This window comes from Gossypium hirsutum, chromosome D02 (assembly GCF_007990345.1).
Source record: "Gossypium hirsutum isolate 1008001.06 chromosome D02, Gossypium_hirsutum_v2.1, whole genome shotgun sequence".
Lineage (NCBI taxonomy): Eukaryota > Viridiplantae > Streptophyta > Magnoliopsida > Malvales > Malvaceae > Gossypium > Gossypium hirsutum.
The window spans coordinates 54,155,153-54,227,241 of record NC_053438.1 but is presented as its reverse complement, the minus strand read 5'-3'; the positions used below and the strand labels follow the sequence as shown (position 1 = coordinate 54,227,241).

Genomic DNA, 72,089 nt, shown 5'->3' with positions numbered 1-72,089 from the left:
TGATATCCGGGTTGCAGTGGTAATATCTTCTTTCCCTAAGAACTAGGTTTGAGAAAGCCTTGGTGGAGTTATCAGTTTTTTTCATCAGCTTTTGACATAATGCTTCTGAATATTTTGTTGTGTATCAGGTTGGTGGTGTTCATTTTAGTCTTCTTTCCAAAGTTCGATACGATATAGGAGATTCTTGCTCACTGGATTACCTTATTGATAGCATTTTCCCTTTGTTTAGAAAGCACATTGAGCCAGACCTTCATCATGCACAGGTTTTTTCTTTTGTTTTCATTTTTTTTCTTTATGTTCTTACTTATTGGAATTTAACTGGCAATTCCTCATTAATGGCGTTTATCATGCAGATTAGAATTAACAACAGCTTTGTATCATCATTCAGAGAAGCAATCTACAAGCTGAAATGCCGAAGTGAGGTATGTGATACTTTGTATCTTATTGTCACATAAAATTCTCAGCATTGCCATACATAAAAGATGAATAGAGAATTCATAGATGTGTTTGGAGTCAAGAAAGAATTACATTGTCATAAACACTGTGAAATTATCTTGATTGACTTTAGACTTATTTGGTAATTTGTTCTCAAGCTCATATTTGGACCTTGGATATCTTCTCTTTGCAAAGTTTTGTACTTTGGACACTGGCTATTGCAGTTTAAGTGGTGAATATGTGAGCTGCCTTAAAGTTTCTTGATCTTGCGTTCTGCTTAAAAACTGAGCTGTATATGGCAATTAGGTGTAACTAAAGTTTTGTAGCCATTTTGATATTACTATAGGTCAGACAAGTTCTTTCATGATACATATGTGAAAGACAAAGTAAAGGTGTCATTGAGAAAAAAATGGGAAGGAGTGGACACAACAACATAGAAAACTCTAAATATATTTCCCCCTGTCCAAGAAAAAAAGAAATGAACAAAAAAATTGATTAGTTGGTTATCTGTGGCTGTCTTGAGAGAACTGTTACTGGAACAAACCTATAGGTATTCCTCTTCTTTAATGTGTAAAAATTGAGAGTTAGTTTTTGTTGCATTGGTAATCAGTTACGCCCTTTAAAGTCTCATTTGGACATTATATTGCCGTGGCAGTCACCTGATGGACAGTCTACCTTTTTCCTTAAAGATGAGGCACAAACTGATAAGTGAGTGGTTCTGACTATTATCACATACCATCTATTTGCAGAGTGTTAGTTATATATGTCTCTCCGGGCTTTACTCTTTTTAAGTTTTGGGACTGAAATGAAAACTTCATTTTGCTTTAGCTTCATTGAGATGTACCTTAGACCCCCATCAGCTAATGAAGAGGCACGGATAAATGATTGGATTAAGGTGCGACAATCTGGTATTCGATATTATCTGTCACTTGGGGATCAGAGAATTGTGGACAAAAATTTCATCATCAGACCAAAAGCTGAATTTGAGGTCAGGCTTTCTGTCCTTGATTACAGTTGTAGTGTGGTAGTTGTTGTCAAACTGAAAAATTCTGCTCTCTAATTTGTCATTGAGGTTTTCTTTCTCTGTGTTACTGTCGAAATGGTTTTACATGCAGTAGTGTAGCTAAGGGGGTTGGGTTGGAAGCAGGGTTCATGTCTTCCCTTGGCTGTTGAAACTTTGTATGGTTATGTGTTTCCCTTTTAAAATTACTAATTTTGTAATTGATGCAGTAGCTTTATAAGTTGCTAACTTCTTCCATTTTATATCCAATAACTTTATTTTCTCTTCATTCCTTTTATTATAGGTGTTATTATACTCAAGTTTTCAACTCTTTAAATTAAGGATGCTTTTTTTAATCAATTAAATAAATGTGTTTTTTCTTATGGAATGAAATAAGTAGCTGACGCTAATTGTTTTTTGTGAAATGAGCAATATTGTGCAATAATACAACTAGTATTCTGCCACAATAGCAATATGCAATATGATTTAAAAGTAAGGTTTCTGGTGATCAAAACACCTTTTTTTGGTCCTCAATCTTGTTCTTCTGTATCATTTAAAAAGATATTATATGACATTTTGATTTAGGAGTGTTTGTAACAAACCATCAAAAAATGAGCTCAATCTGTATTCTAGGATTGTTACTTTGTATCTTTCTAATTATATAAAAGACATGCTTCTTTGTGGTGGAAACTTATGTTGCAAATCAACTCATAGTTAGCTCATTTGCTCTAACTTAATGTGGTTCTTTTTACCCATTCTTATATTTAATTTTGAACAGGTTGGACGGATGACACTTGGTGGACTCCTGGCTTTGGGCTACAATGTTGTAGTCAGTTATAAAAGGGCATCAACATCAGTTAATATTGGCAGTCTTTCCCTGTCACTTGAAACAATTGATACGCTTGGGGAAACCTTCTTGGTGCTTAGGGGCACAGATAGGAAAGTATGAACTTAATTTCTTCCAGAAGGAAACATTTCAGATTTTCTTTAGTGCGTTATATTTTCGTCAAGTATTCCCGATTTACCTTCAGAAAATATTAATATAATTTGCATTGATTGGAAGACACTTCAGCAAAAAGTTCTTTTCTCAACGTATGTTGCTTATTTGTCAGTTATTTGTGGATTATAACTGACACTTCCATGTCTGTATATGTGTTGCTTTTTGATTTTAGGTAAGTTTTGATAAATGAGATAATTGTGAAGAGATGTCCATTAGTCATGCTTAATAATCGAGGCTATCTTCTAGATGCTTTTCATTGAGAGCTGACCTTGATATAAGTGATATATGTAAAAAAAATGACCAGTCAAAAAAGTGTTTCTTTTGTTTGGTTCAGCTTTAAATGAGAGTGACAAGTTGCAATTGCTTAAGTATCATACTGAAAACTCAAAATGAGAACCAGCATTGCGGTGTGCTTTGACTGACTTTTACATGCTTTATTCCTTCTTTTTCTTCTACTGCAGCCATTCCTTGTCTTCTTTGTATGTTGACCTTGAATTTCTTTCTGTTTTTTTTTTTTTTCCCTTTCCCTTTTATTTTCTTTCATTTTTGTGCGTTGATTCTTTTAAGTAATAATTTGATGCCTCTATTTATTGCAAGAAAACAAGAACATTATGAAAACTGGAAGAAATTTAGATGGCTTAGAAGCTTTTTCTTGCAAAGTCTTAAATTAATTCTTTTTTGGATTATACACAATTGTGGAATATAGATTGCACTGTTGAATATGAATTTCATGAACTTGGGATTCTGTATTTCTTGAAATTACCTCTGCTTAGGTGTCAAACAATATCATCCATTTATATGTCTGAAAGCTTAGGAGGTTCCCGCTAAGCTGGGGTGCTTGTTTATATCCCTGTCCTTGCCTGAAATGACCTGGGTTATTATTCTGTCATGACATCTCTCAATTCAAAGATGTTAAACACTTTTTGAAATGCCAAAATGCAATCAGTCAATCCATCTATAATGTACTTAAAATGTTTCTTGTTTTATTTGAACCAAAATTCGTTGGCTTTGCTACTAGTCTACCATTTTACTGATATAGGTTATATCTACTGTGTTTTGATTCTCTGAGGTCTTCTTTGCTGTATGTTTGTATTCATGTTCTATCTGTTTGTTAGATGTCAAGTTGTCAACTTTACTGTTTAGCTTCAGTTCCAAGATTTTATTTTAAACATGTATGTTGTCCAAGTCTAATATATTGCATATTATCTTCTTGCAAAATTCCAATCTTTATCTGTTGTGTTTGTTTTTTTGTGGTAAGAATTTGGGTTAGCAAGTGAATATAAACTCCCATCTTCACATGTCCATGTAAAAACAGTTGATGAAAAACTTATGTTTGATTTGGTTGTTATACTGTTGCATAGACAGTTGGAGCAGAAGCATTACGGATGGGAATTACTGGACAATGGCTAACTAAATCATATCTGGAAATGATTCTTGAAAGAAAAGGTTGTTCATTAGACATGATCCCCATCAAACTTTTCTCTGTCAATGCTACTATTGTTGGTTATCTTTTTTTCTCAAGTCAATTCCACTTTCAGGTGTTCCACGCCTGAATACTCCTCCACTTGTTTCTGCCACATCTGTCTCTCATAATCAAGAAAAAGACATTGCCGCACCAAAGCCTATTCGTACCACTCCAAACCTTGTTTACCAGCTTGAGGATTTAGCTCAACCTTGGACTCGCTCTCCAACAAAATCAAAAATGGAGCCTGTATTACCAACATGGCATTTTGCCTCATCAGATCGTTCACATGGTGGTTCAGTAGGTATGCCTCCTCTATGTGGACAGCTCGATAACTTAAGTATTTCCTTTCCTCAAGTACATCATGGAGGAGTTTCAATGTACTTCATGCGTAGACTTTCTCATGTAGCAGCTACAGGTTCTTCTGCTTTCAGGGATACAATGAGACTTGCTCCAATGCCTGATTCATATGACTTGGACCGAGGCTTGCTCCTTGCTGTGCAGGGAATCCAGGTAATGAAGGAAGAGCTCTTATAATGAAAAGGCTTGTACTGTTAAATTGTGATCAGAATACCAGTCATGTCCAAAGCTGATGCCATTTCTTTTGGTTTTCATTTTCAGTTTTTGTTGGAGAATAAAAGTGTTCCAGTTATAGTTGGAATTGGTAATATTAAAAAAATGCTCCTCTCTCTCCCTCCCTCCCTCTCTTGGTTGGTTTATCATATTCCTTTCCTATGTCTCTCTAGTTTAGTTGCTTGTTCATATGAACTTCTATGAAGTTTCAAATAATGTTTTGAGTGTGTGAAACTAGTCCTAGCAGGGATGGTTCTTTTCATTAACTTAGAGTCTGGCTGGCTTGACTTTTGAAAGTGTGGGATACTTTTTGGTCAAACAGTTTTCTTAGCTCTCTTTAGATTACCGCATGATAAATTCTTTGATAGTTGTTACGTTATCAGCTCTAAATAAAATATGAAAAGCAGTAATACTATGCTTTCACTAGGATTTAGAATTTTATTTGCCACTGTCACATTTTATGAATCTTAATTCCTGTAGTGTAAATCTTCTGGCAATTTTGATATCTAATGCTCTCTTCCTATTTTTTTTTATTTAAGTGCCTTGGTTAAATGTGAGAATTAGCGTCTCAAAATCTAATCCACTCTTCTTCATATTTCTTGGTTTACCTGGCAGACTATGTGAATTCTGAACTATGTAAATGACTTGCAAGTTCTTGACCTATGAAACAAGAAAGAAATAAGTTCATGTCATTTTTCAGAATTGCTATTTCCCCTTCTGATTGCAAAACTCATATGCTGTTGATATCTCACCTGCTTTTGCAGGTGGTCCTAGTGGATCCGGAAAGACTAGCTTGGCACATAAAATGGCAAATATTGTTGGTTGTGAAGTAGTTTCCCTTGAAAGCTATTTTAGACCAGAGCAAGTTAAGGATTTCAAATACGATGATTTTAACTCTCTCGATTTGCCTTTGCTTTCTAAGGTAAATTTCTATATTTGTGTAATTTGATTAAATTATAATACACGTCTTAAGGATTGGGGCTGAATGAGGCATTGAACTTCAGTTGAACCATTATAGTGGTAAATGATGCAGCTTGAAACTAAGCTTAACTAAAGGTTTGTAAAGATTACGATTACGTGGTTAACTAAATTGCAGTTCTGGCTTCACTTAATTTTCATGAGCTTAAGGATCATTTAGTAACACCAATTGCTATTTCTATCAATAAACATTGTATTACTTAATTTCAGATGTAGGACATTAAGAAAAAGTTGTCATATATATAATGTATATGTACCTACATATGTGTGTGTTTAATTATTCTTTTTTCTTTCTTTTAATTATGAAATGCATTTGACAAGTACTACTTTTTTCAATACTTCTAGTTAATGTGTATACTATACATAAAATATTATCTGTAATAGTCATTTTTACCATGTAGAAATGAATAGTAAATTGTAATGATAATAAAGTACAATTTATCTAAACAACATCCATGTTTACATATAAAAATATAGAAGTCTAATTTATATAGTACCATATTAATTTCAGTGTAGACAGATTTTAATTTGACATTTCAGATTGAATTGAATATGTTCAAACAATTAGTTATTATTATAGGAAGTATATAATTTCTATTGTAGTTTATTTTTCTGTTTAGAATATTGATTATACTTATATATATTTCATTTCTTTATATATTTGTTGTAGTATATTTATATTACTTTATTGGCCGCTTTTTATAAATTTAAAACATTCATTTTACTGTTATTGCATAAAAAAAATGTTATATTAATGTCATTCCTCTTATGAATATCGGCAGGAGTGGAAACATTGTTTTCAAAATCATTGGAAGCAATAAACTCTTGTTCCCAGCATCTGTGAAAACTGTGTTTTCTTTTACTTTTCTGAAAATAAAAGCAGTCACCTAGAGTATTTTTGTTTTCATTTTAAAAATAGTAAAAACCATATAAAATATAAGAAATTAACTCATTCAAGGAGAGCTTGATGGTATCCAGATGTTGATATAGATGAAAGAAATGCATATTATTAATATTTTGCATACCTTGTGGGTGTGATTTTGACCCGAAAGTTTTACACTGATCAGTAATGCCTCACAGTTGTATTTGTCTTGTGCAGAACATTGGTGACATAAAGCATGGTCGAAAGACAAAAATACCTTTATTCAACTTGGAGACTGGTTCTCGTAGTTGTTTCAAAGAGCTTGAAATTTCTGAAGATTGTGGTGTGGTCTGTTACATGTTCATTTCAGTGCTGTCGAAGATTGCTTTTTTTCTTTTTTCTTTCTTTTTAATGATTATATTTATTGAAATATAACAAGCTAAAATAATCAATTACTTAGAATATGAAACATGGATTGCTAAGGTGAACTATTTGTTCTTTCTTATCCAAGATGCCTGATAGTTGTTTTTAAGGATTTCTTTATAATAGGTATTACTGATATTTCTGCAATTGAAACTCTTTCTGAGTTGTTCTCTTTATTTGGATTAAATACTTGTATAACTTTTCAAATTTATTTTTTTCTGTTGACCAGATCATTTTTGAGGGGGTTTATGCTTTGCATCCTGAAATCAGGAAATCCCTTGACTTGTGGATTGCTGTTGTAAGATGACTTCCCTAATCCTCCTTTAGGGCTTGATATTTTCTTGTGATGTATTATCTTGTTTTCTTTGGGGAAAAATGGGCTATTAAGTTGGTTTTTGGCTACAAAACCAGGTTGGAGGTGTTCATTCACACTTGATTTCTCGAGTTCAAAGAGACAAAAGCAGAGTGGGGTGTTTTATGTCCCAAAATGAGATCATGATGACGGTGTTTCCAATATTCCAGCAGCATATTGAACCGCATCTTGTTCATGCACATGTCAGTAGTCTATGAATAACTCAAACTTTTAGTACACGTGCTTGGACATATCAGAAAACTTTTGGTATTTCTTTCTGTTTTTGAACAGGCACACATGTTGGTAAAGTATTTTACTGTTTGTATGTATTTAACCTACTCATGGCAATATGTATTACATAGATGCATGTAAAGGTATGGTTCTTTGAGCAGCAACTCTGACAGCAAAGCTAATTGTGTGTTGCAATGGTTTTTCATATTATTGCAGCTCAAAATTAGAAATGACTTTGATCCTGTTCTTTCTCCCGAGAGTTCACTATTCGTTTTGAAGAGTAATAAACAAGTAAGTATTATAAAGACTATGATCTAAAACTCATGGCCCGGCCTTGTTACTGACAAGCCATTCCTACTTATTCATGGTATCAGGTGGCCTATCAAGATATTTTAAATATTCTTGACTCTGTGAAGTTCTGTAGTTCTGTTCAGAATTTCATTGATATATATTTAAGGCTTCCTGGAACTCCTGCAAATGGGCACATAGCTGAGAGTGACTGTGTACGTGTCAGAATATGTGAGGGCAGATTTGCGTTACTAATACGAGAGGTGAGTAGTAATATTTATGTAAAATTCCTTTTAGCCTATGCAATGTAGTTGCTTTTTCTAAAACTGTAGCAAATAGCTGATATTTTGATTCCTTCTCTATTCTCTTTGTTAGCCGATTAGGGAAGGGAATTTCATCATTCAGCCCAAAGTGGATTTTGACATTAGCATTAGTACAGTGTCTGGCCTTCTTAACCTTGGGTAAGTCAGATATTAATGTTGATGTTCACTAGAATTTTGCTATAACGGAATGTTATTTTATGATAGGTATTGAATAAAAATGGTTTGTATTGTGATGTTAATGCCTCTTATTGTCAATTAGAAAGAGGTTTGAGTAGTCATTTCCTAGGATTAATCCAAAGGTCTCACAATTCTCTTTTTCTTCTCTTGGAAAAAAAGGAGGGGGATTAAGAGGTACTGTTGAACAAAACTTTTGGATATTAAAGGGAGAGGAAGTTAAGTTTGAAAGTGTTCAAAGAGTATTTAATAAAATTGTTCTGTATTTTATTAACTGAAGAACTAAATTTAAATAGAGGAAAGAGTCATAACCTAACTGGGAAAATAATTCTCTTATTCTAATAAACTACTAAAAGATAAAATAAAATATTCTTAAAAAATCTCAATTGATTTATTTTAAGATTTATCTACCTAAATAACTTTAAAAAATATCCCCAAAATATATGGGGTTTCACGTATTTCAACACCCTCCCTCAAGTTGGTGCATATATATCAATCATGCTCAATTTGCTTACGAGAAAATCAAAGCTTGTCTTTGGGAACCCTTTGGTGAGTATGTCAGTAGTCTGTTGTTTTGAAGGAACAAATGTCATGCACACTTGGCCTTCTTCAATCTTCTCTTTGATAAAGTGTCTATCAATCTCAACATGTTTCATTTTGTCATGCTAGACTGGGTTGTGAGCAATACTAATGGCAGCTTTGCTATCACAGTACAACTTCATTGGTGAAGTTATTGGTTTCCTCAACTCTTCCATAATTTTTTTTAACCACATCATTTCACAAATTCGTTGAGCCATTGATCTAAACTCAGCCTCTGCACTACTTCTTGCTACAACACTTTGTTTTTTGCTTTGCCAAGTCACAAGGTTTTCCCAAACAAATGTACAGTGTCCTGATGTAGATCTTTTATCTGTTATTGAGCTTATCCAATCTGCATCTATATAAGCTTCAATTCCTCTTTGTTCGGATTTCTTAAAGAATAAGCCATTGCCAGGTGAACTCTTCAAGTATCTCAGAATCCGAAACACTGCTTCTTCATGTTCCTCTATTAGGGAGTGCATAAATTGACTCACTAAGCTTACTGCAAAAGCCATGTCTAGCCTTGTATGTGATAAGTAAATTAATGTCTAGCCTTGTATGTGATAAGTAAATTAACTTACCAACTAATCTTTGGTGCTACCCTTTATCAACTAATTGTCCTTTATTTTCGAATTTTACATTTGGATCAATTGGTGTGTTAGTTAGGCGTCAACCACTCATCCCAGCCTCCTTTAAAAGATCAATCACATATTTTTTCTGAGAGACCATAAGACCTTTTTTTGATCAAGCAATTTGCATTCCAAGAAAGTATTTTAAAGGACCCAAGTCTTTGATCTCAAACTCCAATGCTAGATGCTCCTTGAGACGCCTTATTTCATCCATATCATCTCTTGTAATAATAATATCAACATAAACTATAATAACTGCTATTCTACCTCTTTATGAGTGTTAGAACATTGTGTGATCGGCTTGCCCTTGTGAGTAACCTTGTTTTTTAACAACTTGAGTGAATTGTTCGAACCAAACTTGAAGAGACTGTTTTAGGCCATACAAAGATTTCTTGAGCTTACATACTCGAGTTTCAAATTTTTCTTCAAAACTTGGAGGAGGATCCAAACTTCTTCTTCAAGTTTCTCATTTAAGAAAGGATTCTTTACATTTAGCTACTGTAAAGACCAATCAAGATTAACAACAATTGATAAAAGAATTCTAATAGAATTTAACTTGGTTGTTGGAGCAAATGTTTCAAAATAGTCTATCACATATGTTTGAGTGTACCCTTTAGCCACCTGCCGAGATTTGTATCTATCTAAAGATCCATCCGGTTTGAATTTGGTTGTGAACACCTATTTACAACCCATTGTTTTTTTCATACAGGTAATTCCACTGTTTCCCATGTATCTATTTTTTCAAGAGTGCGCATCTCCTCTAAAACGGCCTCCTATTCAGGAACCTGTAAAACATCTCACATTTTTAGGTTTTTTTACAGTATCGAGACATGAAAAAAAGGATGAGAATGTCGAAGACAATGCTTTATAGTACACAAAGTTAGACATGAGATATTTGACAATATTTCTAACACTTTTTTTTTTAGCAATTGGAATATCTAGATCAGAAAATTCATTGGTTGCATTATGAGTTTTACTTGGACTTTTTGACAAGATCTTGCGCGTCGGATTCTTGGTGATGAATCTGGTGGACTCCACTTTCTTGATTTCAATTTCTTCTTTAGTAAACTAATAATTCCTTTGTTTGTTCTTTGTTCTCATGATCAGACTCTACACCTTCATACTCCTTTTTATTAACAACATTAATATCATTAATTTATGTATTAATCATAAATTTGCCTTCCCTATTATTAGAATCCCTATGTTGTATATTTCTAGTCTTTTCTTGATTAATTATTAAATCTTATTTAATATAATTCTCTCCCTGAAGATTAGAATCAAAGTAAGATTGTGTTTTAACAAATGTGACATCCATGGTAACAATAATCTTCCTATCAATTGGATCATAATATTTGTAACCCCTTTTATTAGAAGCATATCCAGCAATGACACATTTTTTTGCTCTAGGATCTACTTTACTTTGTGAAGATGAACAAAAACACTACACCCAAAAACTCGGAGAGATAAATTTATAATCAATTTAGAGTTGGGAAAATTATCTTTCAAAAGACTGAAAGGAGTTCTATAGTTTAGAGTTTTATTGGGCATTCTATTAATAAGATATGTAGATGTTAACAAGGCTTTACCCCAAAGATAATGTGGTACCTGACTGGTGAACATTAAGGCTCTAGTTACTTCCAAAAGATGGCGGTTTCTGTGGTATATTTGTACAAGAGCTTTGGTAGACTATTCCATGTTTGGTTAAGAAAACGCCTAATTGGTCACTAAAATTTCCCACCATTGTCACTCCGAAATATTTCTATTTTCACACCAAATTATTTTTTTACTAGCATAAAAATATTAAAACACATTTTTAACTTTAAACTAATCTTTTAATAAAAACACCAAACAAATGTGAGTATGGTCATCAATAAATGTGACAAACCAACATTTTCTAGAAAAAGTTGAGAGTCTCGAAGATCTCCAAATATCACTATGAATTAACGAAAAAGGTTTGGAAGCTTTATATTTTTGAGGTAAAAAGAATGACAGATGATGTTTAGCCAATTCACAAAATTCACAGTGATATGAAGGAATTTTATTTTTAAATAGATTAGGTAACAAATATCTTAAATAGTAAAAATCTGGGTGTCCCCAAATCTTAACTTTATCAAAACTAAAAACATATTTTAAGCATAGAGTAGTTGTTGGTCGACTTAGATGCTTGTCATCAAGAAAGTAAATTCCACCAGATTTTTTAGCATTGCTAATCATTCTCCCTGAGACCATGTTCTGAAATTTACACTGAGGAGTCAAATATAACATAACAATTTGAAGACTGGGATAATTTATTGACCGATATGAGATTACAAGCTAGATCTGGCACATGTAAAACCAAGGAAGGTGAAATTTTAATAGTGCCTTTCCCAGCTATTGCCGAGAACGACCCATCTGCTACTTTGATCTTTTTGTTTCCTGTAAAAGGTGTTTAGTTGAGAAAAGAAAATGACTACTAGTCATGTGATAACTAGCTCCAGAATCAACAACCCACGTGTTTGTTTTACAAGGCTTAACACTTGAAAAACCAGAGAAATCAGTAAATGATTGGGCAAAGGAGGAAGAAGGATTATTGGATGAGTCAGGAACAAAAGAGTTCATCCGAAACTGTGGTGATTGAAAAAGCTTGTGTAGATGCTCTTATTGTTCCTTAGTGAATGGAGACCCTTCTAGAGAACTTTGCTGCTAATGATTTTCATTAGTCGTTTAGAAAGCTCTTGTATCCCCTGATTGTGAACCACGACCATTGCCACCCTTTTTTTTCCCATTCGTCGGTTTTTCATAGAGCTTCAAACATGTTTCTCGAGTGTGCTAATATTTTTTGCAGTGGTCGTACCAAGGTTTTTTTTCTTTTATCACTATTATCATTATTTTTAACAGTTACAAGAGCAGAACTATCATCATTAGCTTCAAATCTTGGCCTTAACATTACTTTTCTCCTTGTCTCCTCTCTTCTAACCTCAAAAAAAATTTCACGGAGTGTTGGAAGCAAATTTTTTCCTAGGATCTGAGATCTCACTTCATCAAATTCTTTATTTAAATCAGTCAGCCAGAAATAAATATGCTCGCTCATTCTCTTTTTTTAATAGCTTTTACACTATCTCCGAGACCTTCACATTCATCATTATAACACTAATCCAGTTCTTGCCAAAGAGAGATCATCTCATTATAATAAAAAGCAACTTCCTTTTCCCCTTGTCTAGCCTTCCAGAGTTTTATTTTTAACTCAAAGATTTGTGAAGTTTTTTTTAAATCTGAATAGGTGTCTTTCACAGCGTCCCAAACATCTTTAACAGTCGGGAGAAAAAGAAAAGGTTTATCTATGGATGCTTCCATGGAATTAATAAGTCACACAATTATCATAGAATTTTCTGACTTCCACTTGCTCATCTTTGGATTGCCTACCTCTGGTTGCTTGATTTCTCCAGTTAAATGACCTAGCTTACCATGCCCATCAATTGCTAACTTTATGGGTTGCGGCCATTCGAGATAATTCTTGCCATTCAACTTGTGAGATGTCAACTGAAAAGAGAGGTGAGACACCTCTGTCCCTTGAGTCATTGCACTCTCGATAATTGTTTCAACGGTAGAACTTTCTACCTCCATTTGATTGCTAGATCTCTTATATCCAGTGAAAGTTGTTTTGAACATGATGCTACTGGAGATTTAATCTAGTTTAGATGCCATGAAAGTTTTCAAGAGAGTATTTAATAAAACTGTTCTGTATTTTATTAACTGAAGAACTAAATTTAAATAGAGGAAAGAGTCAAAACCTAACTAGGTAAATAATTCCCTTATTCTAATAAACTACTAAAAGATAAAATAAAATATTCTTAAAAAATTTCTTATCTACCTAAATAAGATTTATCTACCTAAATAGCTTTAAAAAATATCCCAAAATATATGGGGTTTCACGTATTTCAACAAAGTCAATATTCTTCCGTATGAGTTTTGCTAACTCTAATGGATGTGTAGTTTTACGAGTGGTAACTTATGAAAAAATGGCATAAAATATTCAACTTGTTGGGTCTTATCTGCTTACACTGCTATTCTTGATGATTGGGCTCAAACATTCACATCATCTGTTTTGGTATAGATTATAGTTTTGATTTTCAGACCCTACATATTTGGAAATTTTTTATATGAGGCATATTCTGCTATTTTCAGTTTTCTTTTTACCTCCTTCATGCATTACTCACTGATAAGTTCATGATTGATTGATTGGGTATTCTATTCCTTCCCTGATGGCAGATATCAAGCTGTAGCCTACATTGAAGCATCTGCACTGATCTACCAAGATGGCAAGGTAATATTAGTTTGGGTTTTATAATACTCATTTTGTGTTAACATGAGTGGCTTTTAAATTAAAAAAATTAGTTGTGACCAAAAGTGTAGGCTTCTAGTTTTTCAATGTTCTGACTTCATTCTAACTTGTGATTTAATGCTGAATTTTCCTTTCTACTCTGGTTCATCTTTGAAGTTTGCCTCTACTTCAATTTAGTTTAATTTTGTCTTTAAACCTTGATTTGAGTAACTCTGGACAAAACTATATCCTGTTTGTCTTTTATTAAAATGAAAAATAATATGATGTGGGTCTTCTGGATTAGTTTGTCTTTGCTAGCTCTGAGTATTGCTTTCTTGTGAGTATATTTTATTGATTCACTTTGAATGTGTGAAGGGTTTAGTTGCCAAACTATTATTTCAATCTTCTACACCTGTATCTAATACCATTGAAAACCACACTGTTCTTAATCATTTATATTTTATTTATCTGTTTTTTTTTTTTGGATAAAGGCTATTCTTGAACACGAGTCAATCAGTGTTCGTAGGTGTGGGATTTTTTTAACTTCAATTATTTCTGACATATATGAGCTCTTGTCTTTATGCACTCATTTAACGGTGCCGGCTTTAGATTCTTATTGAGGTTGACCATCTACAAGATGCCCCTAGCCCTTACCTACAGATCAAAGGGGTCAATAAAGAGGCTGTGGCAGCTGCGGGTTCAGCATTGAAACTGGATGGGTCATACACGACAAAGGTTTGGCCTTTGTTTGTGTAAGATATTTCTGTATTTCTTCCATTTTTGTCTATTATTTAAACTTGATAGGACTCATATTTATCTTGTAGAGTTATCTCCAAATAATTTTGGAAAGATTACCTCTTGTGGAAAGAAGTTACAGTGGAATTCACACTCATCAAGCTGCAAGGTTGCAGGAACTTGTGGAGTCTATACAATCCCAGGTGTTTATTGTTAAACAAAATTAAGCTATCATCACATGTCGATATTCTAGATAGCCTCTAACGTAAGCTTCTTCATCTAATGTTTATGCTGGATAAGAATCAGAGTTACCATGGCAATCTACATATCCATGGTTATTTAGAATCTGCCTCTCAACAAAGATTTGATTTCTACGAAATAGCATCGGAAGGATATGATTTGAAAATCAGATAACAGACATGTAAATTTTATTTGCATATTCTTGATAATTTGGAGTCCACATGTTACTAAAAATCTTAGTTTTTATGCGGTAGAATTTGCTCCAATTAAGATTGGTACCAATTCTCTTTATATTTAATGTTTTAGTGGACCAAACAGGGTGGCAGTACACCATCAGAATCGTCACAGAGTAGGGAGGTTTCTCCAATGGATGGCATAATAGAAGACATGCAATGCCGGATTCGAAGGCTTGAACGATGGCATACCATAAATACGGTACTCTCCCTACCATTTCCTTCTATTATTTCCCCCTGCTTGATTGTAGCTGATGGAACCAATCACTTCTCTACTTTTGTGTTTATTGCAGGTGCTTTGGACTTTTTTGATGTCTGCTCTGATTGGTTATTCACTTTACCAAAGAAAGCGACAATGACATGACTTCCTCCTACACATTTTTCTATCCCATTTTGGTACAGTTAAGTGCTAGAAGCTGACCCCAAAATATTCTTACAAATTCTCAAATGTCTGCCTTGCAATCAAACTCATATGGCAGCCAAATTACAGGCTTACAGAGAATATTATTGTTTTAGTTCCTCGATTTTCATTCTGTAAATACGAAATTGTAAACATACGGTTCAAGAGGGGAAACCCTCTGTTCTTTCTCTCCCACTTGTTTTGTTTACTTGAGCTATATAAATCAGTGCCACCACTTTTTCAAGATATTATTGCAAAGTTTATCCCCAAATTGCATGGGATAGCTTGATTTTTGTGTTTAGGGACAAGTAAATTAGGTTATTAAGTTTTATTTGAGGTTATTCGAGGCATAGAGCTATATTATTATACAGAATAAATTTGACTTTCAGCACGTTGTTTTTTGGGGTTAATTAAGGTATTTAGCTATAAACGCTTCTATCATTATGAATTTTATGGATTTGTGCGCTCTTATTTTATTTTATTTTATTGGTGTTTTAATTATTTTATATGTTTTATTTATGCCGTGTCTGAATTTATACAGTATATTGCATTGTTATTTATTGTGATTTATTGGTTGGTTTGTATTTGTAAAATCTTATTAAGTTGGTGTGAGTTTTAATTAGATCATCAATTCAGCTACGAGAATGTCTTTTTATTGTTAAAATAAGTAATATTATTTGATATATTGATTTTTTCACTTAAAAAAATAAAATTACTTATTTGGTGAGATATGAACTCATGTAAATTACTCCATTCAATTATATATATTAGTAATGTATTTGATTGAGTTTGTATCATAAATTAATTCAACGACTTAAGATTGATGACATTACTATGATAAATAATTTGATCTATTTTTTTATTTTAATAATGCACATGTTTACCGATTAAGTCTTAGTTTGATTGACATTGGTATTATTGCTAATGAAGGAGGATGTAAGTTCGAAAGTGTTGAAGCGCATTATCATCTTATTTATGGGTTGAGGAGGGGTTATGAGTAATTTTAAACATTATCTTTTAAAAAATATATGATAAGAACCTATATTGAGATTATTAAAAAAATATAACGCACATATTTAATGTGTTATTATTAATTAGTTTCAAAACCATACGTTTTATTATCTACCATATGCTATTTGTAAAAATAAATTTGTATTTTAAATTTGTAATTTCTATACATATATATGTGTAATAGGTTTTTAATTTTTAGAATATGTTTTTCATTATATATATACACATAAAATTTCCATGTTTTGAGCTGTTAAGTTTAATGATATTAAAGAAAAGGAGAGAATTTTAAAACTTTGAAGTAATTGCGTCACTTTTGAATGTCGAGGTCTTATAAAAAAAAAAAACCTTGATGGAACTCCTATCCTAAAAAACTATAAATAGCATATTCCACATTTTTTTTAATAAAAATCTAAAACTCTATCTTGTATATTATCCTACATTCTTAAAATTTTTTAAATCTGAATTTTGAAGTTCTACAATGGCCATATCTTTATCAAGATTGGAAGAACAAGTCACTTAGAATGCAAAAATAATGGAGGAATCTTTAAAGTCTTGATGTCATGGTAATATGAACATAAACGGCCTCATAAGTTGTTATTCCTTACTTAAGAGGTGTTGGTTTCTGATAGGTGTCGAGTCCACCAATATAAACCTACGCCTAATTTGCAATTTAAGCAGTATAGGGAGTAGGGTCGACCCCTCAGAAACTAGGTTTACTGAAAATTGTTTCTCTTTTTCGACTAGATTTGTGTCTGGGCAGTTGTTGTGACCAAGAAATTTAAGGGGAGGATAAAATTGAAAATTTGGAACCTGAAATAAATAGGGAAAAAATGCTTGAAAAGTAAAAGCTGAAAATAAAATAATAAAAACAGTTAAATAAATCTGAAGAAAAATTAATTAAACTAAGCTCAGCTTCAGGCATGGGTTTTTCCTCGTCTTTGAATCGATCCTCGAAATTAGATGAACTCCTCTTTTCCAATAAGTTAGTTATAGCTACCAAGGACGCATCGGACACCAACTCTTCCTTGTGTAAATTAGTTATGGAATGTCCTATAACTAAACCTTACCGTTCGAACAACCAACGAAACGTTCGTGATTTAAAATTGCGGCAACTTTGCGTTCTAGAAGAGCCTAGTTCAAACCAATGCCCTCAACCGCGTGGGACATTTAAATCCGGTTACTACTTCCCTTGACGAAACCAAACAACAATCTCCACTTGGCACGCCAATGTGTTCACGAAAATCCGATTAGACAATCGATCCTTTCAGAATTCCAGCTGTACGTCTAACCATACTAACTCAAACGACGTCTTTTTTGACTTAGTGTTGATTTGACTTTGTGAGTTGACAAAATCATACTCTTAATCCGGAGAAATAATAAGTACTAAAATTTAGGAGTTAAATTGCTCGGGTTCGTAACTCATGGGTTTTGACGAAGTTAACACCGACCTAAAGCAGAAATGGGTTTAGTTTACTAAGGTTTGGGGCATGTTGGAGTTGGATAAATTAAATAAGGTTAAAATATGTAAAAAGAATGGGTGGCGTGTTTTAAGTATGGGGGCTGGAATTTTGGTTGGGTATAAGAGTGGGATGGTTTAGCTACTGGAAATGAAAAGAAAGTTTGAAATAGAAATTGTAAATGGTTTAAGTTGGTAACAAGCTGAAAATTAATGAATTGAAAATAAAGGAAACTAAAATCAACAAATAATTTCGTGAGTAGGAAGGGGAATTGTATTCCAAAGATGAAAACTTGATTTATGACTTGATGATTGAATGAACAAAGTAGTCCCTTATTTATACTAGTGGCTTTGCTAAATTAAGAGCCACTAGCCATAGAAAATCAAGGAAATAAAATATTCCATGATATAAAAATCCCTACATAATCTCCCATTAAGTCAACATAAAATTTCAGCTAATTACATCTTGGAAAAATTCTGCTTTGGCCCGCCTTCTTTGCTCCTTTCTTCAATCTAGCCCAATTGTTTCCTTTTTCTTCTATTTAGCCCCAAATTGCATCCGTGCACAAAATTCGATATAAACATGGAAAAAATCAATGGTGTACTCTCATAAATTAACTAATTTAATTACATAAAATATGTAATTTTAGCATTTAATTAGTTTCTATCACGTTAGTTAAATTGGGATTTTACTTTCGTGTTGACATTCATTTCCTCTTTGATTGAATGGTAAAAATTCAAGACCTATATGTTTCATCTTCCATTAGATGAAGCTACAATAATGTTGGAATATTTAGCTTTATTAACAGGCCTTCTAGTTGACAAACATCTATTAACACGAAGTTTTTAATACAATCTAGTAATAGTACTTGCTGGAGTATTTAGAAGGGGTGCCAACTATAAGTCTGAGTCCAATGAGCTTCAGATTAACTTAACACGGTTGATGTCTCATTTTAACAAGCTTTAGAGGATTGAACTCCACTCAATATTAAACGCCATGCTAGAGCTTACATCCTTCAATTGATTGGAGATGTATTGGTGCTAAGAAAGTTTGGCAAAAAGATTCATACCATGTTTCTCCCGTTGTTAACTTATTTCCAAAAAACTAAAACATATAGTTGGGAGTCTATAATTTTGGCATGCCTAAATAGAATGCTATAGAAGGCACGTTAAGTGAAGACATGAAAGTAAATTACTATTTTGTGATTTGTTAAATCATAAGGATGGTATTAACTATCATGGATAGCACCTATCCTTTATGTTAATTTTAATTTTTCTCTTGCTAGAAGGTAAAATTAGAAATATATATTATAAAAGCTATCACATTATAAATGTTCTATATTGGTACTAATATTTGCTATTTTAATAGATGACCCGGGGGACACAATTTATTGGAAGGATGATATTGTAGTGATGCGATCATCTATTGATATTCAATCATATGATTCAATAAATTGTTTATTATACTAACATTTAATTAATATAATTATTATAATTGAATTTAAATGCATTAATTTATTTTTTACATTTTGGATGGGGTTATACCAGGTGGAAGGTATTATTATCATACAAGCAACAAATGCATATTTGCACAACCATGTGTTTAATGTGTGCATATTGCTTATATGCTTCTATTACATAGAGTGGCAACAGTAGGATCGAGTTTTACGATAGTTTGAGATGCTTTGATAAATTCCAATATAATTAGAGAACATTGATGAGTGTCATGATATGAATTTTCGTTCGGGGATAGAGCACGATTAGGCGATTAAACATGTTAAGAGCATCGTGCGTTGGCCTAATTGTATTTAGCACATCTCACAAGTTACATTGACCAATGGTGGTAAATTTGCACCATCCATGATTCATATTGAATGGTTTAAAGTCCATGGTAATCATTATCTATATTGGCTAGAAGAGGTTCCTCAATTTTCAGAGAGCATCCTGTGACACCCCTAATTTGACCCTGTCGGAAAGCGATTTCGGGACCGCTAAACCGAGTAACCAAATTATTTGAACATGATATTTATTGTCTAAAATAAATGTGTGAAAATTTTAAGCTTCGATTTAGTAAATTTCATGTGAATTTAGTCAATAGGACTTATGTGTGACATTTTTGAAATGTGATAGATCAAAACATAAGGACCTATTAGTGCATGTTGAAAAAGGGGGGACTTGCATGTCAATTTCCCCCCCCCCATCTAGTAGTGGCCGGCCATGACATTAGGATGGACAAAGGGTGATGGGCAAAACATGTCATAGACATGTTGTGTTGGTGCATCATGGGAGGAAACAATAAAATAAAGAGCATGGGCAATAAAATATTAGTGTTAGTAGGATGAGAAACAAAAAAAAGAAAGGATATGTGTGATTGTCCCCCCCCTCCTTGCCGTGAGTTGAAGGAAAGAAAAACAAAAAAAAAAGTGTTCATCCTTTGGTTCATCCTTGGCTGAAAATTTTAAGGAGGAAGGAAGAAGAAAGATTGAAGAGGTTCGGCCATGCATGTAACTAGGCTAAGGTATGTTTGATGATGTTCCATGAGATGCATGCATGTTTTAGTTGTTAGCTTGAGTTCTACCTAGCCCATGGTCTAAATCTTGCTATGTGATGGAAATGACACTCGGCCATGGATGCATCATTCTTGCTTGGTGTTGATGTTGTGTTGGTGAGATATCAAGTTATTTTTGTGACCAAGTTGAGATTTGAATTTTTGGAATGAGTAAGGTTTTCGGTTATGTTGTTTTGTATGAGTAATGGATTGTTGAGTTCATGCTATTATGAATAAAATTGATTAGGAGAGGCTTGAGATAATTAAATATGTATGTTGGTGGTAAGATGAGCATTCGGTTTTTATCATGGAAGCATAGGAAGCTTGTTAAAGTTGAATTTTAGAAAAGTTAAATGTGTGTGTGCTTGTGCTAGTGCCGAATGTGCCTAGGGTGATTTAGCATTGAGTTTGGTGTTATATGAATTGAGTTTTATGGTTTTGGATTTTTAAGTGTTGTTAAATACTTTGAATAATATATATATGTGGCTTTGAAATGTGAAACTCGGCCAAGTGGTTATAAGCATGATTTTAGAGATTCAATGATATTCGGCCGATTTGAATAATTCATGGCACCCCAAGCAAATTAGTTTTAGATGTTAATAAATATTGAAATTATTTAAAAGCATATTACCGAATGTGATTTTAGTCAATGATTCGGTTATGAGTGCTGATTTGTTTTATAATTAGCCGAATGTGTATATGTATACTATGAGGTGGTTTAGCTTAAAGAAAATTAAGGTGCTCGGAAGGTGATTGTCGTGGATAGTTTAAGTAATGAAATTTAATTTCTGTTATGTAAAGTGATGACATTGCTGTTTGCAAATTTGAAGTTAAAAATTGTTGATTGAGCATCAAGAGCTTATGGAAACAAAGTCGGATCGTGGAAAAAGGGAAATTGGTCGAATAGTCGGAATTGACGTACATTAGCGATCGAGGTAAGTTTTAAGTATTAAAGCCTATAATGTGATTGAGTATGATATGTTAAGCACATATTAAAAGAATCATAACTCTATTATAAATTTTTATGCATATAGCCTAATGGCTATTATGAAGTATAGGTAAGTTATTGATATGATATGTTGCCAAATGGATATGATATTATGAAGTGCTAAAAGGATATGTCAGAAGAGTAAAATTGTGATAAACCTGCTCAGGACAGCAGCAGTAACATGAATTTAGAAAATCACCATAAATTGTTGGAGTTGAATGGGAGGCTGAATAAATTATGAAATTAAAGCTTAATGAGTCTAGTTTCTTATAAAAGAAACCGTGTAAGAAAATTTATTTCCGATAATGAGATATTTAAAGTTGTGTGAGACAGTGCAGAATGACACTGTAATCCTCTATTCCGTTTTTAGAAAATCATTATAAATTGTACAAAAATGGTTATAAGATAAAGTTTATATGCTTAGACTCCTTAATGAGTCTAGTTTCAAATTAAATCAAATACAACACATTTTGAATTCTGTAAAATGAGAAATCTGATTCGTTGTGAAGAGTGGTCAGATTAGTCAAACAGTGAAACAGGGGAAGCTTTAAAAAAAATCTGGTATTGATTGGCCAAATCTAAAATTCTGGAAATTTTATGGATGGAAGATATACGAGTCTATATTCAGGGAAAATTAACGGAAAGTGATTTGGAGTTTTGTAGCTCCAGTTATAAATGATTTAGTGACTATTGCTCAGGAAAAACAGCTTGTGCTGAATTTGAGATTGTGTTGTAAACCTTGATAAACTTGTTCTAGTTGCTCATAAGCTATTGATTAAACCCATACGTGAATTCTAAATTGTGATATTGGAAAATGATAGATGTAGATTCAGCCAAGACAGTGTATATATGTGATAAGGCCTAATAGCCGATGTGATGAATGTGAAAGTGTATATATGTGATAAGGCCTAATGGCCGATGTGATGAATGTGAAAGTGTATATATGTGATAAGGCCTAATAGCCGATGTGATGGATGTGATGAATGTGAAAGTGTATATATGTGATAAGGCCTAATAGCCGATGTGATGAATGTGAAAGTGTATATATGTGATAAGGCCTAATGGCCGATGTGATGAATGTGAAAGTGTATATATATGTGATAAGGCCTAATGGCCGATGTGATGAATGTGAAAGTGTATATGTGTGATAAGGCCTAATAGCCGATGTGATGAATGTGAAAGTGTATATGTGTGATAAGGCCTAATAGCCGATGTGATGAATGTGAAAGTGTATATATGTGATAAGGCCTAATGGCCAATGTGATGAATGTGAAAGTGTATATATGTGATAAGGCCTAATGGCCGATGTGATGAATGTGAAAGTGTATATATGTGACAGGGCCGAGTGGCCAACGTGATGGATGTGAAAGTGCATAAATGTGATAAGTCCCGAAGGGCATTTGTGTCAGTACTATATCCGGGTTAAAACCCCGCAGGCTTTATGTGAGAATATTATCACTGATTAATGTCCGTAAGCTTCGTGCTCGTACTATATCCGAGCTCTAAAGACCCGATGACTACGTGTGGGAATTTTGTCCGGGTAAGACCCGATAACTTCGTGTGGAGATTATGTCCGGGTAAGACTTCGTAATAAGAATTGCTTATAAATATATTCAATGCGAAAGGTTAACAGGTATGTACTCCAAGTTTATATGTGAGCTTGATTTGCACTAAATCATAAGGTAGTTATGTGATGCATACGAGAGCAATCTATGAGACTATTCCTATGATTATGTGACATCGGATCAGTGTGAGAGGTGATGTGAAATCATACGATATATCTATGTCACATGAGCTCACTTTTATGTGAAAGTTTATCTACCTATTGTATATGATGAGATGTGCATATTCGGTAAAGGGATGGTATGCCCGAACGAAGAGTGAAATAAAAATACGAACAACTATGTTATAATTTGATTGTTATCTGTTGACACTGCTTAAAACTTACTAAGCATTGTAATGCTTACTCCGTTTACTCTGTTTCCTCTGTTTTATAGATCTCATTGCGAAGCTACAGGCTCGGGGATCGTCAGCAACTAGTCACACTATCACTATCCACTGTTTGGTACTGCTATGTTTTGGATTATCTTATGGCATGTATAAAATAGACTAGTGGCGGAAGAATATTTTGGTTAATGTATATAGCCATGCGAAAATGGCTTATATATGTTTGAGCATAATGTTATAATCATTTGGTATGGAATGGTTAATCACTATCATAATTTGTGCTATTTATGCTAAAAGGGCTAGTTGAATCATGGAAACTATGAAATAGGTAAAGTCTACCTTAAAGGCAGATGCTGGCAGCAGCAGTGATGTAGATTTGGAAAATCACTAAAAATAGTAGGATTGGAATTAAATAATGAATAAATTATTTAAATGAACCTTGATGAATCTATTTTCATAGGAAAGTAACGAAACGATCATATGGACAGTATGTTAAGAGATATTCAGGTTCTCGTGAGACAGGGCCAGAACGGTTTCTGGATTCCCTGTTCCGACTTTGGAAATTCATTATAAATTAACCAGAGATAATTAGGAGTCATGCCATATATGTATATATTCCTCTCTGAGTCTAGTTTCTATAGAAACAAACGGAATCAGTATTGAAGCTCTGTGCAGGGAGATATCCAAGTCGTAATGCGCAAAGGTCAGTGTAGTCGATCCCTGTAACATGGGAGACTTTGACTAATAAACTGTACTAATTGGCCTGACCAAAAATTCTAGAAAAAAATATATAGATGGGCATATGAGTCTAGTTTCAGGGAAAAATTACAAAACTGATTTTCAAGTTGTGAAACTCAAGATATGATTTTTAAGGTGACAGTGTCGCAGTTAGCCAACTGCCTGGAAAATTTTAAAATGGACTGCGATAGTAAGCGAATTTAGTCTGTGAACCCCTCGTGTCCGACTCCGGCAACGGTCTCAGGTACGGGGTGTTACACATCCAATGTCCTAACCTTGGAAGAGGAACATGCAAGTGTGTGGTGAAGCTACTCAACTCAATAGACACAGAAATTTGTGACCTTTTGTATGAGGTTGAGCTGCTCGAGCTGCTTAAGCTCTCGTACCTCTCGAACTCGACTAAACTACTTAAGCTTTTATACATGTTGAACTTGAAGCTAGTCAGGCTTTCTAAGCAACCTAACTTGTGTAACTAGATGAACCTACAAGCCCTCCAAATCTAGCTCATGATCTGATAAGCACTTTAGTGTCGGATTCGTTAATTATCAATCCTGACTTTGTGCAACTCATGGCCAATATACTGAGCTCGCCTGAGACTCAAATGCATAAAATAGACGATGAATAATTGTATATTTTTTACTACATTAATTAGATAAGCTTATGTATAGATTTTAAGGTCTATAATTAGTTTTTCTATTAGTTTAAGGTTTAGGGTTATATTTACATAATAAATTTTTAACATATTTAATTAAATAAAAAATGTTGTATTTCTTACATTGAATATTTTAAATGAGTAAGAAAAGAATAAAACTTATACAAGTTCAGGTATAAACCCTATTATAAGACAACCAATCACCAACCTAAAACTCGAACACAACCCAGATTACTGACCCGTGACCCGAGTTTGGACCCTAAACAAGTGGAGTCGTTAAGGGGCTTGCGGGGAGAGCTCGTGAGATCACCTCATGAGCTCAGCTTGCATATCTCTGGTTGTTCGTGAGCACAAGGTAATGAACCAGTTAACACATCAACAACAAATTTTTTCCCTCCAAGAGCAGATGAAATTGATGAGGGAACAACTGGCCTTACGGAATACATGATTTGAACAACAACAGACTATCTAGCAGGAGCTATTGAAGTAGAACGATGAATTCAAGAGAAAGGTACAATCTAATAATTGCATGAAAAGGAGTGGCAAATTGAGATGGGTGCATTGTGAAGAGATGTGAGGGTTTTGTGCCTTGAGTCTCAAGACATGGATTGGCTTTTTTTCTCCAACAATCCTTTAGCCCCAGAGGTGGTAGTAATAGGTTTACCAACAGATTTCAAGGTCCCCAAGGACATGTTTAAAGGAAGGAGGGATCCTAGAGCTCATCTTATGCAGTATAATGACTACATGAATGGTTTGGAGGCTTTAAATCCTGCAAAGTGCAAGGCTTTTTCCACTATACTTAAAGGGAGTGCAAAAGATTGATACTTGTCTCTCCCCCAAGGATCTATTCGAAGTTTTTCTTATCTAGGTCAGATGTTTTTGGGATGATTCAAAGCACATAGAACCATTATGAGCACTCCTATGGGATTAATGTTTGTGAAACAAAGAGAGGGAGAGTCTCTCCAAGACTCCGTGAAGCAATTTCATGCAGCAACACTGAACACAAAGAACCTTGAAGGCCAGTGGGTCATCAATGCCTTTATTATGGGGGTACAAAATGAGCAAGTATAGTACTCCTTCACTGAAAATAGACCCCAAAGTTTGCCAGATTTGTATGAAAAGGCCCACAAGTTCTCAAAGGAAAAAAAGATCAAAAGGGTTGCACATGGCATAGTTCAGAGGGAGGATAGAAAGTTTAGAAATAGAGATGGAGCTCGCAACATGCAAGGACCACCTCACCAGTCTTTGCGTGTGCAAAATGAAAGGCAACAGAGATCGCAATCCTAAAATGAATCACTTAGGTCAACATAGAAAGCCCAACCAGAGCACACAATGAGGTATATTCCCCAGGGTAGGTTTGAAGTTTACACCCCATTTGTGCAAATCTGTCGAAAATAACCAAAATTCATCAAAATTAATTATAAAATTAACTAAAATTCAACATGTTTATATTTTAAGTGCACTTTATTTATTTTGTAAAAATTAATTATTTTTTGACAAGAATTTTATCGAAATTGTATGATTTTAAGTTAAAAAGGGTATGTAAAAATGTGTAAATTTTCGTGTTTCCACGCCCCTAAACTTAATTCATTGCTCGTCCCGAGTAATGCACAAATTAAAAAGAATTAGTCAGAAAACACCTTTGAAAAATTCCTTCAGAATAACATTCTTCCCAAAATTATGAATTTAATATACTTATGCTCAGAAACAAGAAATTTTATAGTTATGCTACTTAAGTATAGATATCGTTCAAATTAATCTCAACAACTATTATGATAGCACAATTAGACTAAATGCTTCCTTAACAAGACATGTTAACCCTTACCAGTTTGATTTTATTTCCTTATTCAAGATTAAGCTGCAATAATTAAGATTAACTTATGTCTTCATATGTTGAACATAGAAATTTCTCTCCACTAATGTAGGTAGCATAGAAAACTTGAATCTATAGGTCTTTAAAAAGGTTATAACGTAGCTAGGCTAAATGTAGGTAAAAGATAGATAAATTAAGGCTTTTAAACCCTAGACTCAGCTTCAATCGGACCTTTGGAATAATTTCCCTCAATACACCAACTTACTTTGCTTTCACATGCTCCTTTGTACATCTATTTTCTTTCAAGTACATGTGCTCTATTTTTTTAAGCATTTTACTATATGTACTACAATTTTTAGAGCATTTGATACTTCTTTCAACTCCCCCAAACTTATTGTCAAAGAATATTTTGAATAGTATTGAGTCTAGCATTTGGAACAATTTAAAGATAATTAAGAGAGAAGTGAAGGTTAAATATTGCAAGGGTTCAAATAAAATTAGGCCATATAGTCTCAAAGTTGGGTTTCAAAGTATAAAATTTCATCAAGGTTGGCTTGAAAGGCTCAAACGGTCCAAATAAGAGTTGCCTAAATCATTTTCAACATTCCATGCTTCCTATGATTTTGCCTCAAGAAACTACTAAGTCAATTCTAGAGACTTAAACTTTCATGCATGCCTACCTTTCTTAAGGAACTAAAAATTTTATGGTGCGATTTGCATGCTTTATTAAAAATACATTTATATTATTATTCAACTAACATAACAATTTATTGAAATAATAGAACTTTATTTATACTAAATTTTAGCATGCTTAACAAAATTTCAAATTATTGAACAAAATATATCCTAATCATAATTAAAATAACTATTTATTCTGAGTGGAAATAATTTCAATTTTTCGGTCCCCTACTTAAAATGAACAATGTCCTCATTGTTTAAAGTGAATAGATACTATACACCAGGTAAGATTCTAGAAAAAAAGAGGTGAGTCAATTTGACTGCTTAAGTTCCAAGCTCTTTCTAAATCCAATCCTAGACATGTATATATCTATTGTCACACTTTATACTCCGCAACTTGTTCAATTTTATTAATGATTTCCATCTATTGTTTTATTATGCAAAAATTCCTAATTAACTTTATCCTAAAATAACCTAAGAACATAAATAAAAAAAAGTCGAGATCCTAGCCTTTATTTCTTTGCAGATCCTTCCGAATTCGACTCACCTTTTGCTCCATCATTATTGTCTTTGCATTAATTGCTTCACTCCTTTTTCGATAATGGGCTCCATTGTTCAAATATGTAATCTGGAAACTCAGGCACAAAAATAAATGGGTCATTGTAAATTTTCGTAAGAGCACTTCTCATCTAGTCATCCCTTATTTTTGAGTATTTCCAGTAAGCTTGTTGCTACCACTGCATATGTTGCATTATGTTCACTAACTTTGATAGCTCATCTCGAAGATTTGGGCGAGGTGGTTGAGCTCTGAACATTGAAGTCTCGATATCAGGTTCAGCTTCTGGTTCCATTAGTTCCACCTTATCAGGGACTTCAGCCGATTGCATTGGCTCGATCTCTGTGGGATCTTCTTCTTATTCTTTTTTGGGATCCTCACTTTCTTCAACTCGTTGCTGTAGAATAGATTCTCTAGCTATTTGATAGAGGTCCCAATCTGTGATTGTGCCCTGGCTATAGCCTGTCTTCTTTACGTTTGTAAGAATTTTAGTTTCCAAGCACAGAATTGTTATCGTAAATGGAAAGTAAGCTGGGCCAGAACATGAACGTCTAACGGAACAATTCCGCATTTCCCTCAGGATTATTTTTCCCACATTAATGGTCTTTCCAGTTAGAATTGAGTATAATAAGACCATTCGCTCTAATGAGATTGTAGTCCCATGTGAGCTAGGTATAAGGCTGAATCGAATGAAGTAGAACCATACCTTTGCGAGCGGTGTCAAATATTCTCTTCGACAAGTGTGGATTCCTTGCTTTGACACAGTCCACTTAGAACCTGGAACTGTAAGTTCCTCGAGAATTTCTTGCAAATTTTCAGGCTTTATATTGCTCATCAAGGAGGAATATTCATCGTTTTTGAAATTAGGCAATTCAAAGAACTCATTAATAGCATTCGAAGTTATTGGTACCTTGATTCCGTCAACTGGAACTTCCGTCAACTCGTTTGAGGTTAAATTCGCATAGAATTCGTGCACTAAGTTTTCATACAGACTAGATCTCTTTTCACAAAACAACTTCCAATTGAGAGTTTCAGCAACTTGACGAATACGCGCCATAAAACCAATATAGTTGCTTTCTTTCAATGTGACACCTTTCTCTGGATGCATCTGTTGATTCTTGAAGATACTCTCGTATCTTGCTTTGGCTTCTTCACAGTGGAACTTGTTTTGTGATTAGTCAATTTAGGCAGATGCACGAGTTTTCTTGCGAGGCATGATTAACCTGATCATAAAATGGTAACAATTATTTTCTCAAAAATTTAATTAATATAAAATATTAATAATTCAATAAATTAAAAAATTAGATAATAAATTAAAATTTAGGAGAAAAATTGGTCTTACCACCTCTTTTTTGTAAAACCTCTTTTCTGTAAAAATTAACAGCTCTTAAGAAAAATAATTTTGAATCAAAAGATGGCAAATTAAAATAGGTTGAGGGGGTTTTGGCTAAGAATGGGTGAAAGGCTAGTGTGCCGCTTGGGTATGCAAGGCAATAGCGTGCAGAAGGGGATGGATGTGAGCAGCGTGCGGATCGTTGAACAGGCCTGGTTTGGGCAGGCGTGGGGTGTTGATGACCGATCAGTTGGGCGATGCTGTGGCTAGGGAATTGTTAGGAGGTTTCGGCACTTAAGGGTTTTGGTGTTTTTGGAGGGAATGGTGTATGAATGAAAAAAAAAAGGAATAGATGGGTGGAATTTATAGTGAAAGGAGTAGGCGCTAGAGTAGAATTCTTAAAAATTCTAAGCTCTAATTCTACTCAAACTAAATAACAATTAATAATTAATATAATGCATATTAAATTATTATTTTCTATTAATTTATTAAGATAAAAACTTATCGAATAAAATATGATTAAATTAAAACTAACCTTAACTCTAAATAAAGCTGATAATAATTAATATATATTATAATGGATATAATTATATATTAATAATTATCATTTTTTTATTGAACTAAAAACATTTATTCTAGATGCTTTTTCAAAATATTTACAAAAAGAGGCATCTAATTTTTAATATTTACAAAAAGAGCAACCAAATTTAAAAATAATTCAATTAAGTTCATAGACTTAATGAAAATTTAAAATTGAGTTGCAACATAAAACTTGGATCAAAATTGACCATTTTATTTGAAAAACTAAAAATTTATTTTGTCATTTAGGGAATAATTTCTTTGGAAATTATGTTAAAATCAATTCTCAGGAAAGTTTGGAGAGGTCAGAAGTGGTCCCGCTTAAGTTCCAATCTCCTAGACAAAATTTATTTAAACATACTAATCCCGAAAATATACCCTAAATCATTTATTCAAACAGAAGAATAAGAAAAATTAAATATCTGATAAAATGAACGAGATTTGATTCCGTTCAATTTTATCTCCCCAATAATTATTCAAACGTTGAGCATTAACTCGAAAATTACCTCCCTTACCTTAAAGTTCAACAACTCCGTATGGATAGACTAGATGAATCATAAATGAACTGGACCGACATGATTTTAACTTACCTGGAAAGAACCTTAATCTGGAATTGAATAATAAGACTTGTTGACCTGCTTCAAATTCTCGAACTCGAATGTGCTTGTCATGCCATTTCTTGAGTCCCTCCTTAAGTAATTTGGCATTCTCGTATGAAGACATTCGGAATTCTTCTAACTCGTTAAGTTAAAGCATCTGTTTCTCTTTCGCACTTTTAAGATCCAAGTTGAGTCGTTGGAGAGCCCAATAAGCTTTGTGTTCTAACTCCAAGGGTAGATGGCAGGCATTCCTAAAGACTAACCTATAGGGTGACATCCCTAAAGGTGTCTTGTATGCTGTCTTATAAGCCCATAAAGAATCATCCAGTCTTTTGGACCAATCTCGTCAGTTCGGGCAAACTACCTTCTCAAGTATGCCTTTGATCTATTTGTTTGCTAGTTCAACTTGCCCATTCGTCTACAGATGGTAAGCTGTAGCGACCTTGTGTTTCACTTCATGTTTATCTAATAACCATTTCAATCACTTGTTCACAAAGTGGGATCCTTCATCACTAATGATGGCTCTTGGGGTTCCAAACCTTATGAACATATGTTTCTGCAAAAACTTCATTACAACCTTAGCATCATTTGTCGGATATGCCTCTGCCTCAGCCCACTTAGACATATAGTCTACTGCTACTAATATGTACTTATGACCAAAAAACGGAGGGAAAGGACCGAGAAAGTCAATACCCCAAACATTGAAATAATTCTACCTCAATGATGTTTGTTCGAGGCATCTCATTTCTATTGGTAACATTTATGACCATTTGACATCGATCACAACTCTTTACGTAAGCATATGCATCTTTGAATAGTGTTGGCCAAAAGAACCCAGCTTGCAATACCTTGACTGCAATACGTGTACCTCTGAAGTTTCCCCCACTTGGAGCTAAGTGACAATGGTATAAAATCTTATGTACTTCATCTTCTGCCACGCATCTCCTAATCATTTGATCTGCACACTTTTTAAACGAATACGGTTCTTCCCAGAAATAGTGCTTCATATTGTGAAGAAACATTTTCTTTTGATGATACGTCTTATCAACCAACATCAAACCACAAGCTAAAAAGTTAACAATATTAGCAAACCGAGGGGTTTATGGACATGATTTACCTTCAGTATGTGTTCATCTGGAAACGTCTCTCGAATTGGTATATGAGGAGAGTTCCTTTCTTACGGCTCCAATCTAGACAAGTGGTCTACTACTTGGTTTTCCACTCCCTTTTGATCTTGAATTTCTAGATCGAACTCTTGAAGTAGAAGTACCCATGGGATCAGTCTCGGCTTAGCATTTTTCTTGGCAAGTAAATACTTAATTACCGAGTGGTCCGTATAAACAGTCACTTTGGTACCTACAAGATAAGATCGAAACTTGTCAAAAGCAAACACAATAGCAAGTAACTCTTTTTCTATTACTGTGTAATTCAGTTGAGCTCCTGTCAGAGTTCGACTCGCATAGTAGATGGGATGAAAAACTTTGTTCCTTCGTTGACCCAAGACAGTTCTGATCGCGAAGTCACTTGTGTCACACATCAATTCAAATGGCAAATCCCGATCTGGTGTGACTATTATGGGTGCCGAGACTAACTGACTCTTAAAATCGTTGAAAGCTCTTAAGCATTCCTCATAAAATTTAAACGCTGTGTCCTTCTGCAATAATTTGCATAAGGGTTTTGCAACTTTGGAGAAGTCCTTGATGACTCTTCGATAGAAACCGACATGTCCCAAAAAGCTCCTAACACCCTTTGCAGATATTAGAGGTGGGAGTTTCTCAATAACAACTACCTTTGCTTTATCTACCTCGATTCCATGTCTTGTTGTCCGATGCCCTAGAACAATCGTACCATGAAATGGCACTTTTCCCAGTTAAGTACAAGGTTTGTTTCTTCGCATCGCCTTAGTACCTTGGCTAGATTGGCTAGACATCATCCATAAAATAGACATCATACATAAACCAAATATTTCTCAACCATGTCAGTAAAAATCATCCATAAAAACTTCCAAATATTTCTCAACCATGTCAGTAAAAATAGACATCATACATCTCTGAAATGTAGCAGGTGCATTACATAAACCAAATGGCATGCGCCTAAATGCAAATGTACCGTACGGGTAGGTGAATGTTGTCTTGTGCTGATTTTCTGGTGCTACTATAATCTAATTATACCCCAAGTATCCATCGAGAAAATAGTAATAGCCTCGCCCTACGAATCTATCCAGCATCTAGTCCAAAAATAGCAAAGGAAAGTGATCTTTCCTAGTTTTCTTGCTCAGCTTCCGGTAATCGATGTAAATTCTCCATCCCGTAACTGTTCTAGTCGATATCAACTCGTTTTTCTCATTTTCAATGACCATGATACCTCCTTTCTTTGGCACGCACTGGACCGGACTTACTCATAAACTATCTGAGATGGGGTAAATTATACCCGCATCTAACCACTTGATGATTTCTTTCTCAACTACATCCTTCATGATGGGGTTCAGTCTTCGTTGTCTATCAATCGTCCCTTTTTCGTCATCTTCTAAGATAATCTTGTGCATGCATACAGATGGACTAATTCCACAGATATCGGGTATGGTCCATCCGATAGCCTTCTTGAATTGTTTAACACTAGGATGAGTTTCTCTTCTTGCTCGGTAGTTAATTCTGCTGAAACAATCACAGGCAGAGTAGAAGAGTTACCTAAATAAACCTATTTCAAATGTGAGGGAAGTACCTTCAGTTCTAATTTAGGTGGCTCCTCGATTGACGCTTTTGGTTGGACATAATCACTTTTCTCTAACTCCAAAGATTCAAAGCAAGATTGCGAATTAAATCCCCTTTGATTAGCTTCTAACAAAGCTAAGTATTCATCGTCCTCTTCATCATTTGTAGGATCTGATGTCAAAATTTGTTCCAATGGGTCCTCAACATAATTGAATTCCTTCTTCATGATTAAGTCCTCTAAATTGGACACTGTAGAAGAATCATCAATTGTGTCAGGAAATCGAATGGACTTAAAAACGTTAAATGTTACTTGATCATCTTGAACACACATAGTAAGCTCGCCCTTTTGCGCATCAATAAGGGTCCTTCCGATTGCTAAGAATGGTTTTCTTAAGATGATTGGCACCGCTTTGTCTGCTTCAAAGTCAGCAAGAAAGATAAATTTGTCTACACGTACCAATACATCCTCGATTTTTTCTTCTGGATGTGCTAAGGATCGATTTGCTAATTGAAGTGTAACCGTAGTAGGTCTAACTTCACCTATCCCCAACTTCCTAAATATTGACATGAGCATCAAGTTGATACTCACACCCTAGTCACATAGTGCTTTATCACAATATGTTGCTCAAATATTGAAATGTATGGTAAAACACCCAGGATCCTTCAATTTTAGGGGTAGTTTGTCTTGAAGATATGCACTGCATTCCTTCGTTAGGGCTATCGTCTCAAATTCACAGAGTTATTAGTTGATTAGAATTAGCTAGTTCAGAAGTTACCTTGTCTGATTTTACAGATTCAATTTTCGATGAAACTTGAATTTCAACACTCGGGTGAACTTCCTCTGAGTCTTGAGCATCAGCTGGGTCATTCTCAACTTCGACAGAATTGGGCTCTAAAGTTTTTTCGCTTCTCAATGTTAACGCTTTACAATGCTCCTTCCCTAGATTCCTCAGATTCTCCGTATCACTAGCCCACTTGATTCCCTAAATTCCTTAGAGAAGCATCATTTTTCACCATGTATGCCTTCAATAGATTCTCTAGGCTATTGGATGGTTCAGCTTGGGTTGGTTTCTGAGTTTGTTGGGAAAAACTAGGTGGCTGGGTCAATCTAGGTTGGACATGATTGTTACTGGTTCCTGCCCCTTGGTTACTCCAAGAAAAAATCGGGAGGTTTCGCCATGATGGGTTATAGAAATTGGATTGCAGCCCCTGTCTTCCTTGATTTTGGTTTTGGTTACCCATGTAATACACAGATTCTGGGTTCAATGAACATTCTTCGAACAAATGTCCTTCCCTATAATAAACACAAGCTGCATTTTCAAATTAATTTAGTGGTTGTGCTGTAAAACTATTACACCCATTAGTAGTAAGATTTTTTAACATTGAGGATATTGGTGATACTTGAGATGCTAGTGAAGTAAGAGCGTCATGTATTCCAGTGACTCGTCTTCCTGACACTGCTCGATTGGTTGGCCATTGATAATTATTGTTGGCAATCCTCTCAATGATTTCTAAGCCTCATTATAAGACTTAGAAATGGGAGTACCATTAATAGAAGCATCCACTACCATCCTCGTGTGAGCATTGTGACCATTATAAAATGTCTCAAGTTGTATGCAATGTGGGATTCCGTGATGAGGGCACTTCCGTAATGATTCTTTGTACCTTTCCCATGCCTCATACAATGACTTATCATCCACTTGTTGGAAAGCAGTGATCTCGTTCCTCAACTTAGCATTCTTGCTAGGCGAGAAATACTTCATAAGGATTTTTTTTGCTAACTCTTGCCATGTTGAAATTGAGTTTGGTGGTAATGAGTTCAACCAAGCTCGAGCTCTGTCCCTTAATAGATATGGGAACAGCTTTAATCGTAATACATCTTTGGGTGCTCCGACTAACTTGAAAGAATTGCTCACCTCCATAAATAGTCTTAAGAGTAGGTGAGGATCTTCAGTAGGCATTCCACTGAATTGGCCCACTGTATGAAGCATCTGGAACATGACTGGCTTCAACTCGAACTGTTGTGCCTCAATTTTGGGTCTCCTAATACCCGAATTAAGATCATGAAATACTGGCACGACATACTGTCTCAAAGCCATATCCCTATCATCAGCAATAATGATAGGATTATAAGCAAGGTTTGCTCCGTTTTCTTGATTCAGATTTTCGAAGTTCATCTCTTTAGTCCTTCTCTGAGTTGCTTGTCTTCTTCGCTGTCAAAAAGTTTGTTCAATCTCAGGGTCTGCAGGGAGTAAATCGATGATTTGGTCAATACTCATAAACACCTGAAATAACCATAGAAAAATTAACTAAGTTAAAATTTGAACAGAAAAAGAAACCAAAATGCAAACCTAACAACTTCACAAATAATGACTTTTTTAAAACACAGTCTCCGGCAATGGCGCCAAAAACTTGGAATGACGGAAATGTGCAAGTGTACACAATCGCAACAAGTAATAAAGTGACAAGTAAATGTCGAGTTATCGTACCCACAGGGACTGTGAAAAGAATTATTTATGAATGCTATTTAAAATACTTTGGTGAAAAAATACTTTGTTTGAAGAGGGTGATTAAAAAATAAGATTTTAAACTAAGTAAACTAAATAAATAAATCTCAAATGCACGATTTCAAAATACGATTTTAATCAAGATGACTTAATTGTGTTAGATTAATTACATTTCTTAACTTAGAATTATTAAACTCATGTTTATATTGTTACGAATAAGTTCACGGCAACTCAGGAATTTGCTAACTTATGAACATACTCACCTACCAAAATCCATTTATCTCTTGACTATATCCCTATGTCAATTCAACTGATTAAACAAATCTTAATAGGCAAATATGTTATTGCACATACATACTTATTAAATCAAAATAATCTCTTTTACATATCCCTATGTCAATTCAAACAATTAACCCGATTTAATAAGCACATAAAAGACTATGTGAGGTAACAAAGTATCCGTACCTTGAAACAGTTTAATCACAATAATCTTACAAGTTATGCAAGGCAAATGTATCGTCAGATATCGTTCCTAATCTAACCCTCAACTACCTTAGATGATTAAACATACACTGATTAAGTACTGTGTCCATTAATTACAGTTTCAATCCGTTTAAATAATTAATTCATTAGTTACCTAACAATTGTAGTGCAAGAATAACTTAGTCATGATTTTACTTAATCAAGCATCTTACCAAAGCCTATAATAACATACACACAATTTCAATAATTTTAACAAACAAAATGAAATCAAACTAACAGGAATTAAATTCAAGCTAAATTGATTAAATTAACCATTCCAACAACATAAATATTCGTAGATATGTTCAACATAACAACAACAAAAATTAAAGAGATACGGAACAAGAATCAAATCCAGTGTTTTTCAGTGGCTTGACTAGTTGGTCCGTTCTTCCTTTTCCGTTGTCCTTCGTCGACCAAGGCTACTATGAACACTTAATTACTGCTCTAAATAGCTGATGAATGTCCCTTTCCCAAGAGGAGAAATTGGCAAGAGAGCAAGGGAATTTTGGAATGGAAAAGAAGAGAGAAAGTGGAGAGAAGAGAGGACAGATGTGAATGCTTAAGGTGTGTTTTTCAAATGACCAGACTAAGGGGGTTTTTATAGCTGAGGGGGGCTGCTAAAAATAGCTAAAATTATCCAAAGCGCCCTCCCTTGGCCTGCCACACATGTGGCAAGGTTGATAGTTTCAACTTTGCTAATTTAAGCTTGAGGCAAATCTATAAAGCCACCAATTGTGGAGGGGTTTGAATGCAACTTGAACAAGTCTTCAAGGGACTATTTGCAAGCTTAAATAATCAGATAATAAGCTTATTTGGGTCAGCTCTTGGGACGGTTTTTGGGCTGTCCATTTCTTGGTCGGTTCAGTTCACTCGGTTTAGTTCAATTGGACCATTTTTTCATAATTAATTAATAATAATTTATGAACCCAAATTAAATTGGATACAAATTAAAATTAATTATATTTTGAATTAATATATATAATTTTATGCCATCTTAGGCTGAAATTTAGTTCACCTCGATACTTCAAATTGCTTCTCGGTTTTGTGCTTCTAGCAGTGTCTGCCGAGCCATTTTTTGCCCTTTGTGCAAATCTGTCAAAAATAACCAAAATTCATCAAAATTAATTATAAAATTAACTAAAATTAAAAATGTTCATATTTTAAGTGCACTTTATTTATTTTGTAAAAATTAATTATTTTTTTGACAAGAATTTTATCGAAACTGTATGATTTTAAGTTAAAAAGGTATGTAAAAATGTGTAAATTTCCGTGTTGTCAAAGACCCTTAATGCTTGTATATTTTGTAATGTACTGAACTTAGATGTCTAAAGTTAAAAGTTGTAAATCAATTATTCATCATGACAAAATTATTCGTAAAGATGAAATGCCTAGTCATGTACTCCAAAGTAAATATTTGTATCATATTTTCTTAAGGGTTGTCTTTTCTATTTTTTGCTTTTGTTTATGTTGCTTGAGGAGAAGCAACGAATTAAGTGTGGAGGAGTTTGATCTGGCGTAATTCGGTGTAGCAGAATAAACTAATTTTCACATTTTAGGAGTTTGAAAACAATCATTATAATTATGTTTTAATAAGTTTAACTTAATTCAGTAAAATGTGCAAATTGAGTATTTTATTGACCTCAAGGACCGAATGAAGCCTAAGGGTGAGCTAATGAGCTTTGTAAGTGTGCAGGAGACCATTAGAAGGCGTGTTAAACCAATATTGGTCACTATGTCGCAACACAAAGGGTTCGATGTCGCAACATAGAGAGTAGAATGAAGAAATTCTGAGACTGCCTTCAACATCATGACATAGCCTAAGGGTGTCACAACATACCCTTGAAGATAACTCATGTAACACCCCAAGCCCGGCCTAGACGTTATGGTCGAATCTGATGACGTCACATAATAGTGCTTTTAGAAAAATATGTCGTCGCTAAATCCTCTTCTCTATTTAACCATTTTTTATTATCTTATGTTAACTTCAAATCGTGTCGTTTGTTTTCAAAATATTATTCATTTACAAATCGTTATTCAATTTCAAAACATTTTTTTTTATTTTTATTGCGGAAGCTTTTAAACAGTTTGCTTATTCATGGTATTTTTGATAAAACATTAAATTCATTTGAAAACCCGAGTTTTACCGAACACTAGCAGATTTAAATCATAAAATCGTATAAAACCATAATTTTAGACCAAAATTCGTAAAGGTCATAATTACAGCAAAATACTCCCAGATAAAAGTAAAAGCATAAATAGGTAGTAAACAGTGCAAAAGAAGTCCTGTGGCCACCGCTGAGTCTTCCGTCGCATCGATCCGCCTAAATCTGGGGATTACCTATACAAATTAAACAGAAGGGGTGAGTTTGCGTAAACTTAGTGTGTAATCCCCAAACAAATGAACAGACAGTAAATAGATAATCACAGTTAGGGCTTAAGCCCTTTTCAGTATCAGTATCAATCCAGTTTGGGCCTTAGCCCATCTCAGTACAAAAACAGTCATGCAGTAGGGCTTTAGCCCATCACAATATCAGTAGCAGTAACAGATATGAAGTCATGAAAATCTTACCCATCCAGCCTCTACACACCATCTCCGTCCAACCCTACACTCTATGTGGGGATATAATAAACCCACCAATCCCTACACTCCAAGTAGTACCGAATGCGGCACTAGACAGTAGTTTGCAGCTGAACTGCCAGTAAATTAGGCTCAAGGCCTTTCAGTAAACTTCCTCTGAACATTATAATCCCCCAACCCAATGCAATGCAATATACAGATATGACATGCTATAACACAATATCATGCATGTAAATAGGGCATACAGTATCAAAGCAGTGGGACATCATCAGGCTTAATCATATCAGTCATACAGTCATTTCAGTCAATTAGGGGTCTACGTAAGCTTATCGACCCTACAGTAGGTCCACAGTCGACTCGGGCGACCCGTGCAACCTTATCCTTGGCCTTGTGATCCATTTTAATGTAACTCGTGCTAGTTAATTATTCATATGTGTTTCCATTATTTACTTATATGATCCTTCAAAGCTGTATACCTGAGTCATTGTTACTAAATTATTTGTATCTTAAGCTACAGAATTCTGAATTAAGATCCTCAAATTTTTCCCCAAACCAGACTCATATATCTTTTTACCATAAAAATTTCAGAATTATTTGTTTAGCCAATAAGTACAGTTTATTCTTTAAATTTTCCCCTATTCTACTGTCTAATAGTTTTGACCTTTATGCACTAAAAATTAATTATCTTCTCATACAAAATTCAGATGATGTTCTTGTTTGTTTCTCCTGAAAGTAGACTCATTCAAGATTTTAAAAATATAAATTCTAACCCATAATTATTTTTATACAATTTTTAATAATTTTCCAAACTCAGAACAGGGGATTCCAAAATCATTCTAACTCTGTCTCACTAAAATTCAAATATCTCATAATATGAAATTATTTTGCTTACTTCCTTTCTTCTATGAGATACTAGACTCAAATATATTTAATCCCATATTTTTTTCATCATCTAATTCAATTTTCACAATTTATGGTGATTTTTCAAAGTTAGCCTACTGCTGCTGTCCAAACAACAAGCAATTTTGGCTTTTCACTGAATCCATTATTTTTGTGTTTCGGGAGCACACTTGGTTTTGTTTGATTCTAAAATAGTCCCCGAGCACTCCAAAGCCTATAATTGAACAAATAACACCATAACCAGTCTTACCTCACGATTAATCAAAATCCCAAAACCAAAATACTTACTCATAAAATGATGAACATTTACCACAAAAACTTCAAATCGGTATATTTACGAAAATCACAAGGAGAGCCTTAATCCTCGTGAAATGCTGCTACCAATACCTCGAAATTAGACTATTGAAGAAAAAATAATCTCTTAAAATTATACCCAATAACATACTGAATTTGCACAAGTGTTGTTTAACACTACGAAATCAAGAGAAAAGAATGGTTTAGAGGGAATAAGGGAATTTTGACAATAGAGGAAAGAAAAGAAAAGATAATCGAGTAAGAACAAGGAAGAAAAAACATTCAGTAGAGATGGGGGAGAGAAAATGTCAGAAAGATGGAGTGTAGCACCCCGTACCCGTGTTCCTCGCCGGAACAGAGTATAAGGTATTACTAGAACACAAACACTTGCTATCGTTCCAACTGAGATTTTTTTATTATGAAAATTTTGACATAATCCCCTTTATAAATATGTAACCTCACCTGCAAATTTTTAGATAGTAACCCAGTCAATTCCAATGTTTCAACCAACATTTATATTCTCAAATATATTTAAATCATACTTAACATTTTAACTATCATCATTAGCATTGTATAAAATAATTTATCAAATAACATATACTAACATTTAGGCTAAATACTTTGTAACATATAACATCAAAATCAAGCCTTCTATACATGCCATAATTTAGAAATATTGATTACAAAATACCAAAAGTTGTGGATAGTGTAGATGAGTTCTCGACTATTTCCGAATTCCGAGCTGAACTAGTAACACTATAAAACAAGGGAAAAGAAAGAGGAGTAAGCATATAGCTTAGTAAGTAAGTATGTAATTAATAAACAAGTTTCTAGCATGCTTCCATAGATAATATAATCTTAATCACACATAAATTCACTATTTATTCAAGTTCCAGCAAGCTGTTTATTCGCGTCATAGTCACTAAATTATTTTTATCTGGAGATACAGAACTCCAAATTAAGATCCCTAAATTTTTCCTGAAAATAGACTCATACTCATATATGTTCTCACAATAAAATTTTAAGAATTTTTAGTTTAGCAAATTAGTACAGTTTATTCTTTAAAATTTCCCCTATTTCACTGCTCCATAGCTCTAACCCCTCTTCACTAAAAATTAGTTATCTCTTTGTACAGAATTCAAATGATGTTCCCGTTTGTTTCTCTTGAAAATAGACTCATTGATAAATTTAAGAATGTAAATTAAAAACCATATTTATTTTTGTACAATTGTTAGTTATTTTCCAAATATCGGAACAGGGGATTTCAAAATCATTCTGACCCTGTGTCACTAAAATTCAAATATCTCAAAATATTTAACTGTTTTGCTTATTCTATTTCCTTTATGTGAAAATAGACTCATTCAGATTTAATTTCATATCTCATCAAACCCCTAATTCAATTTCCACCATTTTTGGTGATTTTTCAAAATTACACAACTACTGTTGTTCAAAACTATTTTATTTCTAAATTTACTCTTTAATAGTTTTAATACTTCATATCATCTTACTCAAGGGTCGATTAAATATCGAACCCAATATTCATCACGTAATCTTATCCATTTCACATGTACTTTCACCTGTCCAATTTCCCCGATGAACACTTTGGAATATTAACCGTTACTCGGTGGAATCAGCACTTAGCAACCACCTTATATTCAGTGATACGGGGAATCAGCACATAACAAATCCTTTCACAATCAAGGATACAGTGGAATCAGCACTTAGCAACCACCTTTAGAATTAATAATTCGGGGAATCAGCACTTAGCAACCCCTTTTTTATCAGAGTTTTGGGGAATCTGCACTTAGCAACCCCTTTTTGATCAGTTTTTCGGGGAATCTACACTTAGCAACCCCTTTTTGATCAGTGATTCAGGTAATCTGCACTTAGCAACCCCTTACATTCAATGAATCCCAGTCTAATCCGAGTGTTCAATCGGGAACCTTATTTTACAACATTTTACCAACTTTTCAAATTTAACCACATTTTTGTAATCTACATCAAATATTTATTCTATATTCAATAATATCTCAACAATATATTAAATAAAATTAAAATGATGCATTATTCACATACAAACTTACCTCGGTGCAAAATGTAGTAATTTTGCAATTTAGTCTACGATCTTTTCCTTTCCTTGATTGAGGTTGATTCCACGTTCTTATTGATCTATAATATCAAATTTAGCTTGTTTAATATTCACATTTATCAAAACAATCCTCGACTCAATTTTTGGAAAAATTACGATTTTACCCCTAAACTTTTGCATATTTCCACTTTTGTCCCAAAGCTCAGAAATTAAACTTCATCTCTTATTCTTATGTTTTATGACATGCTGAACATTTTTCCCTTCTATGGTAACATCAAATTCCCACTCTAACACTTACTTATGAACACTAAATATTTTTATCAATTATGACGTTTTACACGTTTTCACTTAAAATCGCTTAGGAAAAGTTGTTTAAGAAAATTATAAGCTTCATATTCTACCATAAAACATCAAAACAAACATATTTCACCTATGGGTATTTTTCCAAATATGAACCCTAGGGTTAAATTATTGCTAGAATAAGCTAAATCAAGTTACCGGGACTCTTAAAATGTAAAGAACATTAAAAACGGGGCTTGGGATCACTTACTATGGAGCTTGGAAGCTTGAAAACCCTAAATATGGCTTTCCCCTTGTAAAATTCGGCCCTAGTTTGAAGATGGACAAAAATTGGCTTTTAATTTTGTTTTTAATTCATTTTAATAACTAAATGACTAAAATACTCTTCACTTAAAAATATCCTATTTCACTTATCTCACGTTCATTTTTGTCCACAATTTAAACAATGGTCTAATTTCCATTTAAAGACCTCCAATTTAAAATTTCATAACAATTGGACACCTCTAACATGTAGAACTCAACTTTTGTACTTTTTACAATTTAGTCCTTTTGACTAAATTGAGTGCCCAAACGTCAAAATTTTCGAACGAAATTTTTATGAAATCTTTTCGTGAAATTGTAGGCCATAAAAATATAATTATAAGAAATTTTTTCCTCGTCAGATTTGTGGTCCCGAAACTACTGTTCTTACTAGGCCCTAAATTGGGTTGTTACATGGAGAGAAAAACGACTCTCTTTTTTTTCGAAAAAGGAAAAAATGATCAGATTTTGAATATTTTCCTCCATAATCCCCTAATTCACTCCTAAAATCGCTCCCTCATTTCCCACTACACATCCACCACTCAGAAACTCAGTTCAGCACAACTCTTGCTGAAATTAGGAGCAAAAACACAACCTTGCCATCCCAAAGATTCGAAACCATGACCTCCCTCACGCCAACAATCCAATTATCCACCAAACCAATAGACCCATTCTATTAATTATTTGTCAACTTTTACTTCAAAAGCCTATTGACCAAAGATAGGGCTTATTCATAAAAATACCAAAATTTGCCCAAGTCCTGGCTTGAACTTGGGACCTCCCAAACACTCCTAAAACACATAACGACAAAAGCTAACAAATGTTTGTGTCACACATTCACAATACCCAAAATTAAAATTTTGGAGCGTTACATCCCAAAGAAAAGTATATTGATTTCTATGTCGCGACACAGGTTCTGATGTGTCGTGACATCGACTCTGGACAGTAATTAATATGAGCCAGAGGGCATTTTGGTTTGCACAATCCAACTTAAAGCCCAGGAACGTCAGCTACCCTAGGGTTAAGGACGACGTTCACATCAAATCTATAAATAGGCTCATTTGTCACATGTTATGGACACCAATTACTTAGTTTAGAATCTTTCTTTTAATTTCTGTTTAATTTTTTCTCTTTTCCTATGTTTTAGATTTACTTTCAGTTTGTTCTTTGTTTTATCTCGGGAGATCTGATTTGTGGATGAAATTAAATTTTGTAGACTCAATCTTCTTTATAATACAAACTAGGCTTTTTCTTAAATTTTATACTTTCGATTCAATTATCATGTTTATGCTTTATATCGATTTTATATTATTTACGAAAACCATGAGGAACTAATCTCTCTATGGGGGATTAGTGAGTGGAGGTATGATCTATTAACTGTTTTGTAGGGTTACTCAACGGATCAATTGTTTAGGAAAGGAAGAACCTAAACCGTAGGCTTGACAACCTTAGGAAGTCATCAAGGTAGGAATTAACCTAAAATTAGTATGGTCTAGACTGTGAGGTCAGAAGATAAGTAGTCCTTGCTGACTCATTATTTTAGTGGACGTATCGGAAGGTCCTGCTAAAATATCGACTAGTTAATTGACGAGGAACCCAAAGTGACAGTTGATAAAGATTATCAAAGCTAGCTAATCACCCATAATCAAATTTGATTAATTCCACTTTTTAATCTCTTGATATTTATTTGTTTATTATATTTTATTATTATAAAAATCCTAAAAATCTCTTTTATTTGTATTTGCTTAATATAACCTATTTCGAGTACTAATTAGATCTTTTAGTGTTTAGGTTTAAATTGATCTAGCACTAGCCTCCCTTGGGTACGATCCTCGAACTACTCACCTACTCCATTGTAACTATATTACAACCTAACCAGTATACTTACTGATATCGCCTCATTTATATATAACTTTTGTTGCAGTATTCACACTTTGGACGTTAGTACATCCGGAGGCGGTCAGAGACCCACTAATTTCCTTTGAACTTACAAGTGTCTTTTGGTATGTAGGTTTAATAACTGAACCAGTGCGCCGGGAGGGATCAAGCCATGGATGCGGCATAGTGCTAGACCGAGGGCAATATTATGCATACAAAGGGACATTTAAAGAAATATTTTTTTTCAAATGACAAGTAATAATATAAACTACGAATATGTCTATTTTATTAAACAATTTGTTGTAAGGTGTTTTTTACCATAGAAAGTTTGTGACAAACGTTAAATGTATTATTCAAACCTATTATCTTAGAAAGGATTTTATATAGATAAAAGGTACATTCAATATGGCTTTTATAGATTGTAAAATTTTGTTATGTAAATATTGTGACATCTTATATTCGAATCCGTTAAACCGAGTTGGGTATAGAGTGTCACAAAAGTATTATAAACAAAAATATTTAACAATAAAATGTGTCATGCCCTTATTTGTCATTTTACACATATTAGCTTTCAACTATCAGTTAAGTTTTACCATACACTTTTAAATAAATAGTTAATAAAATCAGTTGGTTAAACCAATCACTACAATCAACAACTAGCTATCAGCTATCACCTATCAGCCAATTGCCAAATAGGGCTTTTATTTTTATGATTTTTTTGGATTTTTATGAAGTTTTATAAAATTAATATTTTTGAAAATATTTTTCATATTTTTTAAAAATAAATTATGAATTTTTTTTAGTTTGTTTAGAATTTTCAAAGTTTTTAGTTGGCATACTAACTTATTTGGCCTTCGAACGTAAAAAAAAAATCATTTTAGCCCTCAATTTAATTTTTTTTACCTTTTTTAGCTCTTAAACTTGTGTTTTTTTTCAAATCACTCAAAAATGGATGGAAAGTTATTTTTTAACTTTTTTGGCATGACATACACGTCAACCTTTAATTAATTTTTTAAAATTTTAAATTTGAAAAAATTATAAAAATTACTTTTAAAAATTAAAATTTGTTAAAAATATATTTTTTAATATTTTAAAATTTTTAAAAATTAGTTAAACATAGACATGTCATCCACATAGCAATTCATGTGTATATCCATACATTTGGGGGTGATTTGACAAAAAAATGCAAGTTCAAGAGTTAAAAGAGGTGAAAAATTAAAGAGAAGACTAAAATGACTTTTTTGTAAAATTGGAGACCCAAAAAAATCATGATATTTTCTTTTTGGGGATTTTTGTGAATTCTTTTGCTTTGTGATAGTTTTAAAAAATTTTAAGTAATTTTTTGACACATGGCAACATTTTATTGGTTTACTTGACGTCTTTTAACGAAAATTTGGATTGAGATAATATAATAGATAGAAGAAAAATACAGGGACTAAAGTGATAAAAAAATGTTGAAATATCAAATTGAAATTTGATGTATAAAACAGAGGTGAAAATAGGTATTAAGCCATTGCTGGTTAAAAGGAAAGCATGTAAAATCAGAAAAGAAGTTATGTCGCTTCTTTACATTTTTCACTCACGCTTAAAAAATATATTATTTCCCTTTTTGTAATTTCTACTATTTATCTCTTCCACCGAAAGAAGCCAGACCCAGATTAAATAAAATGGTATTAATTCTCTCTTTTACCTTTTCCTTTTCTTCTGTATTTGGCATTCATTGTGAAATCTCATGCATTTTTTTTATTTTTTTTATGGCTAATGATGCCGAATTTTAATTATGAAAATTCGCACTGTTTCTTCAGGAAAGATGATTTTATCCGTTTTCTTGGTCGTGAAATTTGAATACCATAGTCCATGGGATTAAAATTCTGTCATCCTTATCGTGATTCATGAATCTTGGTTATAAGTAAGTCTTCAAGTTGCTATTTGGTTATCCTAATCATGGCTGATCTTTGCTTATGACAAATTTTTGTAATTTGTGTATTGATGATTTTGTTTTTTGTTTTATTAAGATGGAGAAGGGTGATCAAGGAAAAGAGGATTCTAAGGATCGGATTAGTGAATTAACTGATGAAATTCTATTTATAATTCTTTCCTTTTTGACCCTTAAAGAGGCAGCAAACATATGCTTTCTTTCCAGGAGGTTGAAAATTTTGTGGCCACACATTGTTGCTTTGAACTTTGATGCTTCAAATACATTAGGCGAGCTTCGGAGGAATGGGCGATTAAGGAAAAAAAAGAGAACTTGGTACATAAACTGGGTTAACCACGTCCTGGAATCGCATAAAGGTTCCACTCTAAATGAGTTTAGGGTTTGTTTTGATTTGGATTGGACTTGCAGACATGATATTGATAGTTGGTTTTGTTTTGCCATATCGAAGAGGGTTCGAAAACTTGAATTGGACTTTGAAGAAGTAGCAGAGGAAACTTGGCCACCAGGTTTAAGATCCTATTCTTTAACCAAAAGTTGTTTCAATTACATTCGAACTCCTCAGGGTTTATCTTGCATAGGATTGTTGGATTCCTTGTGTTTGAGATTTGTAAAAGTAAGCGGAGAGGTTTTAGAGCACTTCCTTTTGCATTGTCCCCTGCTTGAAAAATTAGTTGTGGAGTGGTCAAAAAATTTAGTGACTCTTAACGTGGCTAGTTCATCGCCTTTACGGTTGCGATATTTGGAGATACGAGCTTGCCTCGCTTTGCAAAATCTCGAGATTTCTGCACCCAATTTACAGTCATTTCTGTATTATGGACAAAAGGTGGCATTACATATCGAAAATGCTCCCCTTCTGACTGATGTGCTTATAGGTGGGAACTTAGATGATGAACCAGCTTTCGCTTTTTGCCCCCTTTCGGGATATCTTTGTCAGCTGAAAAGTCTTACATTGGAGATGAGTGCTGTAAGTGTTTGCTGCAATATTCGCCGCCTTCGGTTTTTGATTTTGTTTCTGTTTGAGTTTCTCATTATAAATTACTTTTGCAGTATAATATGACATTTCCGAATTTCCCTGAATTGACAAATCTTAGGCACTTAGCAGTAAGTGCGTATGGTGGATATGATGACGATCTTCTTGTCTTGACTTCCTTGATTGATGCATCTCCTTCTTTGAACAAACTCTCGTTGGAGGTAATGTTTCCGATTTCTTCATATACGTTAGTCACCAAAGTTCACATCAGCCTTTCCACACAAAACACAGTTGATCACTTATCTTTCCCTTTTGTTCCCTTACGGTTGTTCTTATTATGTTGTATCATTTTGCAGTTGAATATTTGGAGATCTTCGACATACAATCATGCACATAATACGAGTAATGTTACCGGAAAACCCATCCCTAGTCTTAAAGTGGTAGAGGTGATCGGCTTCAGAGGTTTTAAAATCGATGTGGATTTCCTTGCATATCTACTTGAGCATGGGAAAGTGATGGAGAAGATTACTATTAATTGTTGCCATCCAAGTTGGGCTGGGCAAATATTGGAGTTTGAAACGATCAAAGAAAGAGAGAGAGCTAGAAAGCATGCTGTACAACTCAAATCAAAATCTCCTTCAACAACTGAATTTGTAATCATATAAAGTTTAATCAGCCTTGCACCGTGTCATATGCTACTAGGGTCAGAGCCATTGGACTATGGCCATGGCCATCTAGAGTTCAGCACTTCACCGCTTTGCCTAGCGGCTGAATGCTTTTGTCACTCCCTCATAAGCTTGACTGGACGATAATCGAACCAAATTCATATAGGTTTTTGTCAAGCCTAGCTTGAGAGTATAGACGTTTGTTTACACGTTGGGGCCTGTGTCATTCACTGAGATTTGTTTGTTTGTGTTGAAGATTTAAAATGAATGCATTTGTTTTGTTATAAAACTATTTAAACATATTAGTTTATCAATATCAAATTTTAGTTTCAAGATAATTTCAAGTTATGTGTACAATGCAATGAGGAAAATTTTGCATCTCTATGTTGAGTTAATAGATAAATTATTTTTCAAATGTACTCCTGTAACAAATTCGATCAAAACATGAGCAAATTATATCTTTTTGATTAATTCAAATATTTGTTACTAATAAAAATGTTAAAATATATTAATATTATCTTTTATTTAATAAAGTTAAGTTTGTAATGTACCATTATATTCCAGGGAAGGCATTGATGTACCAAATATGTTAATGCAATTTCTTTGAGATTTTAATCAATACTTTGCAAGTATATCAAACATCGTAAAATAACTTTTTTGGCAGTGACATTCTCATCAATCAGATTTTAAAGAATCGCATTCCATTGGAATCATAACATGGGAAAGAACCAAATGTTCCTTTATGGGATTACAAGAATATAAAATTATCTTGTTTAATTCATTTGGTTGAAATGTAAAATTTAAATATGTGATTTACGGAATGTAAATTTACCTAAAAATAAATTTTACTGAAGTATCACTGTTATAGAATTTTCTTTATAAGTTTCACATTTTTTATTCTCAAATTTCTCATAAATTTATAGCAACCTAAAAAAATTATTTTTATTCACCTGGATTGAACAACCATGAAACTTAATTATGATAATTTATTTATATGGTTTATTTACCGTTTATTTTAGAGAATTTGATTTGCTTTTAATATTAAAGAGAAGTGAAATTAAAATTCATGATATAAGCCTTCAATTTTTCTGTTCTATTTAATGCGGTTTGAGAACAAGTCTAAGAAAATTGAGTTTTTTTTTCTTAATTGATTGGGTTCTTTTTATTTGTAAATTTGATTTTATTGGTGTATATTTTTTTTATACAAACACCTACAACTATTTATAATCCCTTCCCAATCTTTCAATAGGATGATAAATGTGTTTTAGCGCATTTAAACTCTCATTCTCTTATATAGGCAACAATAATCAATGTTAACCAAATTAAAATTCAATTTACTCACTTGTATATATTTGATAATATTTTTTCATTCATTCCACACAAATGGCATGTGCTAAAATTAGATTTAAGAAGTGGTGTAAGTTTTATCATGCAAAGTGGCTAACAATAATCAAATTTAAAATTCTATTGTCCCAAGCATTTGACATAGCTTTTAAGTAGAGTATAAATAGATAAATAAATTATTGTTAAGCATGGTATATTTCTGTAGACCACAATAAATCAATATTTCTAAATTTGATTCACTTAATTTTAATTTTAAAATAAAGTAAAAACATTAGAAGGGTTGAATAAAAAGTTCATAGCTTGATTCGATTGAATATTAGGGAAACACTATTTTAAAATTTTAAAAGACATGCCTTTGTTATATAATCACTTTAATTTGATAATTTTTTTTTCTTTCGTTAGTGTCACATTTGTACGATATTAAATTTAATCGAGAATTTTGATTTAAAATATTATCATTTTTCATCTTAAAAAATAAAAAAAATCTCTTAATCTTTTATTATGGATGTTTAAATCTAATCTATTCACAACATTTAAGAGAGGTCAGAGCTGAAATTAAAAGTAGCAATAAGCTAGAGATTTTTATATTCAAAGGAGAGAAAAATGAGAAGAGAAAAAAAACTGGATTTTAATTATAATTATTTTTTTAGCAAAAAGGAACTAAATCTGTTTAAATAATTTAAGAAATAATGAAATTACAAAATTATAAGTTTGAGAATCTAAAAATTGTAATCTTATTTCAAAATTAAACAACATCAAAAAAAAAATTTAATTTTATGATTAAATGGTTTAATAATTGATTCGTACCTACCCTAATTACCACTGAATTAAATGGAAGTGATTAATCATTGGAATTGGAATTACTGTGGTATTTGAATAGAATTAATTTTCTTCCCTTTGCTCCACGAATTTTCTTGCATTAGTTTTGTTTTGACAAGGACTTTTGCTGAGAGAGGTGTTGATTAAGGCAGTGATTTAACAATTAAATTATGATGATTATTATTTCTTTGTATGTCCTCAAATCAACATTGCAATAATGAAAAGGATATAAACGGCCACATTATTCAAATCAATTTGATGAGAGTCCTAATTTATTATTAAGATAATACTAATATCGCTGGCTTTGTTGGGACCTTTGATAGCATTTCTAAGTACAAAAAAGATTTTATGTTATAAAAATAATATATTTTATTTATTTTATTGTTTTCATTTTATTAATATTTTTATATTACTTTAGATCATTTTGGAATAAGATTATATAAAATAATTAATTTTTAACAAAACTAAATAGATAGTTTATTTTGAATATAGTCAACTTAGACATATGCTATTGAAAATTAATATTTTTAAATAATATATAATAAAGAAACAAATGATGGAAGTTTTTGATTTATCAAATAACAATTTAAAATTTTCAACATAACTACCTATTTATTTTATTTAACACAAAAAAATTTAAATTAAATGAAAATTTAACAACACATATAAATATTAAATAATAATTGTGGGAAATTTTAATTTATAGATGAAATTAAGATGAATCGTGGGCAGTGAATGTAAAGAAATCAGTAACAATATATTGATTTGGGTATTGAAAATAGATAGCAATTAATAAAGTCCATTAGGATTTAGCAATGATGACATTGAGGACTCCTCAAATTGATGATAACTCCTTCGTAATCTGCCAGAAAAAGGTTGAAACTTATTGCATATTTATCTCATATTTGTATTGTTATGGCATAATACCAAAAATATCTGGCTGATTAATAGTTGTGCCCCTTATTCTTTTTTTTTAAGTACTTTAGCCCTCATTGTTCCAATTTTAATCAAATTGATCTTTTGTTTTTTTTACAGAATTGTTGTTGTGACCATTAGTTAATTAACGGTCAACATTATTAGCCCGCGTGGTGATTTAAATGTGCTTAATTACAAATGCTTTTAAAATAATAATAAGTAAAAAAATTAAAAATTAAAAAAATATAGAACCACGTTGCTACGAACCATGGTGTCGGGGGTTCGAACCCCTCCTCGCCCACAAGCGGCCCAAAAGGGAAGGACCTTTCCCTCTAGGGTAGGAAAATCATGATCGAGATAGTGGACCCAAAGCTATGGAACTTGAGCGTGGGTCTTTTGTCGAAATGGAGTGGCCTTTTATTTATTATTTATCGTATATTTACTTTTCTAGTTTATATTTATATATAGAATTACTGGCCAAAACAAAATAAAATAAGCATATTTTTTTTTGTTTTACGCCCCGTAACTCTTCCTCAGCTAGGCTTGGGCAGAATAGCAGAGCAAGTACAAGTATTAGTAGCATAGAAAAAATGCACTCCTCGTCATTAAATTAATGTGTTTGCTCACGGTAAGTGTGGCCTCTCGGGAGAATCAATGACTGCATCTTTGAGGCATTTGCTAGTGTTGGGATCGACCCGATTAAATTGAGAAATTGAGAAATTGAACGCACAAATTTAACGTGGAAAAACCCCTCCAAAGAGGATAAAAAACCATGGGCAAAGATAAGTTTACTATAATGGCAAAAGAACGAAAAGTATAAAAGATGGAGATAAAAACTAAACCCCGAAAACCCGAAAACAAAGAACCCTCAAAACATAAACACAAAATTCTCTAAATGTGTTATGAGTTATAATCTCTAATGGGTGTATTTTCTAAGGTTGTAAAAGAGCCATTTATAGGCTAAATTCATAGGTCAAATAAAAAAAATAATCTAGACTAATCAGAATTTGATTGAAACAAATAAACAGAGTTTAACTGAAAGATTATTTCTCAAATAGGAGTCATACTCAACAAATCTCCACCTTGACTCATATTTCCACAATGCCATCTTTGCCAAAGCCCGCCACGGGCCTATCTTGAACTATACAAGGAATTAACTAAGTCGAATCTGTGCTTAGAAACTAGAAGACTTCTAGCCTTCGACTTGTACACTGCCAAATTAAAACTAAGCCGAGTTTGATTTTCACGAACACAGTGCCCTAACTTTTCAAAACTTGCATCCAAAAAAGAACCTCTCTCCAGCGAAACGATCATACTTTTTTCCCTCCTATGACCAAGTTGCCTCCGCTCCAAACGAGTTGACTTCGACTCCGTAACAGACGAGGGGCGTCCGATTTCACCAGTCACTGTAGAACCTTTTAGAATATAAAGATTGTTGGTTCTTTAACCTTTTAACAAAACGAGAGCTCCATGAGATACTTTAATACCACTCGACTCGATGTTGATTATGCATCTTTTCAAGTCTAAAATACTCAAGGAGATGAGATTCTTTCGTAAATCAGGTACATATCTGACATCTGAGAGTGTCCTAATCGTTCCATCGTGTATCCTAATTTTAACAGTACCAATACCAATTACCTTACTAGATGAATCGTTTCCCACGCGCACAACTCCACCTTCAACCAAACTGTATGTGGAGAACCATTCTCTATTCGGACACATGTGGAAAGAACATCTCGAATCTAGGATCCACTCGGACGTGAGCTTGGAGTTATCGCTCATTGACACTAACAAGAAATCATCACTGCTTTCATCGGTCAAATTAGCATTAGCTACATCTTCCTCGTTACTCTCAGCAGCTATTTTATTTCGTAGTTTATAACAATCTGCTTTGACATGACCTAACTTTTTACAATAGCGACATCTTTTGTCTCGGTTATTTGATGCTACCAAAACGAAAGCTTGTCTATCTGCCTTGCTATCCAAGCCAAACTCATTGTCGAGTTTGTCTCTACTCAACAAATGACCCTTCACATCTTCGAACGAGAGTTTGTCTTTGCCATAAATCAGGGTCTCCCTAAAAGACTTGTATGAAGGGGGTAAAGAGCACAATAATAGCATAGCCTGATCTTTATCGTCAATATGAACCTCAATGTTTTCTAAATCATTTAAAAGAGTAATGAATTGATTGATGTGATCTCTAAGAAGCTCACCTTCATTCATGCGAAATGTAAATAGGCGTTGTTTCAACACTAAACGGTTAGCTAGAGACTTAGTCGTATAAAAAGTTTCTAACCTTTTCCATAAGGCGAATAAGGTCTTTTCCATCAATATCTCCTGCAATACCGTATTCGCGAGGCACAACTGGATTGCTGACAAGGCCCTTTCATCAAGCTCTTCCCATTCTGTTTGATTTATATTCTCAAACTTTTTCTCGGTAACAACATTTTTCAAGCCTGTTTGAACTAGAATTGCCATCATCTGAACTTGCCACAAATTGAAATTTGTCTCACCATCGAACTTCTCAATTTGAAACCTTGTTCCTACCATCTCTGAATGGGCTAATCTATGAAAATTAAATTAGCTCTGATTGTACTTGTTGGGACCAACCCGATTAAGTAACAAGTAAAAAAATAGCGGAATAAATTGGGAAATTGAACACATAAATTTAACGTGGAAAAACCCCTCCATAGAGGATAAAAAACCACGGGTAAAGATAATTTTACTATAATGGCAAAAGAACGAAGAGTACAAAAGATGGAGATAAAAATTAAACCTCGAAAACCCGAAACAAAGAACCCTCAAAATGTAAACACAAAATTCTCTAAATGTGCTATGAGTTCTAATCTCTAATTGGTGTATTTTCTAAGGTTGTAAAAGAGCCTATTTATAGGCTAAATTCATAGGTCAAATATAATAAAATAATCTTAGACTAATCAGAGTTTGATTGAAAGAAATAAACAGAGTTTAACTAAAAGATTATTTCTCAAATAGGAGTCATACTCAACAACTAGTAATAGTACATCTGAGAATTCTTAATTGACTGGTTGTAAATAGCCTCGGGACTATGGAACAAAAGATTATCTTAGACTGATGACTTTCACCACGTCAAGGTGACACTCTACCGTTGAGTTATATCCCTTCCCTACCCTCATCAAGAAATAGAGTTGACTAATATTAAGTCAAAGGATTGAGAAACTCAACAACGTCACTATTCTTGAACAACTTGGAGCCAGGCTTTCCTTTCACACTATTACGGATACGAAAATAATAGAGAAAGTTGGATTCAATTGTCAACTGCTCCTATCGGAAATAGGGTTGACTATGAATTCAAGCCATATACACATGGTTTCATAAAACTGTACGATTCTCTCGATATATATCAAGCAGGTTTTACATGAAAAAGGTTTGCCTCAGCATATTCTATTCGATAAGAGTAGGAGAGTCGGTATTCTTAAAAAAATAGAGAAATCTAAACCAAGTCAAGATGATACGGATCGACCCATTCTTCTTGCGTTAAAGATCTTACCATTTCGAAGGAACTGGAGTTACATCTCTTTTCCAGTTTCATTCAAGAGTTCTTATGTGTTTCTATGACCCTTTAAGACCCCGAAATTTTGACAAATTTCTTTTATTTTCTTAGGAACACGTACAAGATTTGTCATTACAAACAGGATAATGGTAACCCCACGATTAATTACTTAATTTATGAATTTCACAGTAATAGAAATACATGTCGTACCGAAACATAATTTCTAACTTGTTATCCTCTTGCCTAGCAGGTAAGGATTTACCTCCGTGGAAAAGATGATTCATTTGGATCCGCATGAAAGCCCAACTCTATTGCATTGCCAGAATCCATGTTGTATATTTGAAAGAGGTTGACCTCCTTGCTTTGGAATATTCAAAAATTTATAAAATTTCAAAATAGTTATGGTTTTTAAATAAAAAAATAAAAAAATATTATTTTGTAATCACGTCTCTTCTAATCAAAATATTAGATTGTTTAGGTTTTTTTTTTTTGGATTTATAGTTTTATTCTAACCCAATTGTCCTTTTATATTGTTTTAAATTTAGGGAAATTTTAACCTTGTAATTACATTAACAATAGATGGAAACTTTGGCTGACTTGGCATGCCCGATCAACTTTTGATTAGTGATATAATGAATGAATTACTATCTTAAAAAAAATTTCTAACGATAGTAACTAAATTGACAAAAAAAAATTTTAATTAAGAGTGACTAATGGGGAAATTTATCCATAAAATAATAAAAAATTAAAAAGTAAGAAAATTTTTAAAAAATTAAAAAATATATAGAAAATTAAGAAAAACTAATATGATTTTTTTAAATATTCAAAACTTCAAAATAGTTTTGATTTTTAAATAAAAATTTTATTTTGTAATCCACATCTTTTCTTCCTTCTTTTATTTTGTTTATCTTTGGTTAATTAAAAATAACTTTCCACTTTTTTAAGTTTTTCATATTCTTCTCTAGAGCTTCAAAATCTCTCTTAAAACAAACACCTATTTGTCATATATATATCTACATTATTGCCATCGACCGTTAGATCAACCTTCAAGCAAAGATTGAAGGTTCATCGTGGCCTTTCTTTCGCTTTCACCATTTGGATTTTCAAGCAGAGACCCCCCAACCTTAAGAACCCAAAACAGATCGACGTGGCTTTTGAATTTTAGTTTCTTCTCCTTTTCTTTAATATTTCTCTTAATTATTCATGTTTTCTTGCAAATTTGATATGGTAGTTATTAGCAGTTACTTCAATGTTGCGTTTTGATTATAAATTTGTTAATGAAACAGTGTGTTTTGTGTTTGTTAGAATGGTGCACTTTGGTTAAATGAAACAATGCGTTTCATTCATTTGTAAATCCAATTGTATAATCATTTCTGGTATAATAATCATATGACCTCCTTCCTATTTCAGTTATGGTTGTAACGAATATAGGGTTTTCTGCATAATTTTGAATTAGTTTTCTCTCTTCAATTCTCTCATGTCACTCTTCTTCTTCTTTATTCTTTCCTTCTATTTTGTTTGATTATTTAGCGTGCAACAAATGTATTAAAGCGTATCATTCTTCATGGTCTGGGATGGTGTCACTGCCAAATTGCTGAAGGATATGGGTCATTTGCAGCATGAGTTATCTAAGCTTTAGCTGGATCTTTCACAGTGTGATAGTAGGTTGGATACATGCGTGAAGGAATTTAAAAATGAGTTCCAAGAGGAACTCAAATCAGAGTTTAATGGCCTCTTCGAGCAGTACCTGGGTAATATGATACCAACTCAATTGAAAGCCTCTTCTATGGATAAGGGAAAAGTGATGTTGGGAGGACCACCACCAGGGTTCTCTCCTAAAGATCACTTACCTTTTACTCCTATGGTTGAGATAGGTGGCTTGGAAACTTTTTCACACGCAAGCAGTTTGCATATTCTGGCTCGGGGCCATAAACTTGAGTGCCCTTGTTTTTATGGAAGGATTTTCAAGGGTGGTAGGCAAAATTAGAGAAATACTTTGGAGCAAAAGGGACCTCTGATCTTGCTAAGGTGTGCACTGTCATGTTACACCTTGAGGTAAAAGCACTGGACTGACACTACTTCTTCACTTAGAGGTAGGGTGGTTTCTATCTGTTAACATGGCCATTTTATGCTCATCATTTGTGTGAGCGTTTTGGTTCTAGTACCTTCAGGGACCCTATTGTAGATCTCATCTTATTTAAGAAAATTGAGAAAGTGAACCAGTACCATGATGCCTTCATCAGTATCCTTAATCACTAAAACTTCCAGAGAACTATGCTTTGAATATTTTCACTAGTAATTTGAAACCAAAGTTAGGTTAGTATATTCAACTCTTTAAAGCTAAGTCACTAGTTGAAGGATTTTTGGTGGCTAGGCAATTAGAAGGAATCCTCACTAATTCTCAGAAGAGAAGTTATCCAACTGGAATAGGGAGTAATCATCGGGGTCCAACCCCTTTTCCCTTACCTACTCCAATGCCCAAGGTGCATTCTATAGGCCCTATCACTAACACAACTACATAAGGAGGTAGCACAACTCCATCTTCTAGTCATAGCAGGAGCTCCAATAGATCCTTAAATCCTATTGAAATTGAGGATAGAAAATGAAAGGCTCTTTGCTTTTGGTGTGGATCTAAGTACACCTTAGGACACAGATGTGTCAGATCACAACTCTATCAATTGTTGCTTGATCCCTCTTTTGATGGTGTGGGAGATGATTTCCATGAGTGCTCAGATTATTTAGAAGAAAGCCCTTCTAGGGAGGAATCTGCTAAAGGCCCCACACTGTCTCTACATGTGTTGGATTTGGTACCCTAAATGTAGCATTTTTGTCTCAGTACACTTGTAATTTTTCGAATAAATTGGTTAATAAAATTATTCATGATTTACATTAATAATTTGTATATTGTCCTCACATAGTTGTTGCACGCAAAACAAAATGGAGGCAAATGTTTCTCACTGGTTGCCTAATGTTTAACTAATGTCAAGCTGTATTATGTGGTTGAATCGTAATACAGAAAGACAACTTATATTAGCAGACGAACCTAAACATGTACTTAGTCTAATCAGAAATGAGCAAACTGATCGAAAGACTAATATGCCATCTATCAATTCTAATTGGGGAGATGTTTTGTCTTGGGCATCAGAGTGGGTGACACTAAAAGATAGAGACATAAATGTGACTAGCTGGACTAACAGTACATCAGACTTGACCTAAGAAAAATAGATTCTTAATCCGTTTATGTACTTATTCACTTGTAATTTTCGTAGTGTGGCATGCTTGGATCTTGAGTGGATGACAGAATATGTTTGTGTGACTCGTACACTTTGATGTAAGTAAAAACCTGAGTTCGAATAGATAAATAACCGAAAGCTGGTGCATTGGGTGTATGACTTCTACAGTATGTAGTGTCATTTACAATAGTATAATTCATAGCCTGAGACATAGGTAAATAATATCCTCTCATTGGAATTACATGGTTGATGAAAAGTAAATGTGGCCATAGGTCGTTCGTCTTTGTGATGGATGACTTGATTACTATTTTATAGTAATTTACTTTTCATGATGAAGATGTAATGGTTACCATGAGATAAAGTAGGATCATATTGGGAGAACGAATATTATCCCAAAAAGATTACTGATATCCTATGAGGGTAACACAATTATGACAAAGTAATTGGACGGGCACTAATCGAGTTGCTTTCATAATGGTATGCCTTTGGGGAGAGCTCTGTCACGATACTATAGTGGAATGACTTCATGACTAAATGAATTTATAACTAATAGCCGAAAAGTTGGAACTTAATTATAAATCATTTGAGCTTCAATTGTACATGTCCAATCAATCTCTCCACTAGCTTGCTAAATCTAGAAATGAATTGTGCGTTTGAATCAAAATGAATAGAAATGGAGAAATAGAGAAATGGAAAACATTAGAAATGGTTATGGTTTTCTTTGAAATGGAGAAATAAAATCATTCATAAATAAATATGGTTTTCTCAAAATGAAAATGGAAATGGAAATAGAAATGAAAATGAGAAATGATTCATCTTCAAATGCAAATGAATTACTTAAAAATGATCAAGAGAATGAATTTAAGTTTTTAAGCAATTTTAAAGCTTGAAAATGAAAATAAACCATTCGATCACAGTGAACAAATTGAATGTGAAATATTAAATATATTTTTTTAGAAATTTTACCAAAGGTAAAATCATCATAATTTTACTAAGGTAAAATTGAGATGAAAAACTATTTAATATAAATATATTGAATTTTATTTTGGGAAATAGAAAAATAGAATCAGGTTGGATCATATTCCAAAATACTGGGTAAAAAAGTCCAACAATTACTCGTAATTAGACCCGATATGAGAGAGGGTCAAAAACCCTTCATGGAATATGAAGAGGGCGGCAACCGTAGTAGGAATACTAGGGGATGCGGTCCACCCTACTCTTACCCTAAGTAGGAAGTTGTTTTTATAGTTGAAATAAATCTCTACAATTCAAAAAGGGTTCTACTTTCTCTTCCTATAAATAGATGGCACCGGTAGAGCTATTAACACACAACTTTAAGATATTGTTATTTTGCCGAAAAATAGAGAGAATTTATTTTCAACTATTAAATATATATTTCTGGAATAACAATTCTGTCAGTTTCTATTTTAGAAGTGAACTTTTCTTTCCACATAAAAGAAAAAAGTTTCTAGTTTTGTGTTTTGATTCAATTAATTCGAGCCCACACTCGAAATAGTTCGTGGTACCAGAATAGTAGAGAAGATCATTTAGTTGAAAGTCGAGAACGAAAAGGATCCGTCTAAGATAACCACTAGCCATAAACCTTACCTTTAATCAAAGACATGACACATATAAGATAATCACCAAAGAAACAAGCCATATCATCAAAAATTCCGTAGATATTTTCAAACCAGTACCCAGCCCTACTCGAATCATCACTTGTTTTACCACTGACTTCTTCAGCACCATATTTTTTTAAATTATTAATCAAAAGCTATCAAACTATTCTAGTCGGTTGAGGACTCAAGGGTGTCATAAGAAACATATCAGGGAGTAGAGGTTGTGGGGTCACAGAATTGACTCGCACCAGCTCTGTGAACCACTGACTTAATAAATCAACAAGACATTCTAATTTCACTATTAGACATTTATGAAACCGGTAAACTATGACTTACTTCTAGTTCGGAAGTAGGGACTTTACTATTAGGCATTTGCAGAACCGGTAAACTATAATTTACTTCTTTTTTAGAAGTCGGGTTATTACCTTTTTCTTCATCAAGGTCAGTATGATCAAATTCTATTAACATTCATTAATTTGCAAGAAAAGTAGGGGTTAGATCGGATCAATCCATCACACTATCTTTGGTTTATATGGCATGTAATTTCTAGACTTCAAACACGCTACGTTCAATCTGAGAACCAACTAAACTATAGCACTGATACCACTAAATGTAACACCCATAAATGCTTTCGTCACTGGATTAGGGTTATAGGGTATTACTGTGCAATTAAGAAAAATCAATAACAGATAGCATCATGTTTACCAAATTAATTAACATAAATTCACAAATAATTATGATTAAAATAACACATATGTTTATGGGCCTTAAATCGAGTCCATGAGGCCCTAAAAATAATTTAGAAACAATTAGGGACCAATTTGAAACAAAATAGGGGATTTGGGGCAGAAATGAAAATTTTCAAAATAAGGATCACACAGCGCTGTGGCCAGACCGTGTAGCATTTGAGAATACCCTTACACGGCTGTGTCACAGGCCGTGTGGTAGACCGTGTTGAATTTGATGTTGGGTCACACGTTCGTGTTACAGGTCATGTGCCAGAACGTGCTCGAAACTATTTTGAGACACACACCTATGTCGCAAGCTGTATCTCAGGCTGTGTGGGTACTGCACCTAAACACGTTCAGGGCACATGCTCGTGTATGACACATAACCGTGTCATTACTCGTGTCTCAAGTCGTGTGTGCCTAAAATGACACAAAATATGCTCAATTTTAGCCCAAATGCTTAGGTACCTAAACCAATTTATAACACATGATCACAAGATTTCAAAACACATTCAAGAAAAACCAAAGCTTACAAAATCATTCAACCAAGACTTAAACCAATGTGTCAACAAAAACACCCTAACCAACACCATAGTTTCAATACCTTAGCAAAAAGACAAACCATAAACATACTCATATGACTCACATTCAATCACTACTTAACATATCTAATTCATGCCAACTGACCCTTCTATATTCATCCATTATGCTATAGTTTAGGGCTTAACATATATAGCATATTAGTTACTCATTTCACAAAATCAAAGCACAACACATACACATTACAAAATACTTATGAACCATTACAAACATGACCAAATAATCCTATTACATGTCATATAAGTAATTTTAAAATCTACCAAAATGATTCTCGGACAGTGTGGTTCTTCGAGTTGATTCAATATCCCGATTTCCACAAAACGTACTCTACAAAGAAAAGACAAAGACATGAGTAAGCTTTCATAAAAATCAGTAAGTTTTTCGATTAATTGATAAAGCTTACTGAGTTAAAAATAAATATTCAAATAACAAGATAAATGAACATAGTTCTTGTCAACAAGGTTATTATCAGAATTCCTGTCAACCACAGCTCCCAACAGGTGAGTATTGCTCAAATATTTGTTCAAATCAATTTTTAATATTTCAATAACATTCGCATTTCTTACTATCATAATGCATAATCTCTTTAACATATAATAATACAACAATTATCATTTTTACACATATATACTATGACAAACCGCTTACCATGTTACACGTCATATTTAGATCCTCATTTGTTTTCATCCAATGAATACTATAAAGACGATTGAAACCCCGATACACGTTTCATATTGAGCCATAGTCCAACTATGGTCTTACATGTGCATTGTCATGGCCCTGCCATGGTCTTACGTTCATAGTGTCATAACCTGATTATGGTCTTACCACCAGAATGCCATAGCCTAGCTATGGTCTTATATATATACACTGCCATGGTCTTACGTTCATAGTGCCATAACTCGGCTATGGTCTTACCATTAGAATGCCATAGACAAGCTATGGTCTTATATATATACACTGCCATAGTCCAATCATGGTCTTATGTTTATAGTGCCATAACCCGGTTATGGTCTTAACATTAGAATGTCATAGCCCAGCTATGGTCTTATATATATACATTACCATGGTCCAACCATGGTCTTATGTTCATAATGTCACAACCCTGTTTTGGTCATACCAACTACGTTATTATATATAATACTACAATGGTTCAACCATGGTCTTAAGTTCATAGTGCCATAACCCGGTTATGGTCTTACAATCAGAATGCCATGGCCTAGCTATGGTCATATATATAAACACGTTCATAGTCCAACCATGGTCTTACGTTTGAATGGTTGTCATGGTTTCACTATGGTCTTACGTACAAATGTAGCCTGTCTCCATTGATATTAGGAATTATCATTGTCATAAGTTTTTACAATTCTGGTTTTATCAACAAATCAATTTAATATTAGCAATTTTATATCATTTAAGCTCTAGCATTCATAAACAATTAGAAATAAAATTGAGTTCATATTAAATGAACTTACCTGATAAAAAAACAAAGTCAAAATCGAGACAACGATCAATCCGTTACTTTAGCCTTTTCATGATTCGAGCCTGATCGATTTATTCTTGATCAAAAATAATAATTCCATTTAATTTTCAACTTCCAGCAACATAATTAACTACTTTTAAGTAATTAAGTCATTTTGTACATTTTTACAAAACTACACAACCATTTTACCTTTTATGCAATTTATTCCCTAAGCCTAACACTTGCAATTTAACCATTTTCAATCAAATTCAAGCTTAGCCAACTTTTTTGGGACCTTATTATAGCCCTTATTTATTGATATTTTACTTCAAGTCCTCACAATTTTATCACTGTAACATTTTAGTCCTTAAACATTAAATTTACCAAAAATTTCTTTACAAAATAGTCTTATTTAACAACCAAGCTTAATAATTTACCTTAAAAATTCAAGAATATCCAAAACTCATCAATGTCATAATTCATAATCTTTAACCATTTTCAAAACAAAGATACGAGTTAGCTGGACCAAGTTGCAACGACCTCAAAAATATAAAAATTACAAGAAACCAGTTAAAATCGACTTACCAAATTGAAGGAAAATCTTGGCCAAATCTTCCCAAGCCTTAACAATGATGGTTCGACCTTTTTTTCTCTAAAGATTCATGAAGATGATGATTTTAACCTTTGTTATCATATAATTATTTACTTAATTTTGCAATTTACTAATTTAACCTTTTAATCTAACTTATATAATGAGTAACTCATGTCCATAACTATCCAATATTTATGAATATGGTATAATTACTATATAAAGAAGGTTCAATTGCACAATTGGTCCTTCAATTGTTTTAACATTTTAACTAAACAAGCTTAATTTCAATTTAATCCTAAACTAATAAGGACTTAATAGGTAAATAGCCCAAAAGTTATTGAATAAATCATGTCCACCACCGCTTGGACTTTTTGACTATGGTTTAATCACCATTTTGGTCCATTTACTATTTTAAATCTATAGCGATTAACTTTTACTTCTTTTACGATTTAATTCTTTCACCTTAATTAACTATCAAATCACTAAAATTTTTGGATTGAACTTTAATACTCCTATAATGCGACTCTATAAATATTTAATAAAAAAATTACTACCTTAAATTACAGAGACAATATTCCAATACCTCATTTTCAAAAACCACTTGACTTTTGAGATAACCACTTATACTAACCATTAATTCAATTAATTAAAATTCATCAAATCAAAATTCAATATAAAATTATTATTGAATCGTTTAATTTAAATACTAATTATATGAACTTACTAGTCAGATTTGTGGTCCTGAAACTGCTATTTTCGAGAATATTGAAAAACGGGAGGTTACAATAATATTTATCAAGATAAATATTAGATTAAACTTAATATTAAATCTTATTAAATTAATAAAATTTTTATCTACAACATAAACATTAAATTAAATTAAATATTAAGATAATCACTTTAATATTAAATTAATAAAATACTATTAAGATAAGTATTAAATTTAATTTAATTTAATTTAATTTTAAATATATCAAAATAATATTATTTTTCAAATGGTTAATCTGAAATCAAATTCTCTAGTAGAGTCCCAATAGAAGTGTAATTCTTCCACTACTCAACAACCGAAGACCCATCATCGCCGATAATTTTTCGGCCACCAGAATGCTGTCGTCGCAGCCACCGACACCCTAAGCTATTTAGATTTGTACTGGTTTGGTCTAAGTTAATGATGGCTCAACCGGTCTGTTTAGCCACCTGTTGGACTGTCGGCTCGGTCTCACATACTAGACCCGTTTCAACCAATTTTTTGTTATTGGTCTCGGTTTTGGGCTCCTAGGCTCAATCTACGATCTCAAGTCCAATTTTCAAGTTCAATTACCCATTGGACCAATTGTTTGACTTTAAAATTAATTTCCAAAAAATATTATATTAATTTTACTTGATCAAAATTAATTTTCCTAAAAATCACTAAGATTTTCTAAATTAATTTTTCAAGAAAAATCTTCAATCAAATTTTCTAGTTGAACAATTTTTACGACCGTCCAATTTAATTCTACATCGAATAAATCGACTCAATTAAATTATTTCCAAAGTCATAGAATTACTTCTAATTCAAATGCAGTTCGATCGAGCTTTTGTTGAGCTAACGGATGGACCAATCGGACATATACAATTAGGCTTTAGTGATTGCAATTATGTCTAGAAGCAACGTTCCGATAATTCACAATTGCTTAATCTTGGAGTCAATCCACAAGAAGTACCATGATTGAAAACTCCTTATTGTATACGCTTTATGAAAGCAAATCATCCAACTGCTTTGTCCAATGACCTCGTCATGTGTGTTACCCTCATATGATATCCTTAATTCCTTTGAGTTAAATCCGTTCACTCAATACAATCTTATTTTATCTCATTGTCGTTATTGTATCTTCTTAATGATTAATATGATCACTGTCAACAAATGGTTGCGATAAATTTCTCATTCAAGAACAAGAAACTCGTGGCCACGTTCCATATTTATCAATCCACACAATGTCCGTGAGAAGATATCATTAACTCTTTAATTGAGCTATGAATTCCACTATTTTTAGTAAATCCATGCCATACACAAGTCATGTACCCAACAGACCGACTATCGACTCGATCATCTTTAGAGTATAAGCCTCCACTCATATCAAAGTAAGTGAGTTACATACACATGTTCAGTGACTAACTCAGGATTTAGGTAAATCACACCATGAATGTCACAAGTGAATTAATTCGCAAATGGATTCATAATTAATTTATCTTGGGTCCAATCCAATATATCATTCTGCCAATGAATACATCTATGTCTCTACCCATGGAGTCAACTGCTCCGGTAGCCAAGACTAGTCATCTCTTCAATTGGAATCGTAGACAACATAATAATCCTTCTCAGTATTTGAATCAAATTCTCAATTTGATTCTTTTATGGGATTACAGACTCATTTAGTTTATCTACTGAAGTAAGTTATATTTCTCGCAATGTAAATATTCTTACAATGCTACTTATCATTGGTTTGAACTTAGACAATCAATGAGCTAATATTTGCTTGTCACAATTTTGCTATGCATGCAAAATATGAAAGATAGAAATACAAAAGATATAACAATGAAATGTAAAATTTATTTATTCATCATTCAAATACATAAAAAACAATTACATGTTTACTATAATATGGACACATTTCCCAACACGACCATGGTATACCATTAAAGGATAAAGCAGTAGTAGTTCAAGGCAAACAATACGTACATCCCAATGTTCAAAAAGATGAGATTGAAAGGCTAATTAGGGATATGTTGCAAGCTGGTATTATAATGTATAGTAGCAGCTCCTTTGCCTTCCTTATAGTGATGGTAAAAAAGAAATATGGCAGTTAGAGGATGTGTGTTGATAATAGGCAGCTAAATCAGGTGACCTATAACACCCCTAACCCGTATCCGTCGCCAGATTAGGGTTATGAGGCATTACTGACCAAAAACTCAACTCGAAAAAAAAACTTTTCAATTCAAATTATGCATAAATTTTAATAACTCAATCACGAGAAATTTTTAAATTCGAATAGTAACTAGAAGCCAATATTAATAATCACATTTGCACAAATGGATCACTTAACTAACTAAAATCCAAGCATGCTTTACTACTTATAATACATAAACAAATCATGCTTTAAAAAAATTAAACACATCAATACTATTTATTTAATCATCCACTTGACTCAACTAATATACATTATTTCACAAGTCAAATTCTGCAACTTATATCCTATATAAATCAATCTTAATAACATATAATCATAAGCGATGAATATTCATATACGAATCAATATCAATATAACTCATAATTAAACAATTATCCACATGATTAAACTACCATTGTTAACAATCCACAACCAAAACACATCAATGTTTAATCTAACTAACTCACAAAAACCTAATTCAACCCATATGTTATAAAGATATAATAATCATACATGTGTACCATTTAATCTACTAACCAAACATATCTTACTATTATAAAACATTATATCATAATACATATATATAATAATCCCATTAGCCAAAACTTGTGGACAAATAGTAAGGCATTTGAACACCTAAATAAACATAAATTATATATTACTTCATATACTCAACTTACATCAACGCTTTAATTATATAAATTTACCCAATTGCGCATAATTAAACCACAATTACCATTTCAATTCATAACATTAATTAATATCAATATAAATTATTTACGAGCTTGTTACACGTATATATAAATTTAAGTTAAACCATACCACACGAAAAAATGGACAAAAATTATACGAATACATACAAGTGTTTCTAAATGATCAAATTTCAATTGTAAAACTAACCAATTCATGCACTACCCACTTAACTGTCCTTTACCATTTTTCTAAGTTTAATAGTCAAATTTAAGCATGCCAACTTTCAAGACTATATCATCATGCATATATCAAATAAGTCATATACCTATAATATATATTGCTTTTGAAATAGGCTTAAACCCTAACTAAATTACACAACCATTAACAATGTACCAAACGCATCACACGTATATTTATATCATAACAGAAATTGGCATAAACTTAGGCATCATATCTAGCCATTTTCGCATGGCTTACTATTTACAAATTCAAAACTAACCCAAAAACAAGCTAGCCTATACATGCCATGAGAGTAAAGTTCAACTTTTAAAAATACCAAAATAGCGATCGATAGTATGACTGATTACTCTGACGATCCCCGAGCTCATAACTTGACTCCAAAATCTATAAACAACGAATAAACAGATGCACAGTAAGCTTGAATAGCTTAGTAAGTCATAAGCAAATAAATCATTTAAAAAAACGTTTATAATATAATTTAACTAAGCCGAATTAAGCAACCCTTCTTCACATATACATTTATCATAGTATCCAATTCATATAACTTCACAAAAATATATTAGCAATTAAACATCACTTGGCCGAATGCACATCATAAGCACCCATAACTCTCACTTTTAAAATATCACACATACCTTATTTGGCTGAATATGAGCATTCATATAAATACATATTATTCTCTATATAACATACATAATTTATATCATCATTTCAAATACTAAGCTTACCTTATTTTCATTAACATTAAACTTAGCACTTACCTGACCTTTTTAGCTCGATTCCACATTCAATCACAACATAATAATGCCCATTGAACCAATCCGACCTGGATAGGATGCTCTAATAATCATGTTTATAGTATAATACCAACGTCCCACACGTGGTCTTACATGTAATCACATAGCGATGCCACTGTCCCACACAAGGTCTTACTCGCAATTATAAATTGATGCACTGCCCCACATAGGGTCTTAGACAGTAACACTTATTGAAATTCCTTTGGTTCATTCAGGACTTTCGTACGTCGTATTTCGATCAAATCCAAATTATACACATTGTTTCTATATACATATACTTTCGGTTAACCCATATAAATACACAAATTCAATTCAACATTTAAAATTCACAAATATTTAAATTTAACAACTTTTATGTGCTTATAGACTTACCTCGGACGAAGACGAAAGAACCGGGACGACTATTCAACAACTTTAGATTTCCCTCGATCCAATTCTGTTTCCTCTTTTCTTGATCTAAATTAGTAACATTTAAAATTATTTAATCACATATTCAATTAAATTCATCCAAAAACACAGATAGGCAAATTACACTTTTGCCCCTAACATTTCACATTTTCACAATTTAATCCCTATTTCACAAAATACAAAATAAACAAAATTTCATCACACCATACTTGGCCAAATATTCACTAAGCTTATATAAGTCCTCACATTTCATTTATTTTACATTTTAGTCCCTCAATTTATTATTTTCACAATTTAGCCCAAATTACTCAAATTCACCAAAAATTCAAATACAAAACATATTAATTTAACAACATATATTTATTTTCTATCATCAAACACAAGATTCATCAAGCTTCCAACAATGACAACATAAAATCATCATCAAATTCAAAAATTGAAACATGGGCTTGCTAGTTTACGTAGCAATGATCTAAAAAACGTAAAAATCATCAAAAACTGAGCTAAATACATACCTTAATTGAACTTAGACAACGCCGAACCTAATAACTCTCTTTTATTTTCTTTTTCTTTCAACATTCGGCTAAGATGAACACAGTTGTATGGCTATTTTATGTTTGTTTTTATTTAATTACATATTATTATACTTTTTACCATTTTAACCTTATTAATATAATATAAAAATTCACCTAACCTTGTCCAATATTGTCCACCACTAATGTAAATGGTATAATTGACATGAAAGTGCCCCACATTTTCATTTAATAGCCATTAAACACCTTTAACAATTAGAAAGTCATTTCTACATTTTATGCGATTTAGTCCTTTTATTAAATCGGGCATCCAAACGATGAAATTTTTAAACAAAAATTTAACACACACAAATTCACACATAATAAACACAGAAAATATTTTTTTAAAATATTTTTTTGACTCGGATTCATGGTCCCAAAACTACCGTTCCGAATAGGGTCCAAATCCGGCTGTTACATGACCATAAAAGAGAAGCTCCCCATCCCAATTATAGAAGAGCTACTTGATGAACTTGGCCAAGTAGTTTACTTGTCTAAGCTTGAAGGAAGTTGACATTCCAAAGACAGCTTTTAGAACTCATGAGGGGCAATATGAGTTCTTGGTCATGCCTTTTGGGCTGACCAATTGTCACATCCTGAAAATCAGGTTAGTAGATTTAGACATTAGATTAAGGGTTTGAGAGAAAAATCAAAGTTTGTGTCATAGGAATTTAAATAGGATAAAATAAATAATTAGTTAATAATAGTAAAAATAATAATTAAATTAAATAATTATGGTATTGATAATCAAAACATTAGTAAAAATAAATAATAATAATAGAGACTAATTTGTAGTAGTGGTTAAAGTAGAGGTTAAATGTGTAAATTAAGGCTAGTAGTTAAAAATGGAGCTATTAGAAGAAGGGAAAATAGGAGAAGACTTAAAGGGAAAATAACCAAATTTAAAAAAAAAATTGGTTGGCTATAAAAGCCACTTGCGGCCCAAGCTCTCTCTATCTTTTTTTTTTCATTTTTAAAATCTTTTAAATCTACATTAGAAAATTTTCTCTCAAAATTTTCTACATCCTTTATATTTTCTTAGCATCCAAACACCCCTTATTCCTTCAATTTTGCAAGAAAATCACTATTTCTTCTTCAATTTCTCATCTAAAATTAGCTTGTTTTTGTTCTATCGGTGCAAATTTGTGGAGGTTTTGGAATTAAAGGTAAATCTATTATTTTCTTATGTATTAAATTTTTATTAGGTATTTTTAATTTGAATTTTCATAGACCTAAGTAAGAAAATTAAAGATTCATGGTTTTAAAGATATCTTTTGCATAAAAAATAGTGAATGAAGAAATAAAGAGCTAAGAGGTGTTTTTAAAATGATTTTTAGTATATCTTGATGAGATTAAGTGGTTTACAAATTCTATTTAATAAAATCTTTAAGTAATTGAACGAATTAAATGGTTGTCTTTTGAGAATTAGGATGAACGGTGGTTTTCGAAAAATTTAGTGTCTAGTAAAATTGCGTTGAATTATCAGCCTAGATCTATAATTAGGCACAAGTTAGTGGGTTAGGAAGTAGAAATTAAGGATTTAATTAAATTAAAAAAAGAGAAAAAAATTAAGCGAAATAGATTGTACAAAATAAGTCTAATAAATATGTGTGAGTGGACAGTCGTTGTATGAACACAAAGAGATAAGTTAAATTGTTTTTGAATGCTTAGTAATATGTATATTTTTGTACGAAGCTGAAAACGTTGGTGGAGCCTCAAAAAACCAAGATAAGGGCAAGCAAAAAGTTGTCTAGTTTGACGAGCCGTGGTGATCTACAAGTGAGTGCATTTGTATGCCATGTTTTAGCATGAATTGCGAAATCTAAAGAGTCGAAGTGTGTCTTGCGAGCTCTTCCTTGTGCAAATCCTTACAATTTTGGTTGAATCGTTGAGTATATACACTATGCGATTTTAATAGTGCAAAATGCATAAACCTATAAAATATATACATGGGCTTTATTTTATATATAATATATATTAATGGATTTTTGTGTTATTTTAGCATGAATTGCGAAATCTAAAAAGTCGAAGTGTGTCTTGCGAGCTCTTCCTTGTGCAAATCCTTACAATTTTGGTTGAATCGTTGAGTATATACACTATGCGATTTTAAAAGTGCAAAATGCATAAACCTATAAAATATATACATGGGCTTTATTTTATATATAATATATATTAATGGATTTTTGTGTTATATATATAATATAATATACATATATATGCGTAGGTTGTTATACATAAATTATATTATATGCATAGGTCTTATTATATAACATATATAATTATGGGTATGGTTTTATCTAATATATAAATTTAAGAGACTTTTAATGTATGCTAAAATTTGACGTGACAAAGATCACTAAATAAGTACGCATATATATGTAATATATATCCGTATATGTATGTAATGCTTGCGAATGAATATAAAAATAAATAGTATAATATGGATTTTTATAACATGTGAATTTTATTGATAGTGCACATTTATGCATGCACGAACCCGTAAGTGAATTATGAGACTTATGATATTGCGAATTTTGATTAGTGCAAAATTATATTATTGTGAAATGCTAAGTGCGAGCTCAATAGTAATGTAAGCCAGTTATATTGTGTAATAAAATGTGATTAAATAGATATGTCGCCAATGTGAACACTTGAAACCGTTGGAAAACATTGGCATGCCATAGGATTGTAAGTACTTACCCTTTTATTATGTGTTGGGCATTGTGGCCCAGATATAGCATTGGAGAGATAAGGGAATGTCGAGCATAGCTCCATTCACTGTAGATAGCTTGGTGTGTTTGGAGAGTGTGAGCATACGTGTTACACTTACATGGAGATAGCGTACGACTTATGAGTCATGTGGTGTGTTTTGGAGATTCATTTATCCAATGAGTTTATAATTTGACTATGTTTCATATTCATGAATTGCAAATATATCATTGTGTTCTGAATGAAAATTTTGTTATATCTGAATTGTTCAAGTATGTTCAAATCCTAAGCTCACCCCTTACATTACCTTGTGATAAATAGTTCCTGGGTTAGTGAGGAGGGTGGCAAATCGATGATCCATCACAAGACATTTTTAAAGTATGTGTGTTGAGATTTTAAAATTTGAAGTGAAGGCAATATGGGTCGTTCCAAGGGTTTACTACAAGAATTAAACTTAGACATAGACATACATTTTAAATAAAATTTTCAACAGGTTCTAAAAGGACATGACAGACTGTTTGTTTTTTTTTTGGGATTTTTTAACGTTATAATTGCTTGCTTGATTGGGTAGTTTTATTACTTGCTTAATATAATGATAATCAAATGAACTAACAATTTTTTACAGCTAAAAGAGACTATCGAGTATTAAGGTATGCCTTATACCTTCTGATTGTGTGAATGAAATGATTAATTTAGAAAAGGCAAGCACTTAGATCTAATTTCCTACAAGACATATTCTACAAATACATGGTGTGTAAGGTTGGTCATTGTGGTTAGTAAAATTTTAAATGAAGAGTTACCTCAGTAGCTAATGTGATGTTTCGAATTTGGGTCGAACCGTCCTAGTTGAGTTTGGGGCGTCACACCAATTCACTGTAACATCCCGAATTTTGGGCCTAGAAGAAATAGGTTTTGAACAAGGGAACAGTTAGAAGACTGCACATAAATATTTAGTTGTGCAAGTTAGTGACACAAATTGCTTATTTGCTTTAATGGCTAAGTGATTTGGGTGTGTATGGAAGTGTTTGAGAAGCCTGGGTTCAAGTCTTGGCTTCTGCAAAATTTTTAGTTTTTCTTTTAAATGTATCTGGACACAGGCATATAGGCCTTATAAATAATGGTGTTTGTTTT

At 32.9% G+C, this 72,089-nt stretch overlaps 2 protein-coding genes and 1 non-coding gene across 12 annotated transcripts in view; all 3 read left to right on the top strand.

Moving 5' to 3' along the window:
* Positions 1-15,461, top strand: part of LOC107909909 (uncharacterized) — an 18,377-nt gene extending 2,916 nt beyond the window's left edge. For 2 of the 9 annotated variants that reach the window (XM_041088806.1, XM_041088810.1), the window contains 22 exons: positions 1-19; positions 129-263; positions 354-422; positions 1,046-1,143; positions 1,264-1,423; positions 2,214-2,378; positions 3,797-3,881; positions 3,974-4,201; positions 4,307-4,410; positions 4,519-4,561; positions 5,235-5,392; positions 6,548-6,658; positions 6,963-7,031; positions 7,145-7,288; positions 7,533-7,607; positions 7,691-7,867; positions 7,980-8,065; positions 13,558-13,612; positions 14,219-14,344; positions 14,434-14,547; positions 14,891-15,019; positions 15,111-15,461. The exon at positions 1-19 is cut by the window's left edge and continues 50 nt beyond it. In XM_041088806.1, coding sequence (XP_040944740.1) covers positions 1-19; positions 129-263; positions 354-422; positions 1,046-1,143; positions 1,264-1,423; positions 2,214-2,378; positions 3,797-3,881; positions 3,974-4,201; positions 4,307-4,410; positions 4,519-4,561; positions 5,235-5,392; positions 6,548-6,658; positions 6,963-7,031; positions 7,145-7,288; positions 7,533-7,607; positions 7,691-7,867; positions 7,980-8,065; positions 13,558-13,612; positions 14,219-14,344; positions 14,434-14,547; positions 14,891-15,019; positions 15,111-15,176 — 2,416 coding nt within the window. In that variant the 3' untranslated portion in view covers positions 15,177-15,461. Of the gene's footprint in view, positions 20-128; positions 264-353; positions 423-1,045; positions 1,144-1,263; positions 1,424-2,213; positions 2,379-3,796; positions 3,882-3,973; positions 4,202-4,306; positions 4,411-4,518; positions 4,562-5,234; positions 5,393-6,547; positions 6,659-6,962; positions 7,032-7,144; positions 7,289-7,532; positions 7,608-7,690; positions 7,868-7,979; positions 8,066-12,734; positions 13,512-13,557; positions 13,613-14,218; positions 14,345-14,433; positions 14,548-14,890; positions 15,020-15,110 lie in introns of those variants that run through there. The other 7 variants (XM_016837612.2, XM_016837613.2, XM_016837610.2 and 4 more) reach the window with 7 other exon arrangements.
* Positions 15,462-34,452: 18,991 nt separating this feature from the next.
* Positions 34,453-34,559, top strand: LOC121215097 (small nucleolar RNA R71). The gene has a single exon (XR_005910829.1). It is a non-coding gene; the product is annotated as a small nucleolar RNA R71 (small nucleolar RNA).
* An 11,114-nt stretch (positions 34,560-45,673) lies between these two features.
* On the top strand, positions 45,674-48,106 carry LOC107909908 (F-box/FBD/LRR-repeat protein At1g16930). Of its 2 annotated transcripts, XM_041088805.1 has the most exons (6): positions 45,710-45,867; positions 46,003-46,106; positions 46,213-46,639; positions 47,006-47,097; positions 47,181-47,324; positions 47,460-48,106. In XM_041088805.1, the coding sequence occupies exons 3-6, from the start codon at positions 46,213-46,215 to the stop codon at positions 47,766-47,768; spliced, it is 972 nt and encodes a 323-aa protein (XP_040944739.1). In that variant the 5' UTR covers positions 45,710-45,867; positions 46,003-46,106; the 3' UTR covers positions 47,769-48,106. The 2 variants fall into 2 exon arrangements, with proteins under 2 accessions (XP_016693098.2, XP_040944739.1); XM_016837609.2 differs by having other exon boundaries at positions 45,674-45,867; positions 46,213-47,097.
* The last annotated feature ends 23,983 nt before the right edge of the window (positions 48,107-72,089 follow it).

Bases quoted from the DNA above. Each gene is read 5' to 3' on its own strand.
- LOC107909908 (XM_016837609.2), top strand. From the start codon at position 46,213: ATGGAGAAGGGTGATCAAGGAAAAGAGGATTCTAAGGATCGGATTAGT. The intron at 47,098-47,180 runs GTAAGTGTTTGC...TTACTTTTGCAG, and splicing joins TTACATTGGAGATGAGTGCT to TATAATATGACATTTCCGAA. The intron at 47,325-47,459 runs GTAATGTTTCCG...ATCATTTTGCAG, and splicing joins TGAACAAACTCTCGTTGGAG to TTGAATATTTGGAGATCTTC.